Here is a 72,089-nt window from a genome sequence, read left to right on the forward strand (position 1 = left end):
TTTGTCTTCTATTTCTTGCTTCAGATCTCCTGTCTGCCCTCCCTTTCATCACAAAACCACTGTATGGGAGCTACAGTACTTTCTTGCGCTGTTTTGTAAATGTGTCTGCTGTTGCTGTTTTCAGGGAGTTTCTGACGGCGGGCTCTCTGCATGAAGTGAACATTGACGGCAAAACCAGCCAGCTGGTGCTGCAGAACATCAGGGACGGCAAGGAGGGCAAACCCTCCCGCTTTACATTTGCAGCCGCCCAGGAGCACATCTTCCTGCTGATGAAGAAGGACAGCTATGCACGTTTCCTTCGCTCAGAGCACTACAAGAACCTTCTCAGCAATGCCTTGCAACCAGAGGGCAAGAAAAAGTGAGGGGCATGGAATCTACACAGAAATTGTGATTGAGGCTATCAGAATCCTCCAGCTAGACAACTGGAAGGTCCATCAAACGCAAAAAATGAGCATCCCAATGTTCATTGACATTTGTTCATGTGATAAAAAGTATCAATACCAAGGAATCACATCTTTGAAGGCAGTACGGCAGAGACCAAACCTGCGCATTAAATATCTCTTTGAAAGCTTTTGCTGTCAGTCAAAACAATGATATGGACAAAGAAGAGAATAAATGCAGTATTTGTAGCATATTTGATCAAGACATTGCCTAGAGTGAAATTGAAGCATACTGTTGCATACTCATACTATTTTTTTGCACTTAATGTTAGAACTTGTAATGGCAGGTTCTTCAACTTTGGGTCACGCAAGAAGAACATGCTGACGCCAAGCCCCAAACCCAAGCGACGGGGGAGCAGCAACAGCGGAGATGGGGACGGGGAGACCACAGTGGGGCCAGTGGCTCACCACTCCTACAGCACCGGCAACCTGCAGGAGCTAGACGACAAGGCTGTTGTGCTCAGGTCAGTGTGCCTTTCAGTGCTTGTTTAGCGCACAGTACTAGCAAGGTTGGGGGACCTATCAATGGGATCATGGAATTTGTCACATATGAAATCCCAGCATCCTTTGCAGCATTCTATGCTACGTCTAAAAAATAAAAAAAAACCTGAATGTTAAGGATTCACTTTTGCTACAGCCTGTTGTGCGGTGAAAAGAAGATTGGGATGATCAGTAGTGAACATACAGAAAAAGTATGGGAGGGGTTACTCTGCCACCCCTCACCACACATAGCAAAGTTTGGGGGACGGAGGGAGGTACGAGAGTGTTGCACTCTGTCTACATCTGTATCATCATCTTCTTATTTGCCTGTGTTTTTTTCCTCTCTGTTTGCCTTTCAGTTTTTTGACTCACATGCGAAGCAAAAGTGAGTCTATGTACTCACCCGAGTCGTCCGTCCGTCCGTCCCCCCCGTCCGTCCGTCCGTCCGTCCGTCCGTCCGAAAACTTTAACGTTGATATTTCTTGGACACTATTCAGTCTATCAGTACCAAATTTGGCAAGATGGTGTATGATGACAAGGCCCCAAAAAACATACATAGCATCTTGACCTTGCTTCAAGGTCAAGGTCGCAGGGGCCATAAATGTTGTCTAAAAAACAGCTATTTTTCCCATTTTCTCTGAAGTTTTTGAGATTTATTACCTCACCTATATATGATATATAGGGCAAAGTAAGCCCCATCTTTTGATACCAGTTTGGTTTACCTTGCTTCAAGGTCAAGGTCACAGGAGCTCTTCAAAGTTGGATTGTATACATATTTTGAAGTGACCTTGACCCTGAACTATGGAAGATAACTGTTTCAAACTTAAAAATTATGTGGGGCACATGTTATGCTTTCATCATGAGACACATTTGGTCACATATGGTCAAGGTCACTTTGACCCTTATGAAATGTGACCAAAATAAGGTAGTGAACCACTAAAAGTGACCATATCTCATGGTAGAAAGAGCCAATAACAGCTTTGTGTTGCATGACCTTGGATGACCTTGACCTTGGGTCAAGGTCACATGTATTTTGGTAGGAAAAATGTGTAAAGCAGTTCTTAGTGTATGTCATTGCTAGGTTTAGCTGAAGGTCAAGGTCATGTAAAGGTCAAGGTCAAGCATGTGAGTCGTATGGGCTTTGCCCTTCTTGTTGGATACTTCATTTGGGTTCAGCAATATCTCACGTGCTGTTTGTTTTTTGTGTATGTTTCAGGCGTGATGTAAACTCTTCGGACAGCAGTCTAACAAGGTGGTAAGATGTGCTTTTGTTGTTGTAGCTTTCACCCACATGGTTTCACGCAGTGTTGTTGTCAAGCTGATACCTGCCTGCACCCGCCCAGCCACCCACTTGTCATTGAAGGTTGTTGAAATCGATGCAGCGTATCGCGTCGGCAACCTTTGTGCTGACATTTGCAGCTTGTAGTTTATTTGTCGTTTGCCCTTGTTCCGCTGTTTTGATGGTGATGTCTATCCCTCTGTGAAGCCTGTTATTGTTGATCCCATTTATGAGGCATAAAGAACTATTCGGTTGGACTGCATTTCCCAGACGTGTGCTAGATTTCTGATCTCTTTGCTGATTCATCCCTTGTTCAGCGTGTTGACCTGGTGGGACTATTGAGAACCTAAAGCTCATACCTTCACATACCCAATTCATTCCTTTTACTTGTATCGTAGACCTGGGAGGACGAAGCGCTTAGCTACACAAGGCATCAAGATAAAAACGATCTGTGGATTAGACACTTTCTGAGTGATAGGCGCAAGCAAAATGAAGTACAGAGTAGAAGAGTGTAATGGTACGCAGACTGTCATTGATGGTTAACTGGCACCTCTGATGGCCCAGACGGATAGTTCCAGGAAACTGTGTCAAGGTCATGGTTGAAGAAATGTACAAAAGAAGTTTCAAATCTCCATAGCAAATTGTGTGCAGGTGTACTGCAGCAAATCTCCTACATTTTCACAACAACACTGCTGATTGTCCTGCCAAAAAAGTTTGTTTTTTGCCATACACAAGATGTTACCAGAAAAAAAAGACACAAGGGTCAAAGTTGAGGGGAAAAAATCATGCCTTGTCCCGAAATTACGTTAGTTCTTTGCGTTGAAAAGTTGTTATATATGTGCTGCTGTTTTCCTTTGTCACTGATCTGGCCTTGACCGTTGTTTTGGATGCGTTTTGTCTGGACAGTTGCTGTTTTGTCGTTCGTAGTGTTGAACAGAGATCTCAGTGACAAGTCTACCACTTTGTGCTGCAAGCTTTGTTGTATCCATGGGGTTTTGTGGATTTTCCTCAACTTTGCTGCAACAGTTTGCAGAACTTTCCCTTGCGCCCTTCAGAATTGTTCACTTGCATTACTGTTAGCTGGTAATTGTTCACAGTGTTGTGTGGAACACTCACCTCTGTGCCGTTTATGTTAGAAATGCATAGATATTATGTTGCAAACTGCTGGTTTGTTCTTCGTTTAATGAGCACTGTGAGCATACAAAATAATGTTTCCTATTGACTGCTCGCAATTAAATAAAAAAAACATGAATGCTGCTTTTGGGCCCAGACCGGTTATTAATGATAGTGGAGGTGCACAATACTGGGCCAAACATGGCAGCTGAAGGGGCATGTTCTTTCAAGGGTATTTTTGACAACAAAATATAAAACTTTAGACCTTGAAATTCATGGTTAAATATTGGTCGGATAATGACCATTTCTTTCACAGTAGTTGTGAACACTTGATTGAGTCGTGTAATTTAACATTATTTTTTTGTGGACAAAGGTTGGCCAAATCGAGGACATGCAGTGGATACCTTCTTCAAATAACTAAAAGGCAGGTTTTTAAAAAATCTACAGGGCCAAAAATCCCTGGCTTAATTGCAGAAGATACCATTCAATATGTGCAAGTACTTAATATGCCTTTCTCAAGCACTGCTAATTGTAAGCAGGGACCCGAAATCCATGTTGCGTAAGTTATGTTTGGTAACCAAAATCATCACAATCTTTCTGCCCTACCTGCATAAACAGAATATCATTTTCCAGTTGTCTTTTCACAACAAATAAAATTGTTTGATCAGCAACAACAACGAAATAAGGGAAAACTCAATTAGTATGGCACACTTGTCAACAGATGCGGAATGTGATCATTTTTCTGCATTTTGTGTCCATGTGTAACTTATGAACACCACGTTTTGCCCGTTCAAGAGCCGCACTGGTGGGCATAAAGTGCAATGATTGGTGTACACAACGTTAGAAAATACCCACAACATCTGTAGCCAATCTTCACTTTTCCCAAAATTCCCTTTACCAAGCTAACATTCACCCAGAAACATTTTCGCGTTCACTCTTTAAAGTTGATTTTAGGATTGTTAGCGATGTTTTAAATTCATTATGACGTAAATGTGGAGTCAATATTTGGTGTCCAGCGAACCTTACAAACCGCATTAAAAAAAATCATTCACTTTTTGAACATTGATTAAAATGGTGTTATTCTAATGTTGTTTTGATAAAAACTGGTACAAAACACTCATATTTCATGAGCTGAATGCAAGAAAATCTCACTTTGTGACAGTTTTCATGCTTAAAACTTTTTCATAAGCTTACCATCCCGAAGGAGGCAGTAACGTGCCGAAATATTGATTTTATAGATATAAACGTACCTAACGTGGTTACTGGTATGTTTTCTTTTTATTTAAGTTTTCATGCTTCAATAAAACTGTAGGTACATGTGACGTAAGTTGCGGTGTCTATTCTGTAAGGACTGAAATACTTGAATAATATATAGCCTATCAAAAGTATCTTGGGTCATTTCTGGAGATCCTGGGGCACACATTATACAGGCAAAATTACTCTCCTAAAATATACACTCTGTTGTGTGATATTTGAGAGTAAAAACACCATGTAACTTACATCACTTCAGACACCCCAGTTTTGCTCTGCCGCATCTAACAACTATTTGTGAAAAAGAACTTTTTACTTGCAGTATCATTTGAAGACATGTCGACACTTGTACAGAGACAAATTTTACTGAATTTAAAACACTTTTAGTTTTTGGGACTTGTGTCCTCATTTTTTGGGCACAGTATTGTGCACCTCCACATTGATAATAAAGGCAAAATGTGTTTTATGATTATGAAACTGGTGCTGTTTTTTGAGGATTTTCTGACCAAGTTTAAACATAACTCAAGAACAGCTTCACAGAATATAACACTGCAGACGCAAAAGGCACATGGATGGCAGGGAATGAAAACTCTACCAACAAAGAAATAACTGAAGGGGCAATCTGCAGTAATGGTCCCATGGAAGCGGCATCATATATTGAAAGAGGAGCAAACACCTTGAGATTCATTCAGACTGTGTAGGCAGGGAGGTTAGCCGAATTGTATCTGGATTAGTTTGTGAAAAAAAAGTTGTTTAAGGAAAGTGGACAACGCTTTGACAAAAAAAAACCCAGCAGACAGACAACATGTGAAAATGCAGAATTTTCTGTACATATAAACATGTGATCATTCTTGTACAGTCGATCTCTCCTTCAATTTTTGGCCCCGAGAAGGTCGTAGTCAAATCCCACATTTGGAACCTATTACTGATTTCAGTGATTTGCCCAGGTTTGAGGAATATTGGAAGGTAAGTCTTTGTAAATATGTGCCAAAATATTTTTTCGCTTGGCATTTGACAGCAGTTGCATGCCATGGAATGCATTTTGAAATCTGTCTGTTCAGGTAAAAAGTCGAGGAGTTACTTTATCGTTTCTAAATAATCGGTTAGTATTAGGACGACTGAAATTTGTTTTAATCAAAAGCAGAGAGAATTACAGTGTACAGTTGTCCTTGTGAAACTTTTGTGGAGATAATGTTGTGAACCAAGGTTAACAATGGCCTTAAACAGCATTCAGCTGAAACAAGAATGTAAAACATTTCAGTATCTTTCCAAGCGTGTGTCTTTGCAAGTTTTTTCTTCTCTATTTTTTTTACATTGCTGTAGTTTTCCTGCCTGCTAGCTAGCTAGCTATTCACCATGAGTCACACTGCCTGCTTTCACATGTGCTGTTCAGAAATCTTTGAACAGATAAACTTTGTGATTTTGTAAATATTTCTTTGTACTTGATGTAAAATTGTACCATTGACATTGTGATGCTCGCAGCCAAAACCTTTCAAAACTGCTGCAACTAAGAGTGATTACAGACAGATTGGACTTTAGCCCAGAATTCAATTGTGTACCTCGTGCATATTCAGACTGCGCACATGCTCGCCTGTGTGCGCACATGCTGGCACACACACGCATGATTGTGCACATACACACACGCAGAAACACATACGCAGAATTACATACGCCTTGCTGTATTCAGTTTAGCAAAATGAAAAATAGGAAAAATAGCTGCAAGGAAATAAAGAGAAAGGGCCACAATTGATGGTAATGGTTGTTTAGCATGCTTTGGGGCACAAGGCAAAGATGCATGATGCTTATGCTACAAAAGAAAGGCACGTGTCTGAAGACACTTCACCACTTAAACTGCTGAATGTAGCATTTGCCTTAAAATTGTTATTCCTTGCAATTGTTATTGAACAAGGGAAAAGCAGTTTAGAATAGCCTACACTCTCCTCCATCCCAGTCAATTGTTTCTGGAAATAACTCTGTCAGGATTTTCATGCACTGTGGAAGAGTTGCACACCCCTGAGAGTGAGGTAAACTATAACATGCTGCCAAGGGGAATAAAACAGCGATCGCAGCGAGTGATTCACTAAGATGTGTGTGCTGAGTGGTGTCCGCTCAATAACAGTCCCTTTTCTTCCCATCAATATGCACATCCGAGTTCACCGGGCTATAGGGTTCATTGATGTGTTTGGCTTGGAGTCACATGAGTTTTGCTTGAGGTTACATAAGTTAGGGAAAATATGTGTGCTCAGTGATCATTGGAGGTATTCGGTGCCAAATTGTGGCTCACATGTGCATATTTTTGAAAGGAAAGGGCACATCGAGTGGACATTGCATAACATACACCTCGGAGTGAATTACAGTGGAACCCCCCCTTTTAAGACCCCCTCCTTTTTAAGACCTTGTTTTCTCAGACTTTCTGTTTATAGCCTCTGTAAAATTACCCCCATTTTAAAACTCCCTCCTTTTTAAGACCCGATTTTTTCAGATTTTTGCAAGGACTTAAAAGGCTCAACTCGCTACAGCCACTACAAACCCCGACCAAGTTATTTCCGAATATTGTCTATTTAACTTGTACAATCTGCTGCACATTTTTCCGCAGATATGAAGATGTTTGACTATATATATATATATACAGCCTGTTCCAAAAGAAACGCAACCAACCTGTTTCCAAAATCAAAGTGCAAAATTTATTTCGCAAATAATATTTCATGAAGTTACATATTTCATTTTTGGTACATTTCTAAATCACAACATGTGGAACAAAACAGGTTTAACAATAAAAGTGGAAAACAATGACAATTGCACTTTGGAAGGGATTTTGGCGGTAACTTCGCACAATATAGCGTTCTTGTCGAGCATTGAGGGCGGAAGGCCGTCCTGACCTGGGAGTATCATCTGTGCTACCTGTCACCCTCAACCGAATGACTAGACGAGAAATGGTAGATTTGTGAACATTCATGACCTGACTGACTGCTTGGGCCGTTTGGCCAGCGGCAAGCATGCCAATAGCACGCTCTCTTTCATTTTTAGACAAACGAGGCATTCTGCCGTCAGTCCAGCTGAAGAAGTCACTGCTATTTTCTACTGTATTGCCAGCTCAGTTGAAACTTGAGTTGTCCCTATGTCGTGACGTATGTAACTTCATGAAATATTATTTGCAAAATAAATTTTGCACTTTGATTTTGCAAACAGGTTGGTCCTTTTGGAACAGGCTGTATATATATATAGTGCTCACACGACAGCTCAGTAGATTCAAGTACTCGGTGATCTGTTTGCAACTGCAGCTAAATATTCTTCAACGTGTTATTCTACACTGATAATAGTCTGGCATCCCGCAGTGGGGCACTGCGGTTATGAAATTAAAGGCCCCTCCTGTTTTTGGAACCGCAGGAGCTTTCTAGTTTGCTGTTAGGTAGATTTTTGGTTCCTCTTTCCTGTCATGCTCTCTTTTTCTTCATGAATTCTTTTCTTTTTTCTGCCTTCTTGCTCATTCACCTGTATTTTTTCCAAAAATCTCTTCTCTTGCCGCTTGTCTCGCGATTCATGTATAGTTTAATCTGTTAGTGTTCTGATGTAAGTCCAGCAGTAGATAGGTTAAGCCTATTTTAACATACTGGAAACTGGTAATCTTCCAGTAGGTATTAATTTAGTTTTACTAAAGCCTGCTGGGACACAAGTAATGGGTTAGTGCATTTGTAAACAGGAATCGCTTGACAAGTGGCCCCCTTCATCCCCCCCTTCCTCGTCCTGATATGGCTCTGCGTAGTCGGCTGGACGTTAAGCAACAAATAAACAAACAAACAAAATAGTCTGGCATGAGAATCTTCCTCCTTTTAAAGGGCTACCTACTTTTGAACCTCCTTTGGGTTAACATTTTTTGCATAAGGAAAATGTTTAAAATTTACTAGTTTTGAATGAAGAGCAACTCTGCTCTTGCATGAATCTCTGCGTTACCTTCTTTTAATTCTGGGCTAAGAAAAGCTGTTAACAAAAACTGTCCAACATTTGGACAGTTTGATTTGGAAGACCTTATTTCCTCGTTTTTGACCATTTTCTATTCTCACACCCAAGAAGTGAACCAAAATACAGATAGAAGGGTGACCATTTTCTATTCTCACACCCAAGAAGTGAACCAAAATACAGATAGAAGGGTGACCATTTTCTATTCTCACACCCAAGAAGTGAACCAAAATACAGATAGAAGGGTGACCATTTTCTATTCTCACACCCAAGAAGTGAACCAAAATACAGATAGAAGGGTTGCTGAGCGCATCAAAAGATAGTGCTTTCATTTGAGAAGACTAACTCTTTTACATCACCTAAAGTAGACACTTATACTTGAAACATGTATCACTTTTGAAGCTTTACACATCATGCCTTATCATCATTGACCCTCTTAAAAAGCAAGTGTAGGTTTTACCTTCCGCTTCTGAAGAAAATGCAAAAAAGAATAAAAGTTACATCCCGACGAAAATAAAAGTAAAGAGCAAGGGAAAATAAAAAAAGATGCAAACATAAAAACGTCTTAAAACAGTTTATACATTCTGCTTACAAGTTATAAGGGTGGCGTGTAGACAGTTTAATGTACATGTTTATTCATTTCTCTCTCTCTCTTTTTTCCTGAACAGTGACACATCTCCAAACCTGTCCCGCCGCCACGAGAGGGCATCCTCCACGAGGGGAGAGAGTCCGCGGAAGAACCGCCAACTGCAGCTGGAGGTACCCAAGCACATGTCTCTCAACCTTGATGGCTCTGCTCGTGGCGAGCAGTCTTCCTGTCTGGCGCTATCGGTCCCCAGCAAAACCAACGTAGTGGCCCCCTGGGAAGGCTCGGAATGATGCGTGTGTCGTTAGCGTTCCACAGCCATGGTGTCTTCTCTGGCCAAGAGGGTTGAAGGAGAGGAATCTTCCATGGAGATGTCTTGAGTTTACCCTCTCCAGGGAAAGGCATGAAGGAGGGAGACCTTAAACTGCGCCCTGTCCTACTGACTGTAGATTGGACAGAAGACGGTCTCCTGCTGTTTTTCACCTCTGTACAGATTAACTGCATTTTTGCGGGGTTATGGAGGAGTAGAATTTTGCTGGGGTCACTCTCACACCCCTCTTGTTAGTTCATTTGTTCTAATTAAGGAAAGGTTAGCTCTGCAGTCGCTCAAGCAGTTTCTGTCACTCTTGTTGCATGAACTCACTGTAAATGTAGACACAACTGCTGATGCTTTGGAGAAAGCTTCAGGAGCATTCCACTGCTGCATGCTTGAACCGTAGCCATTCCTTTTGTTTGTTGATCATATGTGAATAATATGATATGGCAGTGCCTCTTGTTGGGCCAGATGTGGCTTGTCAGTGTCTGACAAGAAGTGTTTATAAAGTGAGGAACTTGAAATGAGATAGGGTGAGTGTTTTAAACAAAATGAGCTTTATCTGTGGTGCTGATGTTATGTCCACCTCAACTGAGAGGCTATGAGGGTATGAACTTGGAAATAGCTCAGAAGGGATTTAAGAAATGAAAACAGCTTGAATTTGCAGCTCTTGTGATGAGCTGCTTTTTTAAAATTTTCTTCTTGAGGTTGATTTTTTTTCTACTTGAATTAATTGTAAAAAAAAGTCATCTTTTAGTAATTATCCCATATCTGCTGAAACTGGAAACCTTATTGGTATGATTTGAAGAAAAAAACCGGGATAGCCTGAGCTGCACTTCCTTATTCTTAAAACAGCGCTTTCTATTTGCTTTGGGCTTCATGCAAATAGTGACCATTTTTGTACAGGTCATTGACATTTTGTGATTCTTATGCCTGCAATGCATAGAAGAAACATCAACTTTGCAATGAATATGCTTTTTATTGACTGTGTCTCTTATCTGCACAGCACACAGTGGCAAGCTTCGTTGTGATTGCTGTATGAACTAGTGTTAAAGCTTCCAAAATCACTGGTTCCAATCGAAATGTGTTTTAAGACAGTGTTCAAGCTGGGTTGACGATAGCATGCATTATGAGGGTTTATCCAGGGATTTGTGCCATGATTGTCAATTGTTCCTGGACACACAAAAAACAAAAAAAACTTTGTAAGAGCACTCAGCTGCTTAATCCGAGTTCACTGCCTTGTATCAAGTTCAGAATGAATTATGGGGGTTCTTGATCCTGACTAGTTTTGTTTTGTTTTTTAAATGTCCTTGTTTGAATCTCATATAAGCGTTGATGTCACTGTTATTGAAGAAATGGCTTTCATGTAATACAAGCAGCTGATCATGATTTGAATAATACCTGGACTTATGTCCTAGATTATGGCAGGTACTCATCTGAATACAGGACTTGAAGACCATAAGAAAAGTAAAGTGGACAGAACGTTTTCATGTTTGGTGCATTTGTCTTGACTCTTCACCAGATTTCTTTGATCACAAGCACCTAAATTATGGCAAGAGATATTTGAAATGATACTTCATATACTTTTGAGAGGCAGTATGAGGACATTCCTTTCTTGCTTGAAATTTAAAAAGTGATATCTCATTTTTAAGCGAATCACTGTGGAGATTAAGACTTTTCCCATGAATTGACAATCACATTTGTTAATGTTATTAAATGTAAACATATCAAAGATATATGAAAACACAGACTGCTATCAACTGGATTTTCTTCTTTTGGTTTGTAGCATAAGTCTGAGAGGCACTTTATTTGTTTCTACTTACCGTATTTTCAGGACTATAAGGCACACAGCCCCCAGTTTTAAGGTAAAATTGAGAAAAATTCACACAATAGTCGCTTCCGGTGTTTTGGCCTGGCCGCACATCAAAGGAAGGATACAGAGTGGAACTATTTTTGCTCCCGATGTGCGGTAAGATCAAAGGCAGGTGCATTGTAATAGCTGGTTGGCCTGGTGACCTCGGGTCAATGACCCATACTTTTCAGCTGAGACCAGCTACCTGCCCCAGTTTACAGACACTGACCTTACCCAGGGTCCATGACCAAGTTTGACCTATGAGACTGACTGCTTTGATGTTTGAGAGGAAACTTTGCCAGGGTGATAGTAGCAGAAACATACATATCACAAGAGAAGGAGTGTTATGTTTCTTTGTATAGCGATGTGGGTACATGTGTACTTGTCTTTGGCCTTACATAAGGCGATACCGGTTAATAGGGCGGATGGGTTCAAGTTGAGGAAAAAAGTTGCACCTTACAGTCCCGAAAGTATGGTACATGAGGATTTGTAATTTGTATTCTGCTAGGTTGTAAATTTTTATTTTATTCTGCTGTCAGCTTACGGGAGAAAAGCAGATATCCTAGAGAAATAATTCTGGGGAAACTTGAAAAGAAGGGTTAAAGAAAAAAAGAAGGAAGAACAAACAAAAGATAGATCATGAAGCTGTGATTACCAAATTCTATCACCAGAGTAGATTGGCATGTTGTAATCATTTTAAATGTTGATGTTCAAAAGGAAAAGATATTATCATGCACAATTCCCAAGAACTGTTCACCAAGTGGGGATGTGATAAATAGGAATGATACAATCAGTTGTCAACCCAACAGGTCTTACGAATATCAACGCTTATGATTTATTCCAGCACTTGTACATTTCTTAACATTGAACTGATCAGAAAAACAGGAACACAACAAGTGAGTATCTGTACAGAAAATCCAAAAATTTGAGTTCATACTGCATCTTTGTTGAATGTTTTCATTCAGGTGTTTTTTTCAACGCATGTTATTATTATGTCTTTCATTTAGGATTGTGTGTGTTGTAATATGTTTAAGAAAATATGCAGGATAAGGGTGTGGAGATTTCTAGTGGTTATATTTTATTTAGAGTGGTATCCGCTTACAGTTCACACATCTGATTTGTTAATACGTCTCAGTTCAAATGTAAAAGCAATGTCCTGAAAGAGTCCCACGCTTCTGATATTTATATTTTGGCATTGTGATCTGCACTCATGCTGCCAGGTTTGAATTGTGTACATTTTTATGCAATCTGTATCATGTAAATAGAAAATGTATGCTGTTTCTGAGTTTTGCTGCATTTATAAAGAACAGTTTTGCTATAGTATTTGATTTAGCTTATTAAGAAGAAAAATCACATCTATGCTTTTCCATGTCATTGCATACTATTTTTGTCTGCAATTCTGCACAAGATACATGACGTTCTGTGAGATTGAACACATTTGTTGAACACATTTGTTTATTTTCAATGATTGAAGTATTGTTCTTATTGATGTTTACTGCTTCTCTTATACATGTATGAAATCATTTGTGTGTATGTACATTATTCACAGCACTTCTGTTATACAATCCATTTGTTACTACATTATAGAGGGAACATTTTTACCACAAAATGGTATGTGCAAAATGGTATGGGTATTGTGCACATTAGATGCATTGTAATTTGCAAATATATTAATAGTCGGATTTGCATTTTTCTCTCCAGATATTTTAAGCTTTTTTGAATCTTCAAGTTTGAGATTTACAGGCATTTTTGTTTGTAATAAAACATTCAGAACAGGTACTGAGGGAGAAATTTGAATGTGACTCAATTCAGATGAAGTAGGCATGGATTAACTTCATGAATGATATCTATGTGGGTTTATTTGTTCATATAAGGTGCTTTATGAAAATGGATGTTAGATCAAGTATGGTGCTGTGTGTGTGACAAAGATTGATGTTTTGAATCTGCATGGAATGCTGTTCTAATACCACACATTCTGTTCCTTTGAATTGTTTTAATCTTATAAAATCTTTCTGTGATAGGTTATAACTGTTTCCAGTGTATTAATTCATTAACTTTTTGTCATTTACTGTGATGATAATTCTGTAGCAGGGTGATCTAGACAGTTGTATATTAATCAAAATCGGTGTTAACAATGTGGTTGAAGTACTTTTTTTCTTTTTCCTTGTTAGCTATGTTGAAGCATAATGAATATTCAGATATATATAACAAGGGTATGGTATCAGTTTAAGCAGATTCTGGTTCTTGAAAATGCTGTGAACAATAGGTTGAAGCATATAAATAATGATCAATTGTAGCAGGGGTATGGTAACAGTTTCAAGTGATTCTGATACTGAATAATGCTGTGAACAAAATTGAAGCTTTCTGTTATGATCAATGCATTTGTGATAAATAAATCTTCTTACCTTTTTGGGGATCATTTGAAAACCCTAACAAGTTTACAAAATGCTGTCAACCTGTCTTAGATATCTTTGAACAGACGGTGTTGTCGTATTAAAAAGCAGAATTTTCTGTGATTCTCTACTCTAATGTACACTCTAAACGTGTCTCTAAAGTGTTATCAGGGAAACGTGGACGTTGAGCAGTAATTTGCAAACCCACAGTGTGGAACACTGTAAAATACTTGGTAGAGGGGAATCCCATTGGGAGTGGCAACGCTTGTGTGTATTTGTTGCAATATTATTGCTGATCTGTTCAATTTAAGACCTTGATATTTATGTGATGTTTTGTTGTTGGCCCCCTTACCACAGCATGAATTGTCTGGATTTGAAATGATGATATTAAAAGTAGGTGATATTATGGTGTGAAAATGGTTCACATGCACGTACTGAAGCATAGTAAAGTAATATTGAACAGTAAGAAGTCATACCTCCTGATTGAGAAATTGTTGCCCCAATGTTGATCAATTAGGACTATCTTACTAGTAAATGTTCATTTTAGTAAATATAATTATGTCAGAAACAAACTTTTGAATCTTTTATGGGCGGATGTTGGGAGTCTTAACCGTTTCGGAAATATGGCATTGACTTTTTAATCATGTCTTTTGGAAAAGGTTCTTAAAAAGGTGCATTTTAAAATACATGTATTGCTTTTTGCAAGGATGACACTCTTTGAAGTGAAATGTAAGTGCTTGAATGTTGACATGTTATACATTTGGTGTATGCCTGCAAGCAAATGTATTTGATAATCTGCCTTCCTGCAAGTGATAATCTTTCATAGCTTAGACTGCTTATCCTTCACAGGATCACGCTTTTGACTGTACAATCAGGATGATGTGGGTTGTGTATGACCCATACTTTAGAAGAAGGATTCAACATAAAAAGTATGGGTCGTACATGACCCATGTCATCAGAATAGGGATAAACTCTTTACCGCCTCTTTGCGGAGTATGGGCTGTCCACGACCCGTGCCATTCAAATAGGAATAAAAATTGTATAATCCTTCTTTAATTCCAAATGGGTTGCCCACGACTCACATCATCCAGACAGTTTAAATTACGTCAATGTTTATTTGTTTTTTTACAAAGGTAATCCTTCAGAAGTTGGTCGATGGGAGCGTCCTATGGTGTTTGTTTACAAAGGTAATCCTTCAGAAGTTGGTCGATGGGAGTGTCCTATGGTGTTTGTTTACAAAGGTAATCCTTCAGAAGTTGGTCGATGGGAGCGTCCTATGGTGTTTTTTTACAAAGGTAATCCTTCAGAAGTTGGTCGATGAGAGCGTCCTATGGTGTTTTTTTTACAAAGGTAATCCTTCAGAAGTTGGTCGATGGGAGTGTCCTATGGTGTTTTTTTACAAAGGTAATCCTTCAGAATTTGGTCGATGGGAGCGTCCTATGGTGTTTTATTACAAAGGTAATCCTTCAGAAGTTGGTCGATGGGAGCGTCCTATGGTGTTTTTTTACAAAGGTAATCCTTCAGAAGTTGGTCGATGGGAGCGTCCTATGGTGTTTTTTTACAAAGGTAATCCTTCAGAAGTTGGTCGATGGGAGCGTCCTATGGTGTTTGAAGATTACATGATGTTTTAATCAAAAACTCCCAATAGAGATACAGACAATTTTGTGAGGCTCTGGGTTGTCCACAACCCAGGAAGCAAAGTGAAGATTAAACATTGCAATGATAGTAATAACTGCATTTGAAACTGCAGCTTATAGCTAAAAACAGGTTACTTACGCCATTCTAAAAACGCATTGTTGGTTTGTGTTCACACTGAGCAGTTTTGCATATGTATTATTTGCTAGCACTCCAACCCATTTAAACACTTGTTTGTAATGTATACATGTGTACTACACGGAATGTAAAAAATTCCACTTGGATTGAGTATGCTGTTTTCTTGTTGTTTTCTTGTTTCTTGCACAGGATATTTACTGTGGGCTGAATCTGAGAATACATAGTTTTAACAATATGTATGAGAACAATATTGAAATGTATATATCAATGACCTGTTCACTGTTTTTCACTTTGTGCAATTGTTTTTACAATACATTGTACCACATATTTTATGCCTTTTTTTTTTTTTAAGGAATACACGTACGGGTGCAAAGTTGGCTCTGATCTTGTTTTGTAGAAATTGCTCATCACAATTCTCATTAAGACCCACCAATCAGTATTGAGGTTTGTGTTCTTGTTATGATTGTTTTACCGATTTACAACACTAGTCTTACTTTTGTACACTTGTTTTATGGCTGTATGGTTCTCACACAAGCAGAACGATTTCAAGAAACATGCTAGTCCATGACTTTGTTCTTTTTTTCTTCTCATTTTGCAATAGAGTTAAAGCTTCATGAAGACATTCCAGTTGTATTATTAATTCTCTGTATTTTTTGTATTACATGTACGTTGTTATGAAGACAACAGATATTACCAGTGCTTATCCATGTACATAAGAGCACTTCTTCCACTGGGTACTTTTTCCAGTGGACATTTTTAAGCACGCATCTTGTTGACCAAGTACTCATATTCATAATAAACGATTTTCGGAAATAACTTGGTTGGGTTTGCATAGGTTCTGAAAGAATGAGTGCCTTGCATTTGCGCAGACAAACTTTGCCATGTGCTTCCTGTACACGTGGTTGAGACACACCCTCTCGCTAGTGACTGACCTGTATAATGTCAAGTGGGAAATAATGTCACGTGGGGAAACTTTTCCACGTGACATTAAAGGCCAGTCACTAGCGAGAGGGTGTGTCTCAACCATGTGTACAGGAAGCACATTGCAAAGTTTGTCTGCACAAATGCAAGGGTACTCACTCTTTCACAACCAATACAAACCCGACAGAGTTATTTCCAAAATTCGTCTATTGAAGTTCAGCATATGAGCTGACCACCACTTACTCTTTGAATGATCTCTTGACCAGTATATAAAATTGGAACAATTCACATCAGACATATGCGATGGAACCCCCCGCGGGTTAGAGGGAAGAATTTACCCGATGCTCCCCAGCATGTCGTAAGAGGCGACTAACGGATTCTGTTTCTCCTTTTACCCTTGTTAAGTGTTTCTTGTATAGAATAAAGTCAATGTTTGTAAAGATTTTAGTCAAGCAGTATGTAAGAAATGTTAAGTCCTTTGTACTGGAAACTTGCATTCTCCCAGTAAGGTCATATATTGTACTACGTTGCAAGCCCCTGGAGCAATTTTCTGATTAGTGCTTTTGTGAACAAGAAACAATTAACAAGTGGCTCTATCCCATCTTCCCCCTTCCCCCGTCGCGATATAACCTTCGTGGTTGAAAACTACGTTAAACACCAAATAAAGAAAGATAGTCAAGCAGTATGTAAGAAATGTTAAGTCCTTTGTACTGGAAACTTGCATTCTCCCAGAAAGGTAATATATTGTACTACGTTGCAAGCCCCTGGAGCAAATTTTTGATTAGTGGTTTTGTGAACAAGAAACAATTGACAAGTGGCTCTATCCCATCTCCCCCCTTTCCCCGTCGCGATATAACCTTCGTGGTTGAAAACGACGTTAAACACCAAATAAAGAAAGAAAGATATGTGATGGATATAGCTGCATCTCGGCATCGAGTTTGTTATGCTATTTTTCTGTCATCATAATTGTACTCCCAAGTATGAGATTTTTTTTCTCCAATTAGGGGATACTTTCTGGCATATTCAAAGCTCTAGATATCAATTTTGATATCCCAAGAGTAGACAGACCAGATGGCATGATTTTGCATCATTGGGAGACCCTCAATGGGGGGAGGGGGGGGTATTTAGAATATCTTAGAGTGTCAGCTCATTTAAGAATCATAGTTCTAGACATTTCTGAGGGCGGGGAGGTAACTCATACAGTAAAAACCATGTAAGCAGGAATTGGATAAATGTATACTGACACTGTGAGTGGGTAGAACGTGTCTTTAAATGCTTCTGAGGTCATAAAGTGTTTTATATGTCCAAAAGTTATTGGAACAAATGCTTAAAGGCTCCGCTAACACCTGGTTGAAGCCGGGTCCCTACTGCTAGTGATATTAAAAAGATAAGAGGTTGAACAAGAAAGAGCTTCTGTTTCTGAGACAGGGCATCTGAAAAGCATGTTAACTGCATGGTATATCCGCAGCTCATGTCACACACAGTTTGACTCAGGTGAGATAGTTACCATTCACCTTATTTCATTCACTAAGGTATGATTCGAATTTGTATTTACCATTTATTGTGGCAGCAGACAGATACTGCACATACTTGTGTCTGCAGGTAAAGATCTTGTAACACCTGACAGCGCTCTTCTCGTTTGTTTGTTTTAAATTATTGCACAGTGAAGTAGACTGTGCGCAGGATAGTTCAATGAATGAATATTTTCAAGAAAAAGGCAAAGTATGACTGAAAAACCAAGAAAAGCAAAGACTTAATATAAAGAAGGGAGCGGGGTAGGCTTCACTTATGATAAGAGCAAATTACTTTGATACTATGCCAATATTACTGAGTGTTTATTGTTTAGACTTTGCTTAATTATTTTCACCAATATGTACAGATCTTATTGACTTTAATTGGTTTTTTTCCATGGGGTATTTCAAGTGTTCACATGCATAAAAGTAAAGCAAGATTTTTTTTTTCTTGTACAAAACACTTACTTTGCATTCCTAATCTTCTTTTTTTGTAAAATGAGATCTTGCAGGCTTTGAAGTGTCACTATGATCTGCAGTTATAATGCTCTTTTTTTCTAGCTTTGATCCAGTATGAAGATCAGAGCAGAGAGAAAGATTTTGGCATGTTTTCATGAGCATCTCCAACTCTTTCTGACAAATAATTATGACTGTTGTAATGATTTTGAGTACTGAACTCATGTGGTGACATTTGGTTTACTTGGTCAAATGTACTGTGCATCATGAGGATTTGTGATTTGTCACAAAAAGAAAAAGAATTATGCATTTCATGTGGGATATGTTTTTCTTTGTTTCTCTCTCTCTCTCTCTAATACTTTTATCTTCTCTATTTTATATTGTATTTTGCACCATTGCCTAGCATCAAGTGTACATACATGCATATATTTGAAGATTTTTAAATGACAAATGCATTGTGCACATTTCTGCAAGCTTTATTTTGCAGAGGACTCGTTCCACTGGCTTTAAACTTTCTATCACATTTATGTTGTATGTATTAAAGAAACTGTTAGGGGTGCGAGATATAGATCAAGGTGTTCTTTGCTGATGCTGCACTTATTATTACACTGATTTAGCCTTAAAACAATTGTTGCTTTAAGACATGTGTAGTTGCATTTTCAAGACAGTGTTCACTGCTCCAAGGAAGTGAGAATAAAAAGTAGTCAAATAAAAATTGCAAAAAATGTGTTTGTGTTTGTGTGTGTGACAGTGTGTGAGAAAGTGTTATCTGTATGCTCAGCTATGTACGCTATTGTGTGTTTGTTTTATACTCAGCTTTTTGTTTGTCGTCACGCTCATAAAAAAAATACCTATCTCAGTGTCAGGCATTTCTGTAGTGAAACTTCAGGGGAAGCTACTGGAAGGGTATCTATCCTGTGTTAGAGAGTACAAACTCTCAGACCATCGGAAACCATTATCACGGTAACGTAAGCAAAATTGCCGACCTCGTTTCTTGAGTTAGGCACTTTTTCTTTATGATACAGGAAGACTTGTTTTGAGAATGTGAAAGTATGCAAAAGCTGTTTGTGGGTTGTTATGCAGTTTTGCTGATTGAAAATGTTGCTGTTAGCTCTTTATCTCACGTTTGTCCAGCTGTCACCGCTCGATATAGGCAGTTTGCAACTTATGACTAAAATGAGATAGGCATATTGTTCAGAAACCAAAGAAAGTTTTTAGCGTTTTTCTCAAAACATCAAAAAATGACATAGGAAATTATCTTTATGAGCGTGACGTTGTGTTTTTGATTCATTTGTTTCTTTACCAGGCAATCCAACTAGAGCACACACAAAACAAATTGAAAAAATTGAAAAAAAACTTCACGCAAAAAAGTGTTTTTTTTTGTACATGCACAATTTCTCCCACCAGAGGGGATTAAGGCCAGCTTCCAAGGTGAAAATAACATTTTTTTAACATTTTTGGTTATTTGGGTTGTTTGCTGTGTTAAGTACATAAACCACTCAACTATCACGCTATGCAATAATTTTGCGGCAAAAAACAACCTAAATATTTTTATTTTAATTAAATGTGCATCAGGGGTGTGTCAAAAAATGCCTTGTGGCAGCTCATTAAATATTCATAAACTTTGAAAGTACATTTCTTCGGTTTGGAATGTAGCAGACGATTCATTCAAAGACCACTGTGCTCAGCGAAACCAAATCTACAAGCTTGATTTGACAGCCGAACTCGTTAGAAAGACGTATTTTCATTGGTCGATGTTAAGCATGCCAAAGAACAGAGGGGTCTGGTTTCAGCCAATCAGAGAGCAGCTTTCAAACCGTGCTTGGCAAAGCCTTTCTGCTGTGCCATGTTTTGTTTTTTCACTTCCGTTCACAGCAACTGTAAACAAAACACGTGTTTCGAAGGGAAAACAATTTGTAAACACCAGAATGACGAAGAAAAGGAAGACCTACAAGAAGAAGAGTCGGACTGGGAACCCGACTGGCAGAAGAGGGACTTATCAGCAGCAAACTGAGCCCACATCGGCAGCGAGAAGCAGTGACAGCGAAGCTGAAGGTGGCGATGTGCACGCTACCCCCTCCACCTCGTCTGAGCCTACGGCTGAGGAAAGCAAGCCTAAGTTGACTGCGTCCGAGTCAAAATTGAAAGAAGAAGAAGAAGAAATGGAGTTTGACAGTGACAGTGATCTGACTGGATTTCGTTTGATTGATTGTAAACTGTTGGTACAGTTTGTTTTTTCTTTTCTCTGCCCAGACTGTAAATGAGAACAGGCAATGGCAAAACAGTGAAAGGGGGGGGGGGGGGGGGGGGGGGGGGGGTTGACTAAAAAGGCAATTTTGAACATGCAGGGTCACTATGGAGCTGCTATAAGGAACAATGTTGGAAACATTAACCAGATGAGGCAGGATATCTGGGCTATGTGGCATCACAGGCGACTGAAGAAACAGGCAAAGGAGACCCAGACAAGAATGCTCTTCCTGATTATGTGACTGATGCCATCCAGCCAGTGTTTGAAACTCTGTCACAGGATTCTCTGCTTAGAAAGTGTCTACAACTCTGTCACAGGATTCTCTGCTTAGAAAGTGTCTACATGGTGGCTCACAAAATACAAATGAGTCATTTCACAATGTGATATGGCAGCGGTGCCGCCCCAAGACCATCTTTGTCGGCAAGAAGAGGATTTGACTGGCTGTAAATGATGCCCCCATTGTTTTCAATGATGGAGAATGTGGACGCTTTGCTGTGTTTGAAAAACTTGGACTGGATGTAGGCAAATGGGCAAGACTGTGTTTCCAGCTAATTGACAGAAATTGTGTCAGAGGAGCACAGATTCAAGCATCTGACGCCGCAAAGTTTGCCAGGAAGATCCGCGCATATATGAGACAGTAGGACAAAATGAGAATCGGGGGGGAATTTTACCTTGCTGGGGCCCATGAGTAGATAAGGTGAGCATTTCTTTTGCCCCAAAGTGTATATTGGAACAAAAAAAAAATAGGCATTCTCATCTGACTCATGCACAACAGTCATATTAAAGTTATCTTAAACTTTAAACTCGTTTTTCTCTAAAACGCGTTTTACACACATACCATCACTATTTCCCACACATCTCAAAAACTATTTAATGAAATCAAATAAAATTTTGTGTGCTGCATGATTGATAACAAAGGCACATTTTGCTATTTTATTGGAACATTAGAGCACATGTAAACATCCCTATGAGAGTCACATAAAAGTCATAATTTCAGAATATAAAAAAAAATTAAATTCTGCAAAATACACTCTTGTAAAAATAGCACACTGTTTAGTGCTCAATTTGTGGTAAGTGTGTAAAATTTCATGTCTGTATCTGTCTTGCATTAAGAGTTATTTGGGAAATGATTATCATACATTTTCGTCATGGTGTTTTTTTATATTTAATATATATTTTTTTTTAGACATCAAAACTTTCTATTACACTTAACTGAATTATGTCTGAGCGCTCAGACACACTTGAAGAATATATGAACCAAAAATGGGAAAGATCAGCAGTGTTTCTGAAATGCTATGGCAGAAAGATTTGAACACGTTTTTTGTCGTTTTTCACCTTGGAAGCTGGCCTTAAGTACATATTTACAAGGCCAAAATGCTTCTGCTTCTGGGGGCATCTGCCCCCAGACTCCCACCAGGGGCTCTAACCCTGGATGTCTCCAGGGGACCTCTGCGGCCCCCTGAACCCCTGTGGTTATTAATTTCCTTGAAACTCATTCTTCCTTGAATGGATTGCCGGTTTACTTAATTGCACTTGGCTGCATCTGACAGTAGTATAGTAGCGACTGAAAATAATACTTTCTAATACATTATGTTAATTTATGTCTTTGCTTTTTATAGTTTACAGTTCACCACTGAACTACAGTTTTCTCAAGCCAATATGGAAACTTTGTAGGATGAACAGTATTAGTGGTGTTTTGTTTTTTTTATCCCTGATTACCATGAGTAATCGATAAGGCAGAAAACAGAACGCTTTCTGACTGTACTTCCATGTAACGAGGAGGTAATGTTGGCTGTGGTACTTTTTTTGTTTTTCCTTTGTTGGTTTTGTTTAAGCTAATTCTGTTCTGTGCCACACAGTTGCTTCTTATGTGCCCTATGAAGATCAGAAAAGTACTGCAATGTAACGCTTTCACTCACATTTCAATATTTAAAAAAGTAACTTATGTAAAATCGGGTACGACACACCAAGCCATGTAGTATTCTCTATAGGAACATTGACAAGGACCCTTTGTCATACCTTTCATATGTAACACAACTGATATAATATAAAATGGTTGGGCCAGCATAGTTCTGGTGAATTCTATGCAACATTTTTGAAGGAAAAAAAGGATAGAGTGTGGAGCACTCATTGGGGGAGGGGGGAGGGGGTTAAGTTCAGTGCGAATTAGAAACTGAATACATATTTAATGTGCATGTATTTTGTACTCGGACAAAATAAATTTGAGCAAGAATTGAGGTTGCTTTAGAGGGAGGAAACTTGTGTTCCCGATCGTCACCAAAACTCATGACGTGTACATACTTCTCCCCCTTGCATGCTCTTGCGCTTGAAAGCCTGTATTTGATTGGTTTTAGTCATCCTTTGACGGAGGATGATATACAATGGCCCTTACATGCTCAAATATATAACTTATCCACCCCACGTAAATATATGAATAAGATTACGGCAGAAGATACTTAAAAGCAATTATTTCTTGGTGTCATTTGCCTTGGCCACTGAGACTCGCTTTACACAGTTACGTCCCATAGGTAAACGTACGAGCCAATCACACGCAGCGTAACATTCTGTGTCGGCCCGTAAATATCAGCAAAATGGACGGCAACAAGGATGAGAGCGATCGGTGTTTCGCGATTGCACAGCGATGTGTCGCCGCTGGAAATTACGAGAAAGCAATCAAATTCCTGAATAAAGCTGAAAGACTGTATCCATCCAAGAAGGCACAAGGTATGGACATTTTGGTGCGACAGGAAGGCTATCCGAAACTTTCGAAACCGACGAATGATCTCGTATAATAATGATGACCAAAGTGTTGGCAGTTCATGGGGTTTGGATCCATACATGTTCGGGAAAAAATCCCTGTCAAAATGAGAGTATGAAAATCTGAACTCTAAGGAATATTTGAGCACTTATCTTAGCTGTTTTTGCTTAATATAATCAGACAAGTGGGTTTGTTGACCTTTGTGAAAGAAAGATCAAGGATTCGGGTTAGCACCGTCACTGAACGGAATATTAGCCAGTTTCTTATTTGGATGCAGGAGCTGGGGGTAATACTAATAGGCTACATAACCTGCCAATGAATATCTTTTTACAGCAATTTGTTCACTTTGAATAACCACATAATTCTCTTGAATGAATTCTGACTGAAGAAGTCACTTTCGTTTTACTGTGGGACTTGGAATGATCTGTGAAAGTGACCTGTAAATGCTGTATGGACTATTGCAGTCAAATTCACTATCACTGTCTTGCTATGTAGCTGCAATCAGTCAATCAGCTTACATAATGAACATTAAGGATTCTACCCATCCTGAAGGCTGTGGCTGGAGAACCTATCATTTTTCAATTCAGTGTTTTCACATGAAAACTGGTAAAATGAAAAAAGAAGGCAAGTTAACGTGAACACTGAACTATCATTGTCTCAATATTATGTTGTTGTTTTTTATGTTCGTTGGCCTGTTGTAGGTACTACATCTGTTCATTCCACATGGGTGTGTTGTACACATGCATGCTAATTGAGCACTTGTATTGTCCTCAGAGCTTTTGAACAAGCTAGAGGAGGTGAACGATGATGACGAAGAACCCAAATCTGAAGAGACAAAGGGGAGTGAGGAAGTACGGAGGAGGAGAGGAAGTGGGCATCGAGAGGCATCAACTGAAAACAAGGAGAATGAAACGGCTGACTATACAGAAGAACAGATAGCATCCGTCAGAAGGTACATTTTCAATCTTCTTCTTCCTCATTCACTTTTTTTCGTATTTCCTCTTCTGTGGTGTGTAGGATTGGGAATGTCATCATGCACTTTCAGTCATTTGGATAATATTAATAACATTTGTTTCGTTTATTGTTTTATAAATTGAATTAAGTTTTTGTTTGTTTGTTTCGTTCATGGGCTGAAAGTGATACTCCCACGGCTTTTACATGTATGATGGTTTTTACCGCTTTCCGGACTGGGTGGCCGAGTGGTAACGCACTTGCGCTCGGAAGCGAGAGGTTGCGTGTTCAGGCCTGGGTCAGGCCGCAATTTTCTCCCCCCTTTCCTAACCTAGGTGGTGGGTTCAAGTGCTAGTCTTTCGGATGAGACGAAAAACCGAGGTCCCTTCGTGTACACTACATTGGGGTGTGCACGTTAAAGATCCCACGATTGACAAAAGGGTCTTTCCTGGCAAAATTGTATAGGCATAGATAAAAATGTCCATCAAATACCCGTGGGACTTGGAATAAAGTAAAAAAAAATCCATCTCACACGGCATTAAGTCTCAGGAAACATGAATACACGCATGCAGGAAAAAAAAATATATGGGTAGCGCCGTATGTATGGCAGCTCGCTTTCCCCGGGGAGAAAGCAGCCCGAATTTCCATGAGGGTAACCTCACTGGACTGTAAATCTTATCCAATCCAATCCAATCCAATCCAAAGCATGCTGGGTATTTTCGGGTTTCTATAACCCACTGAACTCTGACATGGATTACAGGATCTTTTCCGTGCGCACTTGGTCTTGTGCTTGCGTGTACACACGACGGGGGATAAGGCACTAGTAGGTCTGCACCTTAGTTGACCTGGGAGATCGGAAAAAATATCCATCCTTAACCCACCAGGTGGCCGCGGCCGGGATTTGAACTCACAACCTTCTGATTAGGACTCAGTAGGAGGCAGATGTCTTATCCACTATGCCACTGCGCCCGTCAAGTTTAAAAAAAAATGTAATTTAATTTTTTTTTAACTTTGAGCATTTTGTTCTGATGTGCAGGATACGAAAGTGCAAGGATTACTATGAAGTGCTGTTTGTGAAGAAGGACTGTACAGAGGTTGACCTGAAAAAGGCCTACAGAAAGCTGGCTCTTCAGATGCATCCAGACAAAAACAAGGCACCCGGTGCCACTGAAGCTTTTAAAGGTATTGCTACTTCTGCAGATCTGTGTAAAGAAAATGTGTCATTGAGAGGTCTACTATATTGAGTTTGAAGATAGCTTGGTATAGTTTTTGCCCCAAAAAAGTGTATATTGTTGGCAGTCATTTTCTGTCTTGTCTTGAATGGAATGATTCGTGATTTTCTAGCAATTTTTGCTTGGACTGAATCATTTTACTGAGTGATACTGATAGAGGAGATATTGGGAGGCTTGTTATTTTGTAATGCAGAATTATTTGAAAAGAAAGACAAAGCTGTGACTTTTACTTTTAGGACTAGGTATACTTTTATTAGTTTAAGAAAAACAGGTCTGTTTATCTCCCAGACTAATGAGTTACATGGTTAGCATAATATGGTTTGAATAATCAATATTTGAATTTTGGAGTTTACTGCCCAGCATTGTCACACACACACACACACACACACACACACACACACACACACACACACACACACACACACAATGTCAATCAATCACACACACAATCAATCAATCAATCAATCAATCAATCAATCAATCAATCAACCAATCAATCAATCAATCAATCAATATGAGGCTTATATCGCGCGTATTCCGTGGGTACAGTTCTAAGCGCAGGGATTTATTTTTATTTTTTATTTAATTTATTTTTTTTATGCAATTTTATATCGCGCACATATTCAAGGCGCAGGGATTTATTTATGCCGTGTGAGATGGAATTGTTTTTACACAATACATCACGCATTCACATCGGCCAGCAGATCGCAGCCATTTCGGCGCATATCCTACTTTTCACGGCCTATTATTCCAAGTCACACGGGTATTTTGGTGGACATTTTTATCTATGCCTATACAATTTTGCCAGGAAAGACCCTTTTGTCAATCGTGGGATCTTTAACGTGCACACCCCAATGTATGTACACGAAGGGACCTCGGTTTTTCGTCTCATCCGAAAGACTAGCACTTGAACCCACCACCTAGGTTAGGAAAGGGGGGAGAAAATTGCTAACGCCCTGACCCAGGGTCGAACTCGCAACCTCTCGCTTCCGAGCGCAAGTGCGTTACCACTCGGCCACCCAGTCCTACCACACACACACACACACACACACACACTCAAGGACAAGGTCTCATGTCTCCATGCCTATATCTTACAGCCATTGGAAATGCCTACTCAGTGTTGAGTGACGCAGACAAGCGCAGAAAGTATGATGTGTATGGCCCAGAATTGCAACAGGCCTCACAGCAGACCTCAGACTACACTCATGGAGGCTTTGAAGGTAAGTATCGATGAAAAAACAATAGTAGACCTTGACTCAATCAATCAATGAGGCTTATATCGCGCATATTCCGTGGGTACAGTTCTAGGCGCTCTGCAGTGATGCCGTGTGAGATGAAATTTTATACGGCCAGTAGATTGCAGCCATGTCGGCGCATATTTACCTTTCACGGCCTTATTCCAAGTCACACGGGTATGGTAGACAATTATTAACTGTGCCTAAGCAATTTTGCCAGGAAAGACCCTTTTGTCAATCGTGGGATCTTTAACGTGCACACCCAATGTAGTATACACGGGGGGTGGTTCGGACACCGAAGAGAGTCTGCACACAAAGTTGACTCTGTGAAATAAATTTCCGCCGAACCTGGGATCGAACTCGCGCTGACAGCGGCCAACTGAATACAAATCCAGCGCGCTACCAACTGAGCTATATCCCCGCCCCATTCTGACTACGGGGTGGGAGTTGCTATAAGGAGAGACACTTTATACAAGTCCTTGATAAGTGTCACATACTGCTGGTGATTCTGACAGATTTGTAATAAGAGTTTTATTGATAAGGGTTGAATCTTGCCCTATTAGTGTTATTAGAATACCCTCACTTCAGATTGTCCTTCCTTGGTGCCTGAAAGTGAAAGATCACACAAGCAAAAGTTTCAGCTCAGTTTTCTAAAAAAAAAAGAAAAAAAAAAGAGGTTTTAAAAACGAAGTATGTTTGTTCATTGTTTGTACAGTCATCATTGGCAGTAGCTGGAGCGGTAAGCAGCACAGAACAGGCGACGAATGCACACATCTTCTGCACGATGCACTCAAATGAGTGTGCATATATGAGCCTGTGCCAAAACGTGGTCTGCCGAAAGAGCCGACATGTTCATGCATTACTGTTCATCAACCGCACTTTCAATCGCAAAAAGCACTGAATAGTTTGAAAGCATGTATGTTAAAGACATAGCAAAGACAGTTTCAGAAGCTTGCATGCATTACACCTACATGAAAAAAATAAAAATGTTAGCCGAAGCGAGCAAATCCGGCGACTTAAAAGTGGGACATTCCGTACATGGTGTTTTGTTCGTCCGCGGTCCAGAAATCTCCGTCGGCAAGTTAGAAACAGTGCCCATAATATTGATAAATGTACCCTAAATTACCACGAAAAGATGATGTCTACGAAAAAAAAGATGTTTATTGGCAAAATATTTGATGTCAAAAACGTCCATAGCGATCGTAACTCCCTGTGTCTCCAGCGAACTCACGATACGTCCCTCGATTTTCGAATCTACGAACGTCATTATCGCAACCGAAAGTTGTAAGCAGCAGTAAATAAAAAGTTTTATTTGATTTGCAAACAATTGATTTAAAATAAAAGTATTTTAAGTAGTTTTGAGAAGTTTTTAGGTTGAATGCAATTTTCATGTCTTTTTGTTACGATCGCTCAATATTCAATAACTTATTTTAAATGACCGCGGAAGTATCGGGGCTGCTGTTATAAATAGCAAAAACGTTACACGCACGCAGTTGGACTCCATTTTGCTACACGGATGACCGACTTTCGCAGGGAAGGTAAGTTTTCGTTTCATGTCTCCTGTTTGAAGAGCGTTACGATCGACATAAAGTTACGATCGACTTAAAATTCTTCAAGTTTTTTACTTATTCGCTGTGTTATAGCTAGTAGCAAAGAATATGTTCTGGGTGATTCTTCCTTTCATATTTTAAGCATTTGTCTGGACTGAAAAAGTTCGTTGAAGCACGCTGGTTGTTTTTTTGTTGAATTAAGACACAGGGACAGTTTGGGTCTTCGTTACGATCGATCCATATTCTGTGATGTCTTTGTTACGATCGACTGAACATTTTCACGGCTAGCAATAGCAACAGCAAACAATGGTTCCGCTTGGATTAGCAAGTAATGTATGAATTTTCGGACTTGTTTTTACATTTAGTCAAGTTTTGACTAAATGTTTTAACATAGAGGGGGAATCGAAACGAGGGTCGTGGTGTATGTGTGTGTGTGAGTGTGTGCGTGCGTGCGTGTGTGTGTGCGTGCGTGTAGAGCGATTCAAACCAAACTACTGGACCGATCTTTATGAAATTTTACATGAAAGTTCCTGGGAATGATATCCCCGAACGTTTTTTTCTTTTTTTCGATAAATACCTTTGATGACGTCATATCCGGATTTTTGTAAAAGTTGAGGCGGCACTGTCACACCCTCATTTTTCAATCAAATTGATTGAAATTTTGGCCAAGCAATCTTCGACGAAGGCCGGACTTCGGTATTGCATTTCAGCTTGGTGGCTTAAAAATTAATTAATGACTTTGGTCATTAAAAATCTGAAAATTGTAAAAACAACAATTTTTTTTATAAAACGATTCAAATTTACGTTCATCTTATTCTTCATCATTTTCTGATTCTAAAAACATATAAATATGTTATATTTAGATTAAAAACAAGCTCTGAAAATTAAAAATATAAAAATTATAATCAAAATTAAATTGTCGAAATCAATATAAAAACACTTTCATCTTATTCCTTATCGGTTCCTGATTCCAAAAACATATAGATATGATATGTTTGGATTAAAAACACGCTCAGAAAGTTCAAACGAAGAATGGTACAGAAAAGCGTGCTATCCTTCTTAGCGCAACTACTACCCCGCTCTTCTTGTCAATTTCCCTGCCTTTGTCATGAGCGGTGGACTGACGATGCTACGAGTATACGGTCTTGCTGAAAAATTGCATTGCGTTCAGTTTCATTCTGTGAGTTCGACAGCTACTTGACTAAATGTTGTATTTTCGCCTTAAGCGACTTGTTCTTGGTTTGGTTGAGAAATATTTTTCGAGAAGGCCACTCGGGGATCTTCTTGCGTCAATCGTAACGCAAGACATGTAACTCTCACTGTGTCTCGGTTACGAATGACACAAAGTATTTTTGGACAGTTATGCATTTACATACGTATGCCTTTCTTTTCTATTTAAGGTCTGCGTTTTACTTTTAACTTTTGGAATTGAGAGTTTAGGGTTGTGGTTTTTTTTTGTTTAATGTTTGTAGCTTTGATTTACGAGGAATGCATGTCGACCGTAACTTTTCTTGGGAAGGACACAGTATTGTTTTATGTCCTTTGTTACTTGTTTTTTTAGTTACCTCAATTACCAGCCTTGTAAATAAATGACTCTGCAGATGAAAGCATATTAATTTATGGTGATTGTGTCAACTTAGACACATCTCTTTGTAAGAAATCCAGTACAGTCTTAGTTCTTAGGACTGATGTTAGAAGTGGTATTGTTGCTCTTAAAAGTGAAATGTTACATTTATCTGGGAGAGGTAGAAGAGACAGGGGTCAGTGCTGTAGAAACTGCACTTGAACATGTCATTAAATTCTAGATGTGCTGTGGACAAATATTTTTCTGTCTTGTACTTGAGCCTCATTTCTTTTTCGTGATTGTAAGGTCTGCGACTGCAAGTCAGATTGTCACCCCAGGCTGAACGAGTCCGGAAGCAGAACAACGAGCGATCCAAAGAGTACAGACAACGGCTAAAGCTGGACCCTGAACGCTACGATGTCTGCCATGAACGAACTTTGGAGAGGAACAGAAGACATGCTATTCTTACACAAACACGTTTGCACCCACGCGTATGGCTTTGCTTGCAAAGTACACCAACTTTTTGAAAAATACACTCAACGTTTTGGGAAAGTACTCTTGCCTCGGGTTTAGTGTAAACAGGTCTGCATCTGGTTTGGTCTGACTCCCTTCTGACAGTGACAGTCTGGCAAGTTTGCTGATCATGCATAGCCCGAGTAGATTAATTTATTTGATGGGGGAAGCCAATTTTACGAACTTTGCAGTTATCATTATCATATTATTTTACATGTAGGCATTGGCAGCTAAAGCTATGTGTGAAAGCTGATCTGTGATTTTCTCTAGTCTTGTACATTGTGGTACTTTGAATGCTTGTGTGTATTTATTGGTAGAGGTGCACATTTTTGTTTTAAATCTCTGATTACCAATTTGGGATTGATCAAGTCTTGTATTTACCTTTGTAGGGTGCTAGTGTGCCATGTGTTTCTTTGATTATGTGCATGACTATTTGAGAGTGCAAGTGACACTTAATGTGTGGATGTGGAGGATATTCATGAGATTGACATTTCCCTTGGGCGTTTGTAATTTTACCTTGTTTTCTCCATGAACTTGCGTTTTAATTTTTCATTTTTATTTAACCAGTTTTGAGTGCAAAATTGTTTGTTTAATGACTTTTGACTCGTTCAGACTGGAATGTAATGTTCACGAACATTAACTGCAGGAACTTTCTGTATAAGCTGATGGTGTAAATATACCACTATTTGGGAATGTTTTGGTTAGTTTTCTGTTGTGTTTTTGAGATTCTTGCCATCCATTTTCCAATGAATTTGTACATTTGAAGACATCTTATCCTTATTTTGCACTTCCTGCATGTAACACCTGGCATTTTGGCATTTCTTATTCTCTTGTCACATTACAGTGTGTGTTCCTGACTTTGTGTGTCAACCGGAACATGAGACACAGTGCCATTTTCATGTCTTCCTTGACCCCGTTACAGTTGACACAGCAGGGACTAGTTTTTCTACTTTGCTTTCTTTTTCATGTGATTTTGAGGTTTGTTTGAGTTGCAAATGATGGTTTTAATAAAATATTCTAGTCTTTGAAACATCTTCTCTGTTTTTAATTTTTTTACAGGATTTCTTGCGACTGGAGTGTGTCAACTGTAACTCAGGACACAGTGATGGGTGTCTTATTTTTCAAAATACAAGGTCCATTTTAGAAGTTCCTCAATGAATCTCTTTTGGGATGTAAATCTTACTTGCTGAGTAAATTTGAAGCAAATCAGTTAAGAACTTATAAAGATACTTATGAAAATGCTGTGTCTCGCGTTATAGTTGACACACAGCTATGTTGATGCCTTTTTTTGTTTTTTCGCAAAAAGTAAAGCCCAAGTTATCTTTTTGGTTATGGAAATAGTTACACTATACAAAGTCAATTAGTGTATAAAGATAAGACAGTATTATTTCCAGTTTGGTTTTCAACCCCAAATGTCCCATTTTGGCAAGCACGTTTTGGCACAGGCTCATATACAGTGTATGGCTCATTGCATTTGTTGTTGCTTTTTTGTGCAGGTGACATAACACCAGAGGAACTGTTCAACATGTTTTTTGGCGGAGGATTTCCGTCAGGTGGGTTGTTTGTTTTTCTCTCTTGTTTGTTTGTTTATCTAATTTCACACACACACACACACACACACACACACACACACACACACACACACACACACACACACACACACACACACACACACACACACACACACACACACACACACACACACACACAGGAACGACAAAAGGCTGCTTTCATGTAATGGAAATTGGGATAAGAAATGCAACTTGTTGCTTCCAAAAATGCAGGCATGTTGAAAATTATGCAGAACTTCATAAGATCAAGCAGGATTTAAACACACAGAAATGTACAGTATTACCTGTGACATGCTGATTGCTGACTTCTGTGAGATTGATGTTTAGTCTATATATTGTTCTTTATGTAATTTTTACTAAAACAAAATGTTTTATTTGCAGGTAATGTAAACAGACACAGGCACACTCACAACCAAAGATCCCACTACTACACATATTCGTATGGTGGGCGAGAACAGCAGAATTCTGAGGTAAGTCTGTGGCTATTGTCTGGATCAGGCACTTGTCTTGTTCAGTTGTTGCATGATGTAATAGTGCAGATCTTAAGGCCAGGCTTTTCTATTTTGTCTTGAACTAGACAAAATATGCACAGTATGATGCAAGTATTTTTATGGTTTCTGTATGGCTCGATCATCAGCCTTGGTAAAGTACGCAGTCAAGGTTTTGGTGACTGAACAGTATTCAACTTTTAGAAGGCGAATCTGAAATGATTTTTGAGCTGAAATAGTCTTTAACATTATTTTTTATTTCATATTTGTTAATCGCACATTTGAGGCCCAGATGTCTAGGCATTACTGTTAGAATGATAAAACAAAGGTATCGTGAAAGCAAATTAAGACTGAAAGTAAAGCACAGCCTTCTTGCATACATCTGATTAGTTGACAAGATCTCTTGTTACTGTTGTTGACAGTCTCGTAGACGAAGTCACAAGAAAGGGGCTGGGGCGTCCCCCAAAAAGCCAGCAGAACCTGTTTCGTTCACGACAGTGGTTCTCCTCTACTTGCACCGGGTACTCTCCCTGGCTGCATGCTGCTTTTTCTTTTTCTGCCGTGTCTGTGCAGTCCTTGCGTGTGCAATTCGGAGGAGTTTGCTTTTTCTTTTTTTTTACTCAGGTCTAAAGACTGTGACTTTGTCACTTTTCACTGCATTTTGTCCTTTGGATGTCAAGAAGAGCAGTCAATAGAGGTTGATCAATTGAAGTTCATTGTTTAACTTTTACTTCCCTTCTTTTTCTCTTTGACTTTTGGCTTCAGAGCATCTAAATGTACAGGATGGTAGAAGGTGGATGTTCAATACACCTTTTCGGAGTCTCAGGTGAGAGCAAATCTCGCGTCGCGAGAAAATCCGCGCATTGCATGCTGGGATTGCAAATTGTACCAAACACGAGGTCTTCAGAAGAGGTACATTGCCGATTGCGTTCAAGTTTTCCCTCGTAAGCTCTTATCTCTTTGATATTTCTGTGGTTTTTGTCCCACGATAGTTTCATGGTTTAAGCGGAATGGATCTTGAGTGTGTTTGGTACAACGGAGCGCCCCCTGCCGCCAAACATGTGACTAGCCGTGCATGCGCACTCGAAACTCCAAAGGGGTGTATTCATTTGAACTTTCCCTGATGTTACAAATGTTCAAAGAAAGTGACCAAAAACACCATTGAGGTGCAAGGCAATAAGCTGGTTTTCAGTCGCTTTGTCAAACATTTCTTTGTTTTAAGGTGGCTTTTCTTAACAGATCTGTTGACCTTTGATGGACACAGACAAGTTTGATTTCTGTCTGCATGTGCGATCACCATGGTATGTCCCAGCCCCTGCTGTGTTGGCGTGTGACAGACACTTGCTGTTTGTAACTAGTAGTCCTCTAACTGTAGTCTAGGCAAACGAATGAGGTGCAAGTTACAGATTAACCTTCTGTGTGCTCTATTTGAATACACTGGAACCTGTCTTTTAAGAGCTCTACAAATCTGAGAACATCAACAATGATTTTTACAATGGAGGCTAACAGAAAATCTGAAAAAGCAATGTCTTAAAAAGGATGAAGTCTTAAATTGGGGATATGTTAAAAGGGGGGTTCCTCTGTATGCATTGTACCACCTGTGTTTACTATCAGATGCTCCATGTTCACATAAATTCAAAGTCATATATCTACATCTTTTACCGTCAGGACCAAGACCTATTGAGAGTATAGAATTTGACCAAACCAACACAGCTGTGATTTGTTTTCATGTTTAAGAATGTTTCAGTCTGTTTGTGTAAAGTTGCCGAATATGTGAAATGAATCAACACAAAAGGAAACTGTGTTCAATCACAGGAATTGAAGCATGCTTCCCTTCATGAGTTGTGAGGTATGGTGTCGACTTATCTTTGTGAATGTTGTGTTTGTTACAGAGCAGCCTAACGTTGCTTCTGCAGCTGGCTCCAATCCTGCTGCTCATCCTGTTGTCACTTCTCTCCAGTTTCTTAGTGAGCGACCCGGTTTTCAGCTTGCAGCGCACACAGTGAGTAGTCTCAGATATTTGCCACATAATACACGCGTATTGTCTGGAACTTACAAATTCCCGTCAAAAGATAAGAAACAAGTGAATTTAAGAGTTCTTTCCTGAATTTCAGAAAGATCCCAGTGTATAATTGTTGAAAAAAGAATTGAGCATTTTGATGCTGCCTTGGGCACTTGTACTTGTAGATTTTTCTTGACTTGGAATAACTTAATATGTGATCATGGTTGCTGATCAATAACTGTTGCCTGTTAGGCAGAACCCACTCTCTCTCTCCCTCTTTCTTCCTGTCTTCTTTTTATATTTAGTCAAGTTTTGACTAAATATTTTAACATCGAGGGGGAATCGAAACGAGGGTCGTGGTGTATGTGCGTCTGTCTGTCTGTCTGTGTGTGTGTGTAGAGCGATTCAGACTAAACTACTGGACCGATCTTTATGAAATTTGACATGAGAGTTCCTGGGTATGAAATCCCCGAACGTTTTTTTCATTTTTTTGATAAATGTCTTTGATGACGTCATATCCGGCTTTTCGTGAAAGTTGAGGCGGCACTGTCACGCTCTCATTTTTCAACCAAATTGGTTGAAATTTTGGTCAAGTAATCTTCGACGACGCCCGGACTTTGGTATTGCATTTCAGCTTGGAGGCTTACAAATTAATTAATGAGTTTGCTCATTAACCTTTTAACTACCATACCGCCCGATACCGCCCGTCTTCCACCATTGCCGCTATTCCCATACCGCCCGATACCGCCCCTCGCCGGTGTAGCGTCTGTTTCGGTTGTTTGCGGTTGTTGTGCGCGAGCAGTAGTAATAAGACGGTTGCAAATGCATTGTGGGATTGTCTCACTTCCGCCTTGTTTTTTCCCCATGTGCTTTCGATCTCTGTGAGAGTTACAATCGATCTTTTTTCACCAAATTTGTTGGGCGCTTGGTGCCGACATGACAGTGATCCTGATTTCATGACTATGCTGGATTATCTCCACGAAAATAGACATCAATTAGAAGATTCTGGCTTCGACATCAGCATTTCTGTGAACACTGCTGATCTGACCTACTTTGATTGTTCAATGAATATCAACAAGTGACAGCGAAACGGATGATATACCGGAGCAACAAGTAAGCGTAATTTTTCAACTTTATTGACAGGTCAACAGGTAGATAAATCATGATAACACTGCGACATACATACCACCAAGAAGAAGAACACATACTCTTTGAAGTTTGATCCCTATCCAATAACATACCAATTTTTTTTATCAATCTGACAAAGAGAAACTGAGTAATAATAATTTAAACACGCATACCCGTTTTTGACCGTCTCTGCTCAAAATAACTTGGGAGCTGAGGGAGTCTACACAACAATAAACTTGGTAGTTAAAAGGTTAAAAATCTGAAAAATGTAAAAAAAAATAAAAATTTATAAAACGATCCAAATTTACGTTTATCTTATTCTCCATCATTTGCTGATTCCAAAAACATATAAATATGTTATATTCGGATTAAAAACAAGCTCTGAAAATTAAATATATAAAAATTATTATCAAAATTTTTTTTTCGAAATCAATTTAAAAACACTTTCATCTTATTCCTTGTCGGTTCCTGATTCCAAAAATATATAGATATGATATGTTTGGATTAAAAACACGCTCAGAAAGTTAAAACGAAGAGAGGTACAGAAAAGCGTGCTATCCTTCTCAGCGCAACGAATACCCCGCTCTTCTTGTCAATTCCACGTGCACTGCCTTTGCCACGGGCGGTGGAGTGACGATGCTACGAGTATACGGTCTTGCTGCGTTGCGTTGCGTTCAGTTTCATTCTGTGAGTTCGACAGCTACTTGACTAAATATTGTATTTTCGCCTTACGCGACTTGTTTCTCTCTCTCTCCCTCTCAATCGCATACACACAAACCCAAACCAATAATGTTATTGTGATTTTGATGGTGCTGTTTTAGGTTTGGATTATATGAGTGGGAAATTGTCCTTTGTTTCTGGGGGGGGGGGGGGGGGGGGGGGGGATTGGGATTGAATGACTGTGCTGGTGTGAATCTTTTACACCTTAACGGCGTGTTTCCAATATTGTAGTTTGTGATCTTTAAGCACCCCCCGCGGGTTAGGGGGAAGAATTTACCCGATGCTCCCCAGCATGTCGTAAGAGGCGACTAACGGATTCTGTTTCTCTTTTTACCCTTGTTATGTGTTTCTTGTATAGAATATAGTCAATTTTTGTAAAGATTTTAGTCAAGCAGTATGTAAGAAATGTTAAGTCCTTTGTACTGGAAACTTGCATTCTCCCATTAAGGTGATACATTGTACTACGTTGCAAGCCCCTGGAGCAAATTTTTGACTCACATGCGAAGCAAAAGTGAGTCTATGTACTCACCCGAGTCGTCCGTCCGTCCGTCCCGCCGTCCGTCCGTCCGGAAAACTTTAACGTTGGATATTTCTTGGACACTATTAAGTCTATCAACACCTGATGTGGCCTGATGGTGTATGGTTACAAGATCTCAAAAAACATGTGCGGCAACTTGACCTCACTTCAAGTTCAAGGTCACAGGGGCCGTAATTGTTGTCTTAAAAACGACCATTTTTCACATTTTCGCATTTTTTTATGAAGTTATCGAGAATGGCAACCTTAGCTATGTATGCTATACAGGGCAATGTAAGCCCTATCTTTGGACACCAGTTTGGTTGACCTTGGTCGCAAGGGTCCTTTAAAGTTGGATTGTATACATAGTTTGAATTGACCTTGAACTATGGAAGGTAACTCTTCCAAATCTACATATGTGTGAGGGAAATACATTATACTTACAAAAGTGAGTCTATATACTCACCGACATCGTCCGCCTGTCCTTCCGGGCGTCCGGGCGTCCGTCCCCCCCCCCCCCCCCCCCCCCCCCCCCCCCCCCCCCCCCCGTCCGTCTGTGAAACCTTTAACATTGTATATTTCTTGGACACTATTAAGTCTATCAACACCAATTGTGGCCTGATGGTGTATGGTTACAAGATCTTCAGAAACATGTTTGGCAACTTGACCTCACTTCAAGGTCACAGGGGCCATAATTGTTGTCTTAAAAACGATTGTTTTTCACATTTTCACAGTTTTTTCTGAAGTTATTGAGAATGGCAACCTTAGCTATGTATGCTATACAGGGCAAAGTAAGCCCTATCTTTGGACACCAGTTTGGTTGACCTTGCTTCAAGGTCAAGGTCGCAAGGGTCCTTCAAAGTTGAAATGTATATATTTTGAAGTGACCTTGACCTTGAACTATTGAAAATAACTCTTCCAAAACTACATATGTGTGAGGGAAATACATTATATTTTCATACTAACTCACATTAGGTTACATATCTTCAAGTTCCAGGTCAGTTTGAGTTAAACTGATATTTGTCATTTCTGAAAGAAAGATCAAGGTCTGTTCAGCATGAGTCGTGTGGGCTTTGCCCTTCTTGTTGATTAGTGCTTTTGTGAACAAGAAACAATTGACAAGTGGCTCTATCCCATCTCCCTCCTTTCCCCGTCGCGATATAACCTTTGTGGTTGAAAACGACATTAAACACCAAATAAAGAAAGAAAGAAAGATCTTTAAGCGGAATTGAATGGAATTTTTGTGCATGACTCTTTTACATATTTGTCTTACATCTTAACAACGAGAGTTTTGTGATCAGAGAGGTGTTTAGTTGAGAAGAATGTTATAACTTACTTCTCAGTACATATATTTGAATTTAATCACATATTCTTACTCCAATTCTTATGAATGCATTGACTTTAGTCCCACATGCTAGATGTCGAAAAACCTCTCAAATTACCTGCCCTTAGTAGGGTGGTAACCAAGCTAAAAGCGACGCCATAGCCGTTGCTATGGCCTGACCTTGCTCGGTTACCCATAACACCCTGCGCACCACGTGAGCGCCAGCATCCGTAATAATCTTTCTCGACTTTCGACAACACACGGTGGACGTGTCCGAATTTCGCTCTCACTTTTGGCCTTCACATGCCTGCTCGTCCTTGAGACTAGCCGGTTCTTGGGGGTCTACCTGTCCGTCTACCTTTTGGTGAGATCTTTCCTGTGTATGTTTGGTATAAATGTTGATAGCTTTGTGTTGAACACGCACGCAGAAGTTTTTTGTTCTGGGTGACTGTTTTTCGCCGGTCTTAAAATGGCCGACAACAAAGCTAAACTTGGCGCGAGACTGGAAGGTGACAAGGCTCTTAGCCTGGTTTAGAAAACTATACCTAAGAGTAGCCTAAGAACTTTGATTTGCCTATTATGCGGGTCGTAGATCCGTCAAACAGCACTTCTTTTTATGTTCCTATCCCTCCGAGGGTGGGTTCAGTTCTTTCACAGCTCGCTTCCCCTGTTGGGGTTAATCAGCCTTTAGGCTCCTTATAGACTTTTTGTTGGATCGTCGTCGGTGCGACTGATGGGGAGGGGGTGGCCGTGTGGCTATTCTTTCCCCTTTCTCTGAGTAAGAGGAATCAGTCAATGTCCTCCTTTTGGGGGGACTTAACGATGTTTTGGTCTGTGTTTTCAGCTGTTTCAGGCGCGATCGGCGGTTCCCGCCCTCCCGTTCGTCAGCTTCGCACTGTGGTCAAGTGCAAATGGCCTGTTCGGTTCAGCCCGTTTTTTGCCTCTGGTGGCTCTGGGCTGTTTTCGAGCACCCCTTCCTTTTCGGAGGGGGGGCCTGCTCCCTGCCTGCGTTTAACCACTCTGATTACCGCCGGTACTTCACAGTGTGTTACGCAGCCCCCCGCCAATGGGGGGGGATAGGGGGGGCGCTCCTGCGTCGCACCGTCGCCTGGTGCAAACGGCCAGTTCGGTTCAGTCCTTTCTGCCACTGGTAGACTGGGTTGTTCGCGAGCACTCTCTCCTTTAGGAGAGGGGGCCAGCTCCCCGCCTGCCTTGGCCGCTCGGCTTGCTTTAAAACAGCACTGCTGGGTCGGTCATGCAGCCCCCTTACCGTGAGGAAGGGGGAGTGGGGGGGCACGGTAAGTCACGGCCAGGGCTTGTCCCACTCTGCCCTTTGCGGGCAGGGGGCCGTGTTAGCTTCCCACCCTTTCCCGCCCCCCGGGCGCGTTCGGGTGGCGGCTTTCCAGGCGACGTTACATACCCCTTCTCTGCTCCGTTTGGGGCAGGGTGGGGGGGGGGGGTATCAGTGGCTCACTCTTTCCCGCCCACCGGGCAGGATCGGGTGGGGGCTGGAGTAGCGTTCCACCATTTCCCTCCCTCTGGGTTGGACGGGGTGGGCGCTGTTGGACTGTCTTCACAGTCTGTACCTCTATTGTCCTGGCCCGACAATCGTTCGCCTCCCCTATCGGGGTGGGCGGGCGGTGGGCTATAGGACTACAGCAGGTGGACGGAGGGGGGTCGGCCGTTGCTCGGTTCGTCTCTCTCCGTCGCTCTTACTGCTGTGACGAGCCACCCCCCTCCCCATCTGGGGCATGGGGTGGCTCAGGCCTTTCTACACAGCGGGGGTGCTATGTACGGCTTTCCAGGCTACGTTACATACTCCTTCTCTGCTCCTTTTGGGACAGGTGGCTGTGTTAGCTGCCCGCGTTTGTCGCGGGTCCACCCTTTCCCTCCCTCTGGGTTGGACGGGGTGGGCGCTGTTAGACTGTCTTCACAGTCTGTGCCTCTATGGCCTGGCCTGACAATCGTTCTCCTCATCTATCGAGGCCTTTCTACACAGCGGGGGTGCTATGTACGGCTTTCCAGGCTATGTTACATACTCCTTCTCTGCTCCATTTGGGACAGGTGGCTGTGTTAGCTGCCCGCGCTCGTCGCGGGTAGCGGTCGCGGAACAATGAGCTTGACTCTCTTTTGTTCTCGGCAGGGTGTCTCGCACAGTGGTCAGGGAACAATGAGCTTTGCTCCGTTTTGTTCTCTGCACGGGCTGTGCCGGCTGTCTACCTGGGACAGGCGGAGACAGAATATACTCTTTCTCTCCAGTCTCCCATTCTTTGTATTCACAATGGTCTGCGGGGACTCGGCTATAGTATCACCTGGCCAGTGGTCATTGTCCTTAGCCAGCATAGGTCACCCCCCCCCCCCCCCTCCTAGGGGTGGGTGAGTGATGGGGCTTCTTGACTTTGGCAGGTGGACGAGCGAGGATCGGCCGTTTACGGCCGTTTCTCTGTTTCAGTCCTTACCCCCTCTAGGGGTTGCGGCTGTGCTGGACCACCCCCCTCCCCACTTGGGGTGAGTTGTGGTTCAAACCAGGTAGTCTGGTTCTTAGCACTGGGTTGCTTCTCTCGCACAGCGGGTGGGGTAAGATGCGCCGGGCCCGGCTTTGTCTTGTTTCTCCACTCTATCTCCTTCTCGGCAGAGATCTGTGCCAGTTACCAACCCCTCTTCCCCCCACCTCTTGTTCAGGTGGGCGGTGTTGGGTTGGCAGTCAGAGACTGATCACGCTTTTCATCCACACTCTTGGCGGTGTTATCGGCAGGAGTATTTAGTGGTCTCCCCTCCTTTTGTGTTTTACACAACTGGTGGTTAGGTTCGGACTCCTTGTTGGAGGAGGGGTAGTGTATAGGGTTGCCTACTGGTTGTAGGCTTCACATACATAGAGCGGCTGCCTTTGCAGTTTACTTTGTCCCGGATAGGTTGGGGGTGTCTCTCTTCCTTCCTCTTCCGGGATGGCTTTGGGTTTTCACAGGCTTTCTCGCAATTTGTTTCATTTGCTGAGTCTCCGGTGATTGCCTACCTCATGCCACACTTTTGGCTTGTTCCGCACCTTAGGATAGTGGTCTTCAGCCTACACCTTTCCCGCTGCTTTATACGCAGGGGACTGCTGGCTTCGGGGTTTCAGGCTGCTTCGTCCTCACTGTTAGTGCGGAAGAAGATAGCAGGGAATTTTCAGGCTCAGGGTCTGATCTGCACTTTTTATTGCCAGGGGCTAGTTTCTGGCTTCGTTTACAGACCACAGGGAACATGGAGTTTTCATGATGTTACTCCTCCCTCTCCTCTCTGGAGGAGCTAGGATGGCATGGTTTGGAGTTTTCTGCTTTGGCTGAGACTCTCCTGTGCTTTCTTATAGGCAATCTTTTCCTCCCTGAACGCTCTTTTGGGTTAGGGAGGATGCCTTGGTTAAGGCTTTAGCCAGGCTGCTGGCAGCTTGGGCTAGGGTAGTCACTGAGCGGAGAAGTTTCTCGGTGACGTTTTAGGCCCACACTGTTTTTGCTTGGTGTGATCTCCTTCCTCTACAAGGGGTTTGATTTCATGCTGGATGGAGGAAGCAAGGGTCAGGCTTTTTCGGGGGTTGTTCAGACCTACTCAATAGCTGGAATCTTTCCCTTCCTTCGTGGACCTCTGGCAGCGCATTTATGCGCTCCCGGTTGCAAAGGGGTGTTTTGGTTCAGTGTCGCCTCCCTCTCTGCGGGAGGTGGGTCGGCATGGGCTAGAGCTTTCAGCTTTGGCTGAGATTTTCCTCGGTGCTCTCACATGAGCTTTCCTTCTGCGTTTCTGCACACAGGAAAGGGCTCGGTTTCTGGGGGTGTTGGTCTCTGGACTATCTCGGGGGCTGGTTGAGCTTTTTCAAGGTCAATCAGCTTGTCAGCTGCACTTCCTTTTGGTGTTGAACCAGGCTTTTTGCCTGGTGCTCTCAGTAACCAGGCAAAATTCCGAGCTGTCCTTATCCCAGGTTTTTTACCTGGGCATGCTGTTCGACTTTGTCTCTTGGAAGGTTTATTCTTCACACAAGAGAGAATAGGGAGGCTTTTAGCGCTTTTCACTGCCAGACTGGCACGAGAGCAGGCCTCTGCGGGGTCTTTAGACCCGATCTTTGGTCGGACGGTATCGATAGCTTTGCTGGCCCTCTAGTCTTTCCTCAAGTTTTTTTGGGGGGTTCGGCCTCACAGGTCTGGGACATGAGGGTCCGCCTCCAGAGTGGGTTCCTCCACGCGGGAAGGTGGCTGGAATCCTTTTGGATCGCTCAGGGGACTTTTTTCCCTAGCTTTGTTTCCCCCTGGACTTAGACCGCTTTTTGGATGCGTTTTCGTCTAGATGGGGCCTGCAATGGTGATTGCAGTCTTGAGGCTGTGATGTAGACGTGAATCCTTGGGCTTCTCTTTTGCCTGAGGTTAGGAGCAGTAGCTCTTAGTCTGCTAGCCTTTCCTTTTTGGCTATTTACAGGCATGTCCTGTTGCATTCGGGCAATTCGTCTGTTGCTTCTTATGTGAACTAGCTGGGGTGAGCAAGTTCTCACTCCCTGTCAGACAGAGTATAAGGGATTCTGATTGGGTTTTCACACTAAATCATTTTCTCAGGGGAATTTCTCCCCGGCCAGCTCTGCGATCGGGCCGACTCGCTCAGCAGGTCCTCTCAGGGCTTGCTCAGGGGTTGGCCCATCTGATTACGGGTCTGGAGGCGTGCTGTTTGTGTTTTAGATCATGGGTTCTTACTCTGTTCTTTGGGCACGAAGCATATATTTCCTCCACTTTATCTGTGTATGCTCCTTGTTTGGCCTCTTTGGCCGATTGGAGATTTAGAGCGGGGGTGCAACTCCTTAGCGCCCCTCTCTCAAGCCAGGTGGTTTTTCACCTCTGTTTCAGTTTTGGCTTTGGGCAGCTGGGCCTCTTCTTTGAGGTTCCGGCGTCTCGGCTATCTCAGCTGTTTTGAAACAAATAGGCCTCTCTTCTGTGGCTCATGGCCCTCCTGTGGGCATGATCAAGGACCTTGTTTTATGAGGTTTAGAGGCTCCCCCTTGGTTAGCGCATGGGACTTTGTTCTACTTACTCTGGGCCTCAGCCCTATAGGGCAGTGAGGCGCATGCGTTGGGGTTTGCCAGAGGATGTAGCCTTAGGGCTTTTGGTGCCGTTTGTTCACGGTTTTTGGCCAGGTTTTGGGGTTTCAGAAACCTGGTCAATATCCTCTGGTGTTTGATTCCCTCCTCTTGGGAGGATTTTCGCTCCGGGAGATTCGGATTTTCTAACTGTCTGGTTAGACTTTTTTAATCCCTTTTTTGACGTTACTGTCTTTTGGGAACCACGAGCTTTAGCTCAGGTTCTTATGTCTTTACAATGGAGCGAAAGAGACATCTTTTATTTGTCTCTCTCTAGGGGCTCTGCTACATTTATTGCCGTGTTGCGTTCTGGTCGCCTAGGCGAAGCTTTGCAAACGGCTTACTGGAGGTCAGATGATGTGTTCATCGGTTTCTATCTTTGGGATTTCTCCTGCACGCGGCTAGACGGCTCCAGTTCATTGCTGGTTTTAGTGGCTGCAGGGCAGGTTCTTACAAGGACATAAGTAGGTTCCCTCCACCTTTAGGAGGAATCTGCATTCATAAGAATTGGAGTAAGAATATGTGATTAAATCGAAAATTTTTAATTAAATTTTGATTTAATATAATATACTTACCCAATTCTTATAGTTAATACCCTCCCATCCGTCCCCGCTGGATTATGTCCTTGGGGGTTTGTTTGACTAATAGTCTCGAATGATTATGACGGATGCTGGCGCTCACGTGGTGCGCAGGGTGTTATGGGTAACCGAGCAAGGTCAGGCCATAGCAACGGCTATGGCGTCGCTTTTAGCTTGGTTACCACCCTACTAAGGGCAGGTAATTTGAGAGGTTTTTCGACATCTAGCATGTGGGACTAAAGTCAATGCATTCATAAGAATTGGGTAAGTATATTATATTAAATCAAAATTTAATTAAAAATTTTCGATATAATGCTAATGTAGTAGTGTTTTGTTTGTCACCTCTGCAATTTCTCCATGTGAGAAAATAAGTTATATTTCATTTGATATAGCAGACCTGGGAACCTAGACGATTTCGCCGTATTTTGTACGCATGGTTGTCTAGAATACGATCAGTACGGTCAGTGGAGAGAAAAAAATACGACGAGAAAAATTCCCACACTATTCTTCACAAGCCCTCAGGCCAATCCAGTATTTTGACACAGTTTTTGTTGGTAAACATTAAAAGAAGCATTTGTTTTAAATGTATTGGTAAACTTACCTCTGCGACAGACGCGTGTGAAGCATGGATGTTCAAATGCTTTATTGAGTACGCTATGTTTTTCTGAAAATACACTGTTTGTTTGAGAATGCTCTAAGTGCAAAACAAGGGTTCCCAGGTATGACATACACACTCAAATGTGTAAAGCAATCTGGTTAGGAATGTTAGCATGGTGGCACTAAAGAACTGGTTTTTAGTTGTGACATCTTATAATTAGCAGAACAAACAAGAACATTAATTTTTTTTTAAGGCATTGTCAGTTTCATCATGCTATTAACTGTTACTGGGTGGCAGAAAGTATAAAACATGTGTTTGATTTTCAGGAAATACCTTGTACAGAGAGAAACATACAACCTGAAAGTACCATACTTTGTCAAGGAAGATTTTCGAATTGAATACAAAAATGAACTTCGACGGATAGAGCGCATGGTTGAGGAAGAGTACATATCACAACTTCGAAGCAATTGTTGGCGAGAACGGACATACAGTGAGTAAAAAGAGAGAAGGAGAGTATGTGTGTGTTGACAGTTTGTAAATGGTCATGGCTCAGAAAAGGTGTCGAATTTGTGGGACACTTGAGTCACAAATACAAACTCTTGGATTACTTTCCATTTTGGGGTCCAGCAAAACTGTTTATGTGTTTAGTTGTGTCTGGGCAGTAACAATGTATTTTCATCAATTACTGCGGAATGAATTGCATTTTAAATTTTAACTGGAGTGTGTTACATAACACCGTGTCACACATTGTTTTCTAATATACAGTTAACAGTAAACCTATTACACAATAAAAGTTAACTGCATTAGTTAGTATCTACCTTGATCTTCATTTGTGAAAAGTGGCATTCCCCGACAGCAATAATCTGCATATCTAGGTACCCTAGGAATGTGTGTATGTTACATGAACACCAATAAACAAAACAACGATCAAACAAGTACTCAAAGAACTGAAAAGATTACTGTTTCAGCAGTCAATCAATTCTTAGTTCCACACACTTCATACGGACAGTCTGCAAAAAAAATCAAATCAGAACAAGATGTGAAAATGTATTCAAACAAAAATCAACTTTCTGTGTCTCACAACACAGACATTCAAAACTGCTAAATTCCTATTTATTTTACACACACAACCTTAGAAATACATGTAATGGGAAGAGAAACAAGTACATAATAGTAAAGAGTTGAAATGCATCAATGATACCGGACCCGTTATTCCCATTATCAGTTATCTGTCAAGTCATTCCTAAAAGTTTCCAATGAGTGTGTTACATTTCACCAAAAAAATCAAACTTTAGGACACTGTCAAGATATTCACATGAAAAATGCATGCAAAAGAATGAAAAATGAAAGAGCAAAACCATAACAACCTAACAATGATGTCTTATGACTTCTACCATGCTCCAATTCACAATACAGAGAAGATTTTCTCACTTTTGACACTGAGTGTGTTACATTTCACCAAAAAAGTCTTACTTCACATTATTTTGTAAGGTATAAAGCATATATCCATCCACTTGGTAATGAAAACAATACACTGTACAAAAAAACTTGATAAACCCAACAAAAAAATCTTAGGTTGAAGGCGGATTTTGAAGTTATCAAGAAAAATGCTGTTTATTCGCCAATGAGTGTGTTACAAAACACTGTCATAACATGAACAAAACGTTGTTCATATTCAGTGCATTCAGTTAATTGTGAAATTAATTATAAGAATGACACCATGGTTGCTACACAACTATTGAAACTATTGTTGACACATTCCGACAGCAATAATCTGCATATCTAGGTACCCTAGGCAAGTGTGTGTGTTACATGAACACCAATAAACAAAACAACGATCAAACAAGTACTCAAAGAACTGAAAATTACCAATCCTTCAAAGTAAATTGTAACAAGAAGGGCAAAGCCCATACGACTCACATGCTTGACCTTGACCTTTACATGACCTTGACCTTCAGGGTCAAGGTCAAATAACTAAACCTAGCAATAACATCATACACTAAGAACTGCTTTACACATTTTTCCTACCAAAATACATGTGACCTTGACCCAAGGTCAAGGTCATCCAAGGTCATGCAACACAAAGCTGTTAATTCAAGACATAGGAAGTACAATGGTGCTTATTGGCTCTTTCTACCATGAGATATGGTCACTTTTAGTGGTTCACTACCTTATTTTGGTCACATTTCATAAGGGTCAAAGTGACCTTGACCTTGATCATATGTGACCAAATGTGTCTCATGAGGAAAGCATAACATGTGCTTTTAAGTTTGAAACAGTTATCTTCCATAGTTCAGGGTCAAGGTCACTTCAAAATATGTATACAATCCAACTTTGAAGAGCTCCTGTGACCTTGACCTTGAGGCAAGGTAAACCAAACTGGTATCAAAAGATGGGGCTTACTTTGCCCTATATATCATATATAGATGAGGTATTGAATCTCAAAAACTTCAGAGAAAATGGGAAAAATGAGAAAAATAGCTGTTTTTAGACAACATTTATGGCCCCTGCGACCTTGACCTTGAAGCAAGGTCAAGATGCTATGTATGTTTTTTGGGGCCTTGTCATCATACACCATCTTGCCAAATTTGGTACTGATAGACTGAATAGTGTCCAAGAAATATCCAACGTTAAAGTTTTACGGACGGACGGACGGACGGACGACTCGGGTGAGTACATAGACTCACTTTTGCTTCGCATGTGAGTCAAAAAAACACTCTAATTCAAAACAATAAACGCAGACATCCTTTTCTGTTTACTTGATTCATTCCTTACTTTGTTCCAGCAAGATTTAAATAATTTTCAAGATAACTGTACAAACTATTGGAGTGTGTTACCTCTCACGATGTGCGAGTGGTGTGAGTAACACACTCAACACTGTTCCTAAAAAAACCCACTCTAATTCAAAACAATAAACGCAGACATCATTTTCTGTTTACTTGATTCATTCCTTACTTTGTTCCAGCAAGATTTAATTAATTTTCAAGATAACTCTACAAACGATTGGAGTGTGTTACCTCTCACGATGTGCGAGTGGTGTGAGTAACACACTCAACACTGTTCCTAAAAAACCCACCTCTAATTCAAAACAATAAAGGCAGACATCATTTTCTGTTTACTTGATTCATTCCTTACTTTGTTCCAGCAAGATTTAAATAATTTTCAAGATAACTCTACAAACGATTGGAGTGTGTTACCTCTCACGATGTGCGAGTGGTGTGAGTAACGCACTCAATGTAAAAAAACATATATTTCTTTTTCCTGTAATTTATTTCATTAAATTGGCATGAAAACAAAGCACAGGGTGAACTGTATGGAAAGACTATAGAAAAGGCCAGAAAAAACACATGCAATGACATGAACGCTGAATAACTTGGGAAATTGGTTGAATCGTCTCAAACATATGTCTTTAAAAATCAAAATAAAGAAAAATCTTTGTCCTAAAAAATGCAAATTTTATCAAAACAAATCACAATAACACTTCTAACTTTCAGATGAAAAAAAAGGAAGTAAGTTGTTATTTAGTGAAAATAACAGTGTTTCAAACTGCAGGTGAGTACGTTACATACAACGAAAAACCAGTGGTTCTTACTTTGGCCGTTTACGTCCATCTCCTCCATGCCACACTGAGTTCTGAGTTCGAGACAGTCAATGCAACTTTGTAGCAGACGATAGAACAGTTGTTTCCACCGTTGGAAGTCAGGAACATGTCGATAAACAACTTTGATTTACGTTGTTACTTTTCGCGGTAACACGAAAGTACACAACAACGAACTTAAGACTTATTTTCATTGCTTTGTCTTCTGTGTTTGTGCATATTTTTTTTTTAAGTAGTAGATTGTTCTTTCTTGTCCAAGTTTATCGCTTAGTTCAACGTCTGTCATCATTATTAAAAGCGCGGCAAAAGCTAAAACTGCCTACGTGACTCCAAACACGAAAAGTAACATACTCACCGTTGGATCTAAACTTGATCTCAGCCGACTGTTGGGGTGAGGTACTGGTTATCGTGCAGTATGTAAACAATAACTAACACCTTCTCTTTCCATCTCCATCAAGTTCTTATCCAAGCAGTGTGTGTAGTACGCGCAAATACGACGTTTCGACACCAAGTAAAAAAGTGTCCCAACTTCCGGCCCGAAAATCGACGTAAATTCACTCTACTATTGCGCCTTGCTCGAAAACAAAGTCATCAAACCTTTCGGTTTCTACCAGAATAGTAACTGTATTCATATCTGCACCCCGTGTCAGTACTTTCAAAGGTAGAATAAACCATAACTGAGCGTGTGGGGCGTTTGAATGGGGTAAGGGTGGAGTTCGACGCCATTTCTGAGCCGTGACCAAATGCGAATGCTTGTGTGCATCTGTGAATGGTTGTCTGTATGATTTTACAAGCATTTGTGTGCCTTCACATTCCTTATACCAAGATGATAACAGAGATATTTTTTCTTACAACAACATATAAACAAAACAAAAAATCAAGTTATTCTTAATCAAACAGAAACGCATGACACAAGCACAAAAGAAAGGGAAAAAAAAGATGCACAGAAAATGGAGAATGGATCCTAAGATTGTGTGCTTATGATTTATTCCATTTCTGTTGCAGAGGAGAATATGCTCTGGAGGGCCAAGAATTATGGAGACGCTCGATTATATCAGCAAGCCATTGAGATAAAGACTCCTTCGTGTGATAAGATTCAGCAGATCTACTCTTGATTGTTGTTTGCCTTGTTCGTGTTGAGTGTTATGCGTGAGTGCGTGTACTTTCCCAGATTTAGGCCCTTTGAATTGATGATGCACCTCTTCTTTACAAATGGTAACAGGATTTGCGAGACTACCTTTGAGAGAATGTACTGTGAATTTGATTTGATCTTCTTTGACAAAAATGGTGGTTTTTTTAATACAGGAGATTTTAGATGTTGAGTACTGTAAAAATAATACAGACCCGGGAGCTTGCATGAGTTTAAAACAAAATCTTTTCTGTAGATTGAAAAGTGTGTTTATAATAAGATTAAACAAAAAATCTAATGTTTTTGTAAAGTTTCTTTCTGTTGCTTTACTTCTTCTTTTTGCCTTGTGATACTATATGTATGGGTAATGATCAATGCAAATCAGTCAAATCACCTTTGCCTTTAGTGATCCAAATTTTAAATTTAATGGGAAAAAGAAATAGACTTGTAGAGTGTGAGGCTGCATTGTTACTTGAAAACAACTTCATTTGCATATTCTTGGGGGGCAGTAGTAATCAAACCGGTGTCACTTCAAAGTACCTAAACCGCTGATCAGAGTAAATAAATTGCATTCATGGGCAGAAGCATTCTGAACTGGCGGGTACCTGGAAGTACCTCAGCTTTTCACTTCTTAGTATAGTTTTAATTTTTGTTTTATTATTTCATGGAAAGCCATTCTTGAAAGCGGAAAGCTAAAATGGTATACATGCATTTGTTTTCCCCCACCTTGTTTGCAAATATTTCCATTGAGCTTTTTGATGTGTAAATGCTTGTAAGCAGTTTCATTTTGTGTGTGACTTGTGAACTGTCATTTGGAAACAAGAGACAGTGTGGTTTTATGTGATATCAAGACAAACTGTATGTGTACCAGGTTGCAATATTCATTATGTAACTGTGATTTGTATTTTAAGTAATATGTTTGTCATATTTATTCTGTAGATGTGATCAATCAGTTACAAAATCTTTTTTTTTCTTCATCACATGGAGTTCCTTTACATTGGAAAACTTTAGTTTTCAACATTCCCTGCATTATTTTTCATTCGTTTTTCTTTTAAATGGCTGTAAACTATGAATAAGTAGTGTTGTGATGTTTAGAAAAAAAAGTCCTGTCAAGTATCAAGAGGCAACTTCTCTGCGTTTAACACAGTTGCCTGCCTGTTTGGGGAGGAGCAAAACGAATACAAAATGAGCATTTCTTCATTTTTGACAAGGTATTCATTAGAGCTTTTGCTTCATCCCAATTCAAGCAGTTTGTTTACTTGCCAAGTCCTTCTGTGAAAGACTGTTAATTTGAGGGACACTTCAACTTATTTCAGCCTAATTGGTTGACTCATCACATGTATGCAGGATCTGTGTGTATTATTGCATTGATTTGCTTCCATGTTTTTTTCAAAGTTTAATGCTAGGCTAGTCACCAGTGGAAAGTTATTTCGACTTAAAAATTTGACTATGCTCTGGTGATTTGAACAGGAAATGTTGAATGCTTCCAGGTTTGGTCAAACAAAGTAACAATTTGTCTCGTATTTCATAATGAAAAATAGTTATGAAATCAAACTTACTGTTACTCTTTGCATGCAAAACCCAACTTTGAAGATTCCCAATCCCAGTGCAGCCATGAAGAATAGTATTAGTTTAATACTCTTCATCCCCTATCAATAATCATTGTTGTGAATATGCTAGGCAGTTGTGTTGGTGATTTAGGGCTCTCTGGTTTTGAATGGTTGAATATATTCAATAGTTGAAAAATTAGCATATGAAAATGCCAAGTACTAACTGTGAAGTTGGGGTCAGAGTTGGGAAGTGGAAGTAAAAAACATAAGCTAATTTATATATAAGGGGTCAGGATTTTGAACCGAGGCTAGTGCCTTCTGAGACAGCTTCTTTCACATGCTAATTCTCACAAGAAGTACCAGTACATGTATCACTATCATTTCGCTGTTTGATATGATGTTCGGAGATGATTTGGATGTTGATATGAACATTTTAACTCTGTAATTTGTTTTGGAAGCGTGCTTGTAACAAACTTTTGTGTCATTTTAATAAACGATCCTTTTATCTGAACATGTATATAGATCAGCAGAGCAAACATTTAGTTGTCTTCTGCAACTACATTTTAACAAAAACTCCTCTTGGTCAGATGTCCTTCACAGGTTAAAGTGCACTGTCTTTTTCTTCCAGTCTTTAAAGTTTAACTCATATATCTTGTAAATGTTCACATTTTCTGATGGAGCTGGATTATTATCTGCAACAAAAAAGAGGCCACTGCAAAAAAAAAAAGGTGAGATAGTAATTAGGAATGTAAATGCACCAAGAAATCTTAATTATTTTGATGTTCTTGGTTCCAGGTGTATTTTGTTCTTTTTACATTTAGTCAAGTTTTGACTAAATGTTTTAACATAGAGGGGGAATCGAGACGAGGGTCGTGTGTGTGTGTGTGGAGCTATTCAGACCAAACTACTGGACCGATCTTTATGAAATTTTACATGAGAGTTCCTGGGAATGATATCCCCGGACTTTTTTTTCGATAAATACCTTTGATGACGTCATATCCGGCTTTTTGTAAAAGTTGAGGCGGCACTGTCACACCCTCATTTTTCAATAAAATTGATTGAAATTTTGGCCAAGCAATCTTCGACGAAGGCCGGACTTCGGTATTGCATTTCAGCTTGGTGGCTTAAAAATTAATTAATGACTTTGGTCCACAGCGTTCTTAATAACAGTGTAATTAAGATCGCCATGACTTTGGTCATTAAAAATCTGAAAATTGTAAAAAATAAAAAAAATTTTATAAAACGATCCAAATTTACGTTCATCTTATTCTTCATCATTTCCTGATTCCAAAAACATATAAATATGTTATATTTGGATTAAAAACAAGCTCTGAAAATTAAAAATATAAAAATTATGATCAAAATTAAATTTTTGAAATCAATTTAAAAACACTTTCATCTTATTTCTTGTCGGTTCCTGATTCCAAAAACATATAGATATGATATGTTTGGATTAAAAACACGCTCAGAAAATTAAAACGAAGAGAGGTACAGAAAAGCGTGCTATCCTTCTCAGCGCAACTACTACCCTGCTCTTCTTGTCAATGTCACTGCCTTTGCCACGAGCGGTGGACTGACGATGCTACGAGTATACGGTCTTGCTGAAAAATTGCAGTGCGTTCAGTTTCATTCTGTGAGTTCGACAGCTTGACTAAATGTCGTAATTTTGCCTTACGCGACTTGTTTATTGTTGTTTTTAGGTGAATGTTACGACTTTGTCAACTTTTGCTGTGTATGTACATGTACTGTTTTTGAATGAGCACTGAAAATGTTTCCAGTAAAAGGGAGTGGTTGTCTTGTAAGACCATGTGTTAGTGTGTGAGTAAGGTGATGAAGACAAAGGGATGTGTTGAATCCCATGAATGTGAAAGAACTTTTTTTAGTGACCGATTGTAAGAGTGATGTGAAAGAACTTTTTTTAGTGACCGATTGTAAGAGTGAACGACATTTGTACATATAGGTATATTAGTCAGTGTCAGGTATGATCATTTTGTGCAAGTGTGTATGGGAACTGTTGACACAAATATTTATAAATGTTCGTGTCTACAGTGTAGGAATATTGTGTAATTATTTGTGTTCACTTTTGATCTTCTCTAGGATTGTTGTTTTGTTTCATGAATTTCTGCTCTGTTGTACAGAACATGGTCATTAAATCTTACCCACACCATCCTTCGATTTGCCTTTGTTCTGCTGTCACATGTTGCATTTGAAGATAGGACAATTTTCATTGCTCTTTTTAAAGGATTGAATATCATTTGGTTGCTCATCCGCATAACATGAGAATAAGTGATTATGCAGAACCTGTACATGCACACACATTGTAACAGTAAAAGCAAGTCGCGTAAGGCGAAAATACAACATTTAGTCAAGTAGCTGTCGAACTCACAGAATGAAACTGAACGCAATGCAACGCAGCAAGACCGTATACTCGTAGCATCGTCAGTCCACCGCTCATGGCAAAGGCAGTGAAATTGACAAGAGCGGGGTAGTAGTTGCGCTGAGAAGGATAGCACGCTTTTCTGTACCTCTCTTCGTTTTAACTTTCTGAGCGTGTTTTCAATCCAAACATATATCTATATGTTTTTGGAATCAGGAACCGACAAGGAATAAGATGAAAGTGTTTTTAAATTGATTTCGAAAATTTAATTTTGATCATAATTTTTATATTTTTAATTTTCAGAGCTTGTTTTTAATCCAAATATAACATAATTATATGTTTTTGGAATCAGAAAATGATGGAGAATAAGATGAACGTAAATTTGGATCGTTTTATAAAAAAAATAATTATTTTACAATTTTCAGATTTTTAATGACCAAAGTCATTAATTAATTTTTAAGCCACCAAGCTGAAATGCAATACCGAAGTCCGGCCTTCGTCGGAGATTACTTGACCAAAATTTCAACCAATTTGGTTGAAAAATGAGAGCGTGACAGTGCCGCCTCAACTTTCACGAAAAGCCGGATATGACGTCATCAAAGACATTTATCAAAACAATGAAAAAAACGTCTGAGGACTTTCATGTCAAATTTCATAAAGATCGGTCCAGTAGTTTAGTCTGAATCGCTCTACACACACACACAGACAGACAGACACACACACACACACACACATACACCACGACCCTCGTCTCGATTCCCCCCTCTACGTTAAAACATTTAGTCAAAACTTGACTAAATGTAATGAAAGGCAGTCACAGTTACAAAATAAAATTAAAAAGCTTGAGAAAAAACACACAAATAAAAACATTTATTTGATTCTAAAATACTCGCTCTCGAACATTCAAAAACAAACTCTCACAAAAAACATGGTAACTTTATATGTACATCAAATTTTTTTGTAATTGTTATTGCCAGTCACAAGTCAATAATAACAAGTTCACCAAAGATGTGGTCTTTTAAGGAACACAGTACATGTAATATATATTATCTTCATCAGTCATAATCATGAGGGCATATCATGATGCCTTTAATGCCAGTAACAACATAATTATCATTTATATCAGTTATACAAAGTCTTTTCAATCACATTGTATTTACATTTAAGAAAAAGTCAACAAAATGTCAAAGACCAAACACAAAGTCGGCACATTTTGACATCAATAAATGGAAAATTTCCTAGATAAATTTTCATTTAATTAATATACTTACCCGAATCACATTAGCATTGAGTCACCTGAGATGCTTATCACTGAAAAACGCTTACCCGGCTAAAATTTTTAAAGGGAAGCAACCCATCACCAAAACGAAAGTGAAAGTAGCTTTGGTAATGGGCCAGCACACTGGGAGTTACCTCCCATACGGGAGTGTGCCACGTCACTTCCTCTAGGAACACGTGCCTATCTCATACGGTCTTAGAAAAACTTAAAACCATACGCGGGGCAGGTGGGAGGGAATACAGTATGTGATTCGGGTAAGTATATTAATTAAATGAAAATTTATCTAGGAAATTTTCCATTAAATAACATATTCTTACTCCGAATCACATTAGCAGATAACATCAACAAGGCGGTGGGCTAGAAATGAATCAAAACTCACCATCAAGTTCTGGACAGGAACTGGCCTGCTGCTATGAGCACTGGAAGGCCTCTGAAGCCATCCTGTCGAAGAGCCGAGACGTCCCGAAGATAAAAGTTTAAGAAAACATCTTCAGAACGCCAAAACGTAGTTGTCCGCACCTCCTCTAGACATCTGGAGCGCAGTACTGCCAGAGAGGATGCCCACGCCCTCATATCATGGGCTCGGGCCGAGTCAAGTGGCAAGGAGGGCATGACCCCCCCCCTCTTTGTGCGACTCCACTCATAAGCTTGCTTAATGAGCGAGGACACCCACCAGGCCAACGATACCTTCGACAAACCTTACTCGCGCCTAGAAAAGGGCGAGATAAACAGCAACTTCTGAGAACTAGACCGAAACAGCTGAGTCCGGGCTAAGTACAGACAAAGAGCCCTCACAGGGCAATTGACCAAATCAAGGTCATCCGGGGCCAAACGCGCTGATCAGAGCCTTGACTCTAACCAGCGGAGAGGCCTGCCCCGGAGACTGAATCTTGGCCAGGAAATCGGGCCGGAAACGCAAAGATGCGAAACCGTCCGACTCAAAGGAGATATCTCCAGGCTGACCCAACAGGGCGTGGACCTCGCCACCCCGTTGGGCCGTTGCCAACAAAAGAAGAACCAGCGCTTAGCGAGTGACATTGAACAGAATGGCCTCGCTCAAAGGCTCAAAATCCGCAGAACATAGGAAATCCAGGATTAAAAAACAAGTCCCACTTGGGAGCGGGCAAACGATCTTTAGCTTCCCTAAGAGCAGCCCCTTTAATGACTGCAGCTATAACGCCCCCGACTCGAACAGACCGACCGATCTGCTAAAGAGTCGCCGAGATAGCGAAGCGCCGGAACCTCAACGAGAAGCCTGAGGCGCCCTGCGAAGACATGAAAGAGAGGCGGTTGGCGACCTGAATAGAGCGCGAAGCCACCGACCTCACCCCTGTAGCTGAACACCAGGCAGTCCATGCCTTCCAGTGGGAAGCATAAACTGACGAGGTGGACGCTCTATGCGAGCGAGCCACCAAGTCCAGACGGATGGAAACCATCAGGAGAGGCAAAGTGGAGCGAATCTGAGCTTGGAGCTTGTCCACCCTTCTCTGAGAAGGCTGGACAGTCCACGCGACCGTGTCGAAAGACATCCCCAGATAAGTGAATGTCTGTGACGGGGTCAGCTCCGGATTTGCCCGGTTGATCGAGAACCCCAACAAGTTGGATTCTCAAAGAACCATTAGGGTATCCTGCGAACAGCCGCTCTGGGACTGGATCATGATGAATCAGTCGTCCAGATAAGACCGCAGGCGGATACCCTAGGACCTCACCAGTGCACAGAACTGTCTCACCACCATGGTGAAAATCCATGGTGCGAGGGACAGCCCGAAAGGGAGTGCGCAAAACTGGTAGATCTGATCTCCCCACCGGAAACAAAGCCAATTCCGGTCGGCCGGATGCATAAGAATGAAAGTATGCGTCCTTGAGATCGATCAAGGTCACCCAGTCTCCTGGGCAGAGAGAGTCTCGGACCGAGGCTGGCGTCTCCATCTTGACTTTTATCTCACTCAAGAAAGTGTTGAGGAGAGATAAATCCAAAACGGGACGCCATCCTCCTGACGCTTAGGGAACGGCGAAAAGACGCCCTTAAATCCCAGGGAGCTATGGACCCGAACTCTCTCCACCGCGCCCTTCTGCTGCAGAGAGGCAATTTCCGACTGCAAGGCGGAACGTGCTTCCTGCGAGAAGAGGGGCTTGAACCGCGGCGGCACTCGGGTAAGAGGCGCCTTTTCCTCCCGCCAGAGCAGGCGGAAGCCCGATCTCACCACTCCCACAATCCATTGGCTGTCAACTACCGACATCCAACGAGAAAGCGCACGGGAGGGGCCTCCCGCCATCACCAAGGTGGAAGGCGGGAGGTGGGTGAGATCGTGAGCGCATCATTGGGGGTGTGGCTTACTCCCAGAGCCGCCACACCCCCTCCCCGATGCCGTCCTCTTCTTCCCGCCACGAGCGACCGGCAGAGCCTGCCGCTTCTGAGCTGGCTTGAGATTCGACAATGTCTGAGCCTGCTTTTGTTTAGAAGGCTTAGACTGTTTCACCCCCTGCAGAGTGAAGTCGAGGAACTGACTGTCCTTGTTCGACTGAATCTCCTTCTGTCTGGCAACCATTGCCAGAGAACAGAAGCGAGATTCCTCTGAGACAGGGGAGACTCTCCAGGTCTCCCTAGTAGCCAGCTCCGTGAACTGGGACTGCAAGAGGAAGAGATCCCTCCTACAGAGGACCGCTTGGGAGAACTGTAGGGAGGAAAGACGCAATTGCTCCTCCTTGACCTTGGCCAAGGTGGTCAAAAGGGCAGAGACATCGTCCGCATATTGTTCTTCACTGAGAGTGAAAGGAACCAGCGAATCGATCGATGACCGAGACAGAGTTCGAACAAGAGTCTCTGCAACGGAGGACAGTTCGATCTGCCGACGTCCAACCTCCTCAGCAGAGAGGAGGAAGCCTCAGAAACCGGCAGAACCGGATCATACTTGATCGGTTTAGCCAGAAGAGGCAGCAATTCCCGGAGAACCGGAAGGGTAGCCCTAGGGAGTGCAAAAGACACCAGCCAGCTCTGGCTCTGAGTGGACAAGCTAAGCTTCCTATTGCCCGTAGGCACAAAGGAAGAGGCTTGAGAAGCCGACGCCACCCACTGCTGAGCTGATACCGGAACTGGACCAAAAGGAAGCAGTAACGGAACAGGCACTGGCCGAATACCACTCCCCGCATGTGCTGGACGAACCAGCGAATGCAAAAGTTGGTAAGCCACTGACGGAGACTCGGCGAACCGGAAGGAAGAAACATCCTCCTGTGCCGGCCGGAAGTCCGCCATGGCCGAAGGAACGAACGGAGCGGAAGAGTCCGCAGCCACCACCCCTTCGGGGAAAAAACGAGACGCTACTTCCACCGCGATGTCAAGAACAGACTTGAGCTTCGACGGAAACACGCCCCGAGACTCCTCGTTGACCCCTGATGGAGCATCAGAATAGTCACACATGGAGCCATGACCAAAACCACAGTTCCGGAAGCAGAAGCATGCCCTGGCAAACCGGAAACCGGAAATGCCTGTGCACGAACATCATCCTGCAACCCAGAACCTTGTGAAGGTAAGGGTAGGCAGGACGACCATCCGTAAAAAACCCGGAGCTGGATGAGCTGACGTCACTCCCTCATCCGAGTGGAGTGATGCCTGCTCAAGCCTAGGCACTAAAAGGCCGGAAGGCGTACGCTGGAATCCACCCTCTGGTATCCGGAAGGAAGCACCAGAAGAGGAAGCAGCATGTCCGGCCGAAACCGGAAGTGTAGCCGACGAAACCGCGGAATGCGGAATTGAAGACTGCCCTGGTTGACTTCGAGATCCGGAAGGACCGGAAAATCAGTGAATACTCCATACTGACGCAGCCGCCGTAGCGCGCCTGCGTGGACGGATCATCACTTCTGGCGAGTGCCGGTAGTGTAGCCGACAGAACCGCGCACTGCGGAAGCGAAGGCTGCATTGAAACCAAAAACACCAGTTCCGGAAGCAGAAGCATGCCCTGGCAAACCGGAAACCGGAAATGCCTGTACACGAACATCATCCTGCAGCCCAGAACCTTGTGAAGGTAAAGGGTAGGCAGGACGACCATCCGCAAAAACCGGAGCTGGATGAGCTGACGTCACTCCCCCATCAGAGTGGAGTGATGCCTGCTCAAGCCTAGGCACTAACTGGCCGGAAGGCGTACGCTGGAATCCACCCACTGGTATCCGGAAGGAAGCACCAGAAGAGGAAGCAGCGTGTCCGGCCGAAACCGGAAGTGTAGCCGTCGAAACCGCGCAATGCGGAAGTGAAGGCTGCACTGGTTGACTTCGTGATCCGGAAGGACCGGAAGTCAGTGAATACTCCATCCTGCCGCGACCGCCTTAGCGTGCCGGAGCGGACGGATCATCACTTCCGGCAAGTGCCGGTAGTGTAGCCGACGAAACCGCGCAATGCGGAAGCGAAGGCTGCACTGGTTGACTTCGCGATCCGGAAGGACCGGAAGTCAGTGAATACTCCATCCTGCCGCGACCGCCTTAGCGTGCCGGAGCGGACGGATCATCACTTCCGGCAAGTGCCGGAAATGCGGCAGCCGAAACCGACTGCCGCAGCTGTTCGATCAAATCCGGGGCCTCGTAGGTTATCGCCGGAAATGAAAGATCAGCATGGTATCGGTCGTGACCCGATGCGAAAGAGCTGTCTCCCGAGAGAGAACGTCCAGGCGCCTCACGAGGGCTATCGGACCAGCTCTGCTTACCAGCCGCAGCTGAAGAGGGAGGACGCTGCTCCAAACCGGAAATGGACGGCAAAGACACGGAAGCCAACTCCCGGACGTCACTGCCAGATGCCGGAAACGCCAAACAACTGGCGACGGAACGCTGGAACTCTGCTTGCACCAAGCTGCGGATTCCCGGAACCAGTGTCTAAAACAGAAAGGAACCAACGCACCCTGCACAGGTGCTAACAACGAGGACGAAGTCTCCGTAGTAGAGAACCGGAGCAGACGTAACCATAGCGCTAGGCGCCACAAAAGATAGCAGAAGTAGTAACAGCGCTAGGCGCCGAAAAAGGTACAGACAACAAATAGTTACGTTCTTGGTCTGTACAAGTAAAACTGCTAAAGAAGAAGCCTAAGGCTTAAAATTTCCCCATGGGGTCTGACTTGCCACAGCGGTTGTCTGAATCAGACAGGCTGTCAAATCCATGTAAACAACACGAAAACATTTTACTGAACGTAAGTCTAAACGACTGAAAACTCAGTAAAAAAACACACACTTTCGCGTCAACAAAATACGATAGCTACACTTGCCCAACAAAAACAGAGGCACGTAAAGCTACAAACAAAGTCACACGAGCTAGAAAACTAACTCACACCACAAAATGGCGAAACACGCAAGTAACTGACACACAAGTCAACAACGCGTGGCAACGCGAAAAAATTTACTGAAACGTAAGTCTAAACGACTGAACACAGTAAACACACACTCTTTCGCGTCAACAAAATACTATAGCTACACTTGCCCAACACAGAAAGGGGCACGCAGAGCTACGAGCAAAGTCATACGAGCTAGCTAACTAACTCACACAACAAAATGGCTAAACACGCAAGTCACTGACACACAAGTCCGCAAAAAACGGACAACGTACAGTAACGAAAACAGCGCAAACAACCAACAACAAACGGGAACGAGCTCACCAAACTGTAGGCAAGGCGAGCAGAAAAGCTGGGTAACGTGGCCGGCGGGTGTCACTCAAACACACAAGGTCGGCCACAGAGCGTCAAAAAGTGAACCGTCCTCTCCGAGGTGAAAAGAACGTATGAGATAGGCACGTGTTCCTAGAGGAAGTGACGTGGCACACTCCCGTATGGGAGGTAACTCCCAGTGTGCTGGCCCATTACCAAAGCTACTTTCACTTTCGTTTTGGTGATGGGTTGCTTCCCTTTAAAAATTTTAGCCGGGTAAGCGTTTTTCAGTGATAAGCATCTCAGGTGACTCAATGCTAATGTGATTCGGAGTAAGAATATGTTATTTAACACAGCTTAGTATGCTCTGGGGGAAAAGTGATACTATAAATTACTATAACCATGAACGCTAACAACTAGTTAAGACACATTATTGCACTGTCATAGCTGAAATTTGAAGCTGTAGGAGACTTGGGAATAAGGTCACAATTGTGTAACACAACAATCCTGTTTATTGTTTTCAATGTAAGAAATGACAAGTAAATCTCAAGAATAGATGAAATACAAATCTTACATCTAACTTTACTGAGATTCCATATGCATCATGGAGGAAAAACTGATCCTCCAGTGTGGTACGTAGCTGATAGTATACTAGCGGAAAAAAGTTAAAGATGGTTCACACACGCAATCACAGCAAAAGAACGAATGAACATATCGTACGGAAATTTGGAACACGTTTATTTCAGTCAATGTGCAACGCAACTGCAAAATTTGGGTTTATTTCATCGAGCCGATTTGGTTATTCATGTCCACAAACAGCAGAGGGGTCACAAATAAACATAACAAGCCTTTCATGAGGTCAATAATGGGTGTGTCTCACCACACCTTGACCGCATAGAGTTCATAAGCTTCGTGAAAAAGGCCTGTGGAATGGCCTGCCACTCCTGTTGGAGCATCTGCAGCAGCTGCTGCAGGTTTCTGGGAGGCTGGTGGTTGGCCCTCACCTGCCTGTCCAGTTCGTCCCATACATGCTCTATGGGGTTCATGTCTGGCGAACAGGCAGGGAAATCCATCCTGACGACCCCGGTTTGCTGGATGTAGTCGTTGACAAGCCTGGCCCTGTGAGGAGTAGCATTGTCATCCTGAAACACGGCGTTTGGGCCAATCTGCTGCAGGGTCGGCAAGACAATAGGGGCGAGAATTTGGTCCCTGTAGCGTTGACCAGTGAGATTCCCGACCACATGGTACAGTGGGGTGCGTTGATGAAGGCTGAAGCCCCCCCAAACCATGACAGAGCCCCCGCCGAAGGCCACCCTCTCATGCACTGTGTCGTCTTCATAACGCTCGCCCTCACGCCTCCAGACCATGCGCCGGCCGTCAGAACGGTACAGGTTGAACCTGGACTCGTCACTGAATAGGACCTGAGCCCAGTCCCGGCGCGTCCATCTCAAGTGGCGGCGACTCCAGGCCAGACGAGCCCGGAGATGAGCCTGTGTCAGCAGGGGACGCACAGCAGGACGACGACTCCGCAGCCGGGCGTCATGCAGGCGGTTGCCGATGGTCCTCTCACTAACGTTGATGTTAGTGGCCTCCCGTAACTGCCCTCTGATGACCTTGCAGGTGGTGGCCCGGTGCTGCAGCGCCTGCCGTTGGATGAAACGATCTTCCCTAGGAGTAGTCTTTTTGGGGCGACCCGACCTGGGCCTCTCCTCGACATTGTTTGTCGTCTGGAACCGTTGATTCAGCCTTACAATGACTGAATGCGATACCCCAAGTTGCCTGGCCACTTCGCACTTGGATACGCCGTCGTGGAGCCAGGCAATTGCTCTTCCTCGGTTGAATGTTGTCAGCTTCCGTCTGGCAGGCATGGTGAGGAGATGGCAGCTCGCAGAAAATCGGCGGCTTATAAAGCCGAGTTCGTGATCACAATTCACACTCGAAGGATTGTCCTTGCATGTGCACAACAATTTTGCCATGTTACCTGCCTTATTCTACCCGTGCGCACGCCAAACAGCAGCCTACTTTTTGGCGATTTTGCTATGTTAGTCACGTGCTGCAGCTCTGCGCCCGGGAGTCCCGTGCAGTTTTCCTGCTAACACAGCATAACCTACCCATTGGTGTGTAGCATGCGACAGCCATTTGATTTTGCTGACGAAAGAACAGGGTGTTTTAAACAAATGAAAGTCAGCGGGGAAATCAGTGGCCCGTCCTTAACTTTTTTCCGCTAGTATATTTGAACAGGAAACAATGGTCAGTATGAAGATTTTTTGCATGTACAACCACAAAGATGAAACATACAAGCAGAAAAGCTCATATCTGGATGATTACAATAAGATTCTAAGCAAACGAATACGGCTAAAGAGCTGTTCCTACCCTACTAGCTAAATAGCACCTGAAACAATGGTTGCATGCAGTACTTTTCTTTCTCTTACATAAAAAAAAAGATATAAGACGTTTTTCGGAAATAACTCCGGATTTACAAGCATTGTGGAAGAATTGCGCCCCGCTAACAAATCCTCGTACACACAGGAAACACATGGTCGACCATGTAGTTAAAACAGCGATTGTAGCGAATAACTGACTAATGTGTATGTCATGCAGTGTCCGCTGGATCTGACCCCATTTCTTTCGAAACTATACATATTGCAGTTAACTATTTTTTGGATCGATTGCCCCAAGTGTTAGCCTACAACGTGTTTTGCCTGAGGTCACGTGATTTTCGCTTGAGCTTGAGGTCACAGCAGTGTGTAAAACTGACACGCGTGCTTCGTGATTGCTGCATGCCATCAAGTGAATCGTGGCTCCGATGTGTAGATTTTCAAAAGAAAAAGGCATCATATTAATTGGACACTGCATAACTTACACATCAGAGACAGTTATTTGCTGCAATCGATTTTTTTTTTACTGATTGGCTCAACTCTTCCACAACGCTTGATAAGCCTGACAGTTATTTTTGATAATTGTCTTTTCTCACAACAACACATGTTCTGATGACTGTAGTCTCTGTCACTTTATATTTATGAACATCTACCATACAAAATTATCTGAACAAATTTCAGATCATGCAGAAAAAGGATCCAAACCAAGCACAAGTCAAATAACATATTTATCAGATGTTTAAAAAAAAAAAAGAAGATCATACGAAGTACAATACAATTGAAAAATGCATGCTCTGCAGGTTTTGCTTCCAGGATGACTCACTTTTGCAGCTCATTCCAATCCGCATTCATTCAATGACATCTGAGAAACGTCCTCTGCACACAAAATATGAAAGGGTATAATACATGGGTGAAACCTAGGAAAAACAAATTGACAGAAAATTATGATGCAGAAGAACCACTGCACATTGTTTTTGTTTTGTTTTTATAAACCACATATCACTATCAAAACTGGTTCAAAGTTGTGTTGGATTTAAAAAAGAAATAAAATCATACACTATTCCCACTCTGTACATTAAGTAGTCAGGCTGTTGGTATTCTGTATGCACCCAGAGGAGGATAGTCTTGTCCCATGTATAAGCAAGGGCAGATCTGAGACAGTGAGCACAGTTGTTTTTACAAAGGACTGTGCCTCCAAAAACCTGTTCTGGAATTCTGCTGGAAAATGGTTCATCTACACTGCTGTAATCTGCCTGTGTCAGTTGTTTTATTTGTGCGTGTGTGTGTGTGTGTGTGTGTGTGTGTGTGTGTGTGTGTGTGTGTGTGTGTGTGTGTGTGCGTGCTTGCATGCATGTTTTAACCAAGACACTGGCCAAGAGAAAAGTTAGCAATATTTTTCAAGCAAAAACTTTACGTATATTAAACTGTTTATGTTTTTCTTTCAACAAACCTTTGTGGGGCGAGAAAAACTATTTTTATTTCCAACAAAAAACATACTCATCTGCTTCTAGAAATGCCTTATCACAGGTCCGAAACCACACCTACTTTATAACAATCAGTATTAAATTTCAAAATGGCACTGTGACAAGTGTAGGATCAAACATGAGAGCCCAACTAAGTACAAACATAAACTCACACATGAGAGCCCAAATAAGTACAAACTCAAAAGAACAGTAATCAAAACCCCTATAATCTCTCTGAAGTGGGAGTAACAACCTTTCATGCTACAAATCAACTTACCCTATTTCGTGAAGTCATCCCCCATGTCTAGTAAGTATGCCATAACCTTTTGAGCGCATCCGTTCTCTTTGATAGCATACTTCTGAAAGGTGCCGTCAATGCTGATGGCTGAAAAATCATGAAAACAATTCAAACACCACTGATGAAAAAGCTGTGTGTGTGTGTGTTACAATTAATTCCACGCCATCTGTATTTCACATGGAAGACAAACATTTTCCTATAACAATAGATCACAAAATACAGATACAATAATGATTACACACGAGCATAAAAACATCGGCCCAGTTGACAACTATTCTGGAATAAAAAGTGCCTGCCAAATGAACAAAATGTCATAGTATAAAACAGGTGTCATAGTACACGGTGGATCCCCACACCCACCCCTTAAGAATTTGTTTGCGAAATACATTATTCTGTTAATAACCTGGAAGACTCCCACCTTTTCAGGACCTGATTTTCTCTGATTTTTACATCAAAACAGAACTCATAACATGACGCTTGGATGAACCTTACAGAACAAATTGCAAGGAATCAAACAAACTCAACCCTTTCTTTCAAACACATGAAGAGCTGAAATCAGCGAAAAGCATGCAGCAAGACACTCACCGACAATGGTTTGACTTTCAGGAAAAGCCAGGACGGAGGGGCACTCTGCTGGCAGGGAAAACTGGGTCATGTTTCTCACTGCCGTCATCTGTAGTGATTCTGGCAATGGTATCACCCTTGACAGTTCAGCAGCCCTGGAAGAATTTTACAGTGAGCTAGTTCAGAGAAATTCAGGTCTTAAAAAGGGGTGAGTCTTAAAATTGGGGTACATTCACAGAGATCATGAAGAGAAAATCTGACAAACCAAGGTCTTAAAAAGGGGCGAGTCTTAAATTGGGGGTCTTAAAGGTCCTTGTCTACATTTTTATACCGAAATCGCCATTTGACCATTAAAATGCAGAGTCTATTATCTACAATTATCAACAATACACCCCCTTTCGATCAGGAAAGACGAAGCCAGTGTAGCCGTTTGAAAATTCATTGTAGTATTCCAGCGTAGTACTCATAGTAGGATATCCTTATTTGGAAAATGCCAAGCGCAAAACTCCTCTCAAATCCCGTGCATTTCGTGCGTTTAAAAAAAGCGTGGACAGCGCTCCAGTGTCAAACTGTTGCTGCACTTGTTTGGGCGTGGCTATAAGCACAGTGACATGAATTTGATTGGTCAGTATTTTTAGGCAAAGCACATGTTCTCAGCAAACAGAAAACAAAATATTGGAAGCGTGAGTCACGCTACCCAAAAATAAAATCGAAAATTTTTATCTAAATTTTGATTTGATTAATATACTTACCCGAATCACATGATTTGCATTGACCCACTTCGATGCTTAGGTTATGATAAAAGCTACCCCGTCTAGGTATAAGGGGAGCAACCCCAACTAAAAAAGTGACTGCACCAGCATGACTGGCACCCTGGGTTACGTCCCATGTAGCACACTACGTCATCAATGGTGCTGGTCACGTGATACCCCTTCAATCGACTAATAGAACATCAAAAAATCGAGCGGGGCAGGAGGGAGGGAATTACTCATGTGATTCGGGTAAGTATATTAATCAAATCAAAATTTAGATAAAAATTTTCGATTATAATTACATATTCTTACGCCGAATCACATGATTTGCAGATAACTCCAACCAGGAGGTGGGTAAGATCAAAAAGGGTTCAAACTCACCATCAATTTCTGGAAATGCACTGGCCCGCTGCCACCAAGGCAGGCAGGGACCTTGATCCATCGTTACAGAGCGAAGCAATGTCTCTCAGATAAAAGCTGATGAATACATCGTCCGATCGCCAATAAGCTGTATTCAAGACTTCGCTCATTCTGTGGGACCGCAAGACGGCCAAGGAAGAGGCCCAAGCCCTTGACTCGTGAGCCCGGGCCGAGCAGAGAGGAAAGGCAGGCAGAGCCCCCCCCCTTCGTGACAGGCTCCACGCATAAGCTTGCTTAATGACGGCCGACGCCCACCTGGCCAAGGTAGTCCTCGATATATCTTTCTCCATGGCAGTGTTTAATGAAATAAACAAAAGCTTCTGAGAACTCGATCTGACAGACTGAATACGGGAGAGATACGCCTCAAGGGCCCTAACAGGGCAGTTGACCATATCGGGATCGTCCCTAGCCAAAATGTGAGAAAGCGGCTTCACCACAACCCGAGGAGAGGGTTGACCTGGTGATTGGTTTTTAGCCAGAAAGCCTACACGAAACCTCAGCGAAACCGAGCCATCGCGTTCCCAAGAAATGTCCTGCGGATTGCCCGAAAGGGCGTGCACCTCACTGCCTCTACGGGCAGTTGCAAGAAGCAAGAGAAAAAGAGTCTTGCGCGTAAGATTAGGAAGACTCGCGTTCTCCAGGGGTTCGAAATCGGAAGAGCGAAGAAACTCTAGAACCAGAAACAGATCCCACTTCGGCAGCGCCGAACGCGACTTAACCTCTTCAAGCGAGGCACCCCTAATGACTCCAGCCACTACCGTGCTGAGGCTAATCGAATGCCCTATCTGTTTCAACGTAGAAGAAATCGCGGACCTGCGAACCTTCAGAGAAGAGGAGGAGAGTCCCTGCGAAGACAAATCGGCCAAGTGATTGGCCACGTGCATGGTACGAGGTGCAACCGGATTAACACCAGCCGTCTGGCACCAAGAAACCCATGCCTTCCAATGCGAAGAATAAACCGTAGAGGTGGATGCTCTGTGAGAGCGCTGAACCAGATGCAAAGTGCGTTCAGACGCTCCAGAACGCCTGAGAGCAGACCTCACAGTCTCCACGCGTGAAGTTTTAGAGACTGTGGGTCCTCGTGAGCGATGCCGCTTCGAGGCTGAACGAGCTCTCCTCTCACTAGCGACAGGGGGATTGGAGGACCGCGAGCCAGTCTCAGAAGGTCCGGGAACCACGTCTGAGACGGCCACAGAGGGGCGATCAGTAAGAGAAGAGACGGAGACTCCAATTCCGCCTTCCTGATCACCTGGCCGAGCAGGTTGAAGGGCGGAAAGGCATAAGCCTCCAGGCCCGCCCATGCCAACTCCAGAGCGTTGGTCTCCCAAGCCTCCGGGTCGGGAAAGGGAGACACAAAAATCGGAAGGCGTCTGGAGAACCTGGTGGCGAAAAGATCCACCTGGGGCTTCGGGACAAGAGCCCAAAGACGGAGAAGAGCTCCGTGTGAGACCGTCCATTCCGACTGCAACACCTTGCTGGAGCGACTGAGCGCATCCGCAAGCGTGTTGAGGCTTCCCGGCAGGTACCGAGCCACAAGGGAGATTCGGTGCTGAGCGCACCAAATCAGCAGCTCGCAGGCCCTGCGGGAGAGAGTAGGGGACCGCGAACCCCCCTGCTTGTTCACATAAGCGGCCACTGTCGTATTGTCTGTGAACAGACGGACTCGCTTTGCGGTAAGCGACGGGAGGAACGCAATCAGAGCCAGCCACACAGCCTCCAACTCCAGAGAGTTGATGTGCCATGCACTCTGTTCCGAAGACCACAGACCGGAGGCCGTGAGCCGGTCCGTGTGCGCTCCCCAACCCAGCAGGGACGCATCTGTAAAGAGGTCCAAGTCGGGAGGGGGAGCGGCGATCGGAACCCCCCTGCAGAGCCAATCCGTGTCCAGCCACGGAAGGGATGCAGCCTGGAACCATTCCCCAAGGGGAACAAGTTCGTTCCAGTTCACCCGAGGAGAGTCCACAAACGGCTTCAGGGCGTGCTGAAGAGGCCGTTTGTGCACCCTCCCCAGTGACACCAGTAGGGCCATTGACTCCATTTGCCCCAGAATGGAGGCCAATGTCCTGAGAGGAGCCTGCAGGAGAGGCAGAGTAGAGCGGATAAGAGCCTGGAGCTTGACCACCCGCTTCAAAGAGGGGTGGACAGTCCAGGAGACCGTGTTGAACACCATACCCAAGTAGGTGAACGTCTGCGACGGTACGAGCTCTGACTTCACCTGGTTGACCGAGAAGCCGAGCAAGCTGGCCTCCCGGAGAACCATCTGGGTGTGCTGCGAACAAACCTCCTCGCTCTGGCCCATGACAAGCCAGTCGTCGAGGTAAGCCCGCAGCCGAACCCCCCGCGACCTCACCAGAGCGCAGACCTGTCTCACCACCATGGTGAAAACCCATGGCGCTAGAGACAGGCCAAAAGGAAGCGCGCGGAACTGGAAGATTTGACCTGCCCACCGGAAACGGAGCCATTTCCGGTCGGCTGGATGCACCAAGATATGGAAGTAGGCATCCGTCAAATCTATGGAGGTCGCCCAGTCTCCTGGGCGGAGCGCGTCTCTGACCGAGGCAGGCGTCTCCATTTTGAATTTGATCGTTCTCAAAAACGTGTTGAGGAACGACAAGTCCAAAACAGGGCGCCAAGCCCCCGAGGCCTTGGGGACAGCAAAAAGCCTCCCGTAAAACCCCGGGGAGCTGTGGTCCGAGACTGCCTCCACCGCTCCCTTCTCCACCAGAGAGGCAACCTCCGACTGGAGGACGGCCCTTGCCTCCCGAGAGAAGGGGGGCTTGAAGGCTGGAGGAGACCTTGAAAGAGGGGCCTTGTCCTCCAGCCACAGCAAGCGGAACCCCGACTTCACTACCCCCACTATCCATCGGCTGTGAGTAGAGTTCAGCCAATGTGACAGAGCCCTCGAGAGGCCCCCAGCCATCACCAGAGTGGAGGGCTGGGGGGGGGTGAAGTCGGGGACGCTTCATTGGGGGTGGGGCTTGCCCCTGGGCGCACCCCTCCCCCTGCCCGCCGACGACCTCTTGCCCGAACCGCGGTAAGGGGCATGAGGTCTCTTGCGGGAAGCAGGATGCGCCTGAGCTGGAGCCTTAGTCTGTTGAGACTGAGACTGCTTAGGAGCAGCCTGCTTAGGAGCAGCCTGCTTTTGCTGCTTCAGAGCCTGAAGCGCAAAAGAGGAGAACTGCGAGTCCCTGTTAGCCTCAATCTCTTGCTTTCTGGCATCCAGAGCCAGGTGGCCAAAGAGAGAGCCCTCAACAAAGGGCGACGAGCGGAGGGAGTTCCTTGTCGACTCGTCAGAGAACTGAGAGTGGGTAAGGAACAAGTCCCTCCTGCACATTACCGCATAGGCATAGTGCAGGGAGGACAACCTCATGTGCTCCTCGTTCACCCTAGCCAGTGTCGAGAGCAGAGAAGCAATATCTTCTGCGTCCTGCTCCCCGCTGAGAGCGAAAGGAGCCAGAGAAGAGGTAAGAGCCCGCGAAAGGGCTCTAATGAGAGTCTCCGAAATGGAACTGAGTTCCAAGAGCTGTCTCCCAATTTCCTCCAACGAAGCAAGATTCTGTTCAGAAATGGGCAAACAGGAGTCCCTCCTGAGAGGCTTCGTGAGGAGAGGAAGGAGATCCGGTGTGACCTGCAAAGGTGCACTCGGAAGAGCAAAGCGAGACAGCAAGTTTCTTGGAGCCTTTGGCAAAGGCAACTTCCTCTGTGCCGCAAGAGGCACAAAAGAGGAAGCCTGCGCAGAAGAAGCAAGATACTCTAATGCCGACTCCGGAGCTGACCCATGGGGGACCAGCAAAGGAACAGAAGGCACAGGAAGTCCACCACCCTGAGAAGTGGACCTCGCAAAGAGTTTTGAAAGCTGAAAAGCTACAGAGGGCGATTCAAGAAACCGGAAGTAGCCATCGTCTTGCTGCTCCAACCGGAAGTCAGCCAACGCTGAGGGACCGGAAGTCGAAGGCTTAACAGACGAAGCAGCTCCTTCCGGAAAGTAGCGGGAGGAAACCTCCGCGGCTGCTTCAAGCGCCGCCTTGAAGCTAGCCGAGACCCCCGGCAGCGAGAATTCATCATCAACAGATTTAGAATCTGAAGCGACGAACGAAGGAGGCGGAACTGAGCCGCCTGAACCCACAAAGGGGCGCTGCGCAAAAAGACCCGAAGGTCGGGGACCATCCTGCTGGGAGACGACCCCCCCCCACGTCCTGGCTAAAAGGAGGTTGAGAGGAGTCGAAGCCCGTAGCAGCAGGAAGAGGGAGATCAGAAGCCGTCAACACCGAAGTGTGTGGAAGCTGCCGACCTCCCTGAGAAAGACACCCTGCATGTCCAAAGGGCGAAGCATGCCCGACATCCCGTGACGATCCAGGGGAAACGTCCGGAAGAGAGCAGGAAAATCCGGGTGGAGCCGGAAATGCAGCTGAACCGGAAGCGCTAAGGCCATCCTGCAGCTGCACATAGTGTGGGCGGAAGCCCGGAAGCCCGTAGGCATAATCATGAGTCAGACCGGAAGTGACAGTTGACTGTGCACCGGAAGAATGACCCATGTTACCGGCCGAAGCCGGAAGACCAGCTGCCGGAAACGACTGCTGTGTCAAGACGTGGGACGCACCGGAAGTGACAGCAAGCTGCGCACAAGCGGAAGAACCACTGCTTCCGGCCGTAGCCGGAAGCCCAGCTGTCGCGTACAACTGCTGGTGTAAGGCGGGGTTCGGTCCGGACGTGAACGCAAGTCGCTCACTAGACGGTGAACCCCTACTTCCTGCCAAAGCAGGAAGCCCAGCTGTCGGAACCGACTGCTGGAGTACGGAGAGGTTCTGACCCGACGTGAACGCAAGTCGCTCACTAGCAGGAGAACATCCGATTCCGGAAACCGGAAGTGCAGCCGCCGTAAACGGCAGCTGCGCACACCAACCTTGATCAGCCCGTATCCCCGGAGGGAAGCGCACTGTCACGCCACCGCAAGCGGCAGGTGACGAGTACCGGGCCGGAAGAGCACGAGGTCCCGGCAGGGAAGATCCAGAGGAAGACGGCCCCGGCAAAAAGGAAGCCAGGGAACGAGCGTCACCCACCCCCGGGAGGGGGGCGGAACAGGAAAGGGAGTCCGTCCGTGACATCTCCTGTCGCACCAGACTCCTAATCTCTGGAAGAAGAGACGAAATCAAAGAAGACACCAGAGCACCGGACTCTGGTGCCGCAACCGACGCAACGCAAACAGCCTTAGGGGCCGAAACTAGCGATTGAGAGCCGGACGGAAGACCGCTCGGAGCAGAGATAGGCACAGAAAATGACACATTGCTCTTAGGATCTGTCACTAAGATAATAGGGTCCTTGCTAGAGGACGCCGACGCGGAGGATTTAGGTTTGCCAGGGCCCTTGCCCTTATCCTCAGGCTTAGAGCCTTTCTTCTTTTCACCATCGGCCATATTAAGACCGAAAAGAAAACAACAACCGCAACTGAAAAATAGCAAAGTCACACAGACGCTAACAAAATTCAGAAGCAGAAAGCAAACAATTCAGCACATACGAAAAGCTACCAACAGCAGCTACAAGCAAGCAACAAGCGTTAACAGTCCAGCACACGGACGAAAACAACACAAGCCTGACAACGTGCAAATACAAATGGCGACCGAAAGGAAGCCAACAACTGCCGAAAACTTCAAAGTCCAAAGGACATGCGAAATTCGAGGCAGAAAGAACAAAACATGTAAGAAAACAAGAACAATCTCACCAGCTGCAAGCCAGCGAAAGAAGACGGGGGGCCAAGGCCGGTGGGTGCCGAAGACACGAAAACAAGCCTTAGCGCTAGCCAAACACAACCGTCACCCTTGAGTGATAGTAGTCGATTGAAGGGGTATCACGTGACCAGCACCATTGATGACGTAGTGTGCTACATGGGACGTAACCCAGGGTGCCAGTCATGCTGGTGCAGTCACTTTTTTAGTTGGGGTTGCTCCCCTTATACCTAGACGGGGTAGCTTTTATCATAACCTAAGCATCGAAGTGGGTCAATGCAAATCATGTGATTCGGCGTAAGAATATGTAATTATAATCTTTTTTTTACATTTTTTTTTTTTATAACTTTTTTCCCCATGGTTCATTCATCATTTGACATAATTTTGTATCGAAATCTAACCATAAGATTATTGAAAAAAAGCACAAATGTAGACGACCACCTTTTACAAGGGGATTCAACTTCAGAAGAACTTGCCAGTCAAAGCTAAAAGCTGACCAGTGAGCGGTTAACACTTATAGTGTCTGCCTTGGGAGAAAACGAAACAAAA

The 72,089-nt window shown here is 42.8% G+C and overlaps 3 protein-coding genes and 2 long non-coding RNA genes across 8 annotated transcripts in view; 3 read left to right on the forward strand and 2 right to left on the reverse strand.

The window, feature by feature from the left end:
* Nucleotides 1–19,052, forward strand: part of LOC138959237 (regulator of G-protein signaling 7-like) — a 59,675-nt gene extending 40,623 nt beyond the window's left edge. For 2 of the 3 annotated variants that reach the window (XM_070330635.1, XM_070330636.1), the window contains exons 12-15: nt 125–358; nt 728–904; nt 2,137–2,175; nt 9,189–19,052. In XM_070330635.1, the coding sequence (XP_070186736.1) occupies nt 125–358; nt 728–904; nt 2,137–2,175; nt 9,189–9,399 (661 nt within the window). In that variant the 3' untranslated portion in view covers nt 9,400–19,052. Of the gene's footprint in view, nt 1–124; nt 359–727; nt 905–2,136; nt 2,176–5,498; nt 5,530–9,188 lie in introns of all 3 variants that reach the window. The other variant, XM_070330638.1, reaches the window with a different exon arrangement.
* Nucleotides 19,053–23,154: 4,102 nt separating this feature from the next.
* LOC138959244 (dnaJ homolog subfamily B member 14-like) lies at nt 23,155–52,834 on the forward strand. The gene is made up of 9 exons (XM_070330646.1): nt 23,155–23,297; nt 24,106–24,283; nt 25,319–25,464; nt 26,612–26,734; nt 31,873–31,929; nt 32,329–32,417; nt 34,328–34,437; nt 44,715–44,878; nt 48,992–52,834. Exons 1-9 carry the CDS (start codon nt 23,165–23,167, stop codon nt 49,099–49,101), a joined length of 1,110 nt encoding a protein of 369 aa, XP_070186747.1. The 5' UTR covers nt 23,155–23,164; the 3' UTR covers nt 49,102–52,834.
* LOC138959255 (uncharacterized) lies at nt 27,957–31,406 on the forward strand. Its single transcript, XR_011453673.1, has 2 exons — nt 27,957–28,287; nt 30,170–31,406. It is a non-coding gene; the product is annotated as an uncharacterized lncRNA (long non-coding RNA).
* On the reverse strand, nt 45,207–46,751 carry LOC138959252 (uncharacterized). The gene is made up of 2 exons (XR_011453671.1): nt 46,469–46,751; nt 45,207–46,431 (listed from the first exon to the last, which is right to left on the reverse strand). It is a non-coding gene; the product is annotated as an uncharacterized lncRNA (long non-coding RNA).
* A 10,230-nt stretch (nt 52,835–63,064) lies between the features above and the next one.
* The window catches only part of LOC138959245 (WD repeat domain phosphoinositide-interacting protein 4-like), a 21,649-nt gene continuing 12,624 nt past the window's right edge, over nt 63,065–72,089 (reverse strand). For both annotated transcript variants that reach the window (XM_070330647.1, XM_070330648.1), the window contains 3 exons: nt 64,667–64,800; nt 64,061–64,168; nt 63,065–63,196 (listed from right to left, as the gene is read on the reverse strand). In XM_070330647.1, the coding sequence (XP_070186748.1) occupies nt 64,062–64,168; nt 64,667–64,800 (241 nt within the window). In that variant the 3' untranslated portion in view covers nt 63,065–63,196; nt 64,061. The remainder of the gene's footprint in view (nt 63,197–64,060; nt 64,169–64,666; nt 64,801–72,089) is intronic.

Source organism: Littorina saxatilis, linkage group LG2, assembly GCF_037325665.1.
Source record: "Littorina saxatilis isolate snail1 linkage group LG2, US_GU_Lsax_2.0, whole genome shotgun sequence".
Lineage (NCBI taxonomy): Eukaryota > Metazoa > Mollusca > Gastropoda > Littorinimorpha > Littorinidae > Littorina > Littorina saxatilis.

Bases quoted from the DNA above. Each gene is read 5' to 3' on its own strand.
- LOC138959244 (XM_070330646.1), top strand. From the start codon at position 23,165: ATGGACGGCAACAAGGATGAGAGCGATCGGTGTTTCGCGATTGCACAG. The intron at 25,465-26,611 runs GTATTGCTACTT...TATATCTTACAG, and splicing joins TGCCACTGAAGCTTTTAAAG to CCATTGGAAATGCCTACTCA. The intron at 31,930-32,328 runs GTGGGTTGTTTG...TTTTATTTGCAG, and splicing joins TGGCGGAGGATTTCCGTCAG to GTAATGTAAACAGACACAGG.